Genomic DNA, 60948 nt, shown 5'->3' on the forward strand with positions numbered 1-60948 from the left:
GCCACTGTAGCTATGCTTAAGCTTCTCTCTGATGAACAAAATCAAAATATCTAGACATCAGTAACTCACCAATAGAGAAAGAACGAACCTGGAATGGTGTCCTTGGAAGGACTTTGGCTGTTAAGTAGCACATTGCAACTCCAACTGAGGAGCTCACAAAGTTGAGAGTCAACCACAGGGTGACTAGTCAATAAAAACACAGCTTTTCAACTACACAATCTAAATCTGAGTAACTCCTGAAGCCAGTAAACTGGGTCATCAGGTATAGGGTAAATTGGTGTCCTTCCATTAAATATATTGTCTACTGAATTAGGAAATAAGGACTGAGCACAAAAACGAGACTGTCTTTATTGATACCCAAGACTCATGAGACAGTGAAATAAATTGTGGCTTAGGATAGAAATACAGCTTTGGAAAGAGGAACATGAAACATGTAAGCGCAATTTTTTTAGCAGCAGCAATGGGAACATACAGTGAGAGAGACAGACAGAGGTAGCTTGGGAGTGTAAATTTGCTGCACCCTTTTGACAGTAGGATGTACCTACTGAATACCTCAAATATACGACATCCTTTGAAATCTGGCACTCTAGCAGAGTGGCAAATACTTTTCTACCAATATGGTCCTGACTTGTATCAATTGCAAATGAATAAATATTGATCTAGTTCCCTCAAACATATTTTCACTCCCAGTAGTACATCAATAGTGTTCCAGGTATGAAAGAGTAGGAAAAACATTCTCTGCGGTTAACAGATATGCTTACAGAGTCTGTTGGTATTGCAAATAAGCAATACGCAAGGCTGATAGCTAGAGTTGCAGTAATTCTGTTAGATCTGGCCTTGAAAATATATTTTGTAAAAAAAGTACTGAATACAGACTAAATGCATTTTGGTCTTTAGTGCCTACATAAAGGCATCTAGGCACTTAGAGATTTAGTGGAATTTTTCACATTAGTGGCTGGCTCTGAATCAAGTCAATGACATTTAAGCATTTCTGTGCTACAAAGAAAAGGTGGCTGTCTTGGTTTTTTTTAAGCACTTAAGTACATTTACGAGCCTGATCTTTAATATTTTTTATATTATTGTGTGCAGAGGAATTCGGGCACTGACATTTCTATTTCCTGAGATGTTCCAATGCTTCCATAAAAAATTCAGAACAAAATATCTACATTTTAAAATGTCCCTCAGCATGAATTTTCAGAGTAACTTGTATACATGACCATCAAAATATCTTGGTTTCATACTGCTATATTCAAGTTCTTTGGAATTCTACTTTATATTAAAATGTTAATATATGTAGTAGACTAAAATGAGTACTTCTGAAAACAATTTTAAAAAGAACAGAAAGCATAACTAAACAATGTATTTCTACACTGTTACAACTGCATTTTTCAATGTAAATTTATGCTGCTTACACGAGTATAACCAAATGTACAGGTGTGTCAGGTAATTTCTGATAAAATATCACGTTAGATGTATTTGCTGAAACACAGGTGTGGCAAAACAGTAGGAGATTGAGACTATCTTGCTCTTTTTCTATCATTCTGCTATGAGTTAAAATAATCAGTGGAAGGGATAGCAAGCATCAATGGGAAAGACCGGCAAATTTAGTCAGTTTGTTTGTTTCTTCACTTTAGTAACTCATCAATGACCGGGTATCTTTGTATCTTTTTATTTTTGCTTTTGTAAGGACTTCGACAAATTTACTCTTTGTACCCACATTGGACATTGCCAGTAGCCCACAGCAAGGCAGCATGGCTGTCCACATTATTTCCTCTTTTATGCAGTGGTGTTTCAAGAATATTGAACAATATGTAAAATTTTTACATTCTCTAAATCTGAAGGGGATTATTTGAACCTCACAGGAGAACTGTGCCTAAAAAGGCGATGTTTTGCTCCAAGCAATGTGAACTAAGACAGAATATATAAATGCAGCCTGAGACCAATAAATCTGTAACTGCAAATCCACTGTGGCAGTAAATGGTTTCCCTTTAATAATGAAATACCACGCTGGCAAAAATAAATATATAACTCGGGCTACCCCAAATATTATTGGACTACAAAATAATGGTGTTTTAAAACAGAGAGTCCTTTCATTCTCTAGAGTGCTCTTTGGTCATGTTTCAAGTTTTCTTCTGCAGCTAGGAGGGCTAAAATCTTGCTTGAAAAAAACATGGAAACTGAGACTGTCACACAGTCACTTGTTCTGGGGCTCAAAATTAAACTCCTGATATTCTAGCACTGGCAGTAATATCACAGTTGGCAGCAGTACTGATGACCAAATTTCTCTTTATAAAAAAAGAACAAGTTAGTACCAAAGTCAACTTTCTTGGTTTGAGGAAAGAAAGAGAGAGAGAGAGAAAGAGAGAGAGAGAGAAAGAGAGAGAGAGAGAAAGAGAGAGAGAGAGAAAGAGAGAGAGAAAGAGAGAGAGAGAGAAAGAGAGAGAGAAAGAGAGAGAGAAAGAGAGAAAGAGAGAAAGAAAAGTATTTATTCAATAAAGAAAAACTTATTTGCTGGTAGGGAGAAAAAGAGGAGATTTCTGTTCAGTGAACACACAGAGGAATAATCTTTTGCTCCAAAGATCACTGGCAGACTGGCAGTTTTTAAAACCTTACATGATTTCTTTTAAAAAAAGGAAAAAAAAAAAGATTCAATTGACAAGAGTTGTGAGAATCTCTCATCTGCAGCTCAGATACTGCAAGCCAGAAGCTACAACTCAGCTTTGACCAGAGTTTTTCTTTGTGACTTATTTGAGCTGCTCCTCTTCTACTGTTCCTTACTGTGCATGCAGCTGCTGTCCATACCAAGTTTGATCTAGCAAAATTTAGCTGCCTTTGATGTCGACATAAGTGGGTACCTCAGACTGGCACAGTTCTCTCGATGCTTCAGGGAGGCAGTAAGTTGCGTTAGGACTCTCTAAGGTATAACTCCAGTTGCATGACACGGTGTAAGGCAAAGACACTCAGCCCTTTCTCTTTCTTTCCCTCCCAACCCCTTGCATGACGCTGGGGAGCCTTTTGCACAATTGTACCTGCACTATGGGTAGCTACTGCAGGGCTGCAACACTCTGTACCCTTTCCGCCTTCGGTGATTTGCAGCTAACCACCACCATCATCATCTTCAGCAGCAGCAGCGCGCTGAGGGGTCCTTGGGATGCTGCTACTCAGATGAGCAGTGCTGAACCGAATCAATACTCTCCTAGGCATTCAGATAGTTTCTCTGGGTCTCAAAACCCAAGGAAAGGGCCCTGTCCTCTGGCCTCTTAGATTTTGCAGAGGTTTCATTTCAGTCAATAAAATAATATTGCTTTCTGTATCCTTCTTCAGAATTAATATTTCAGGTGGTGGTTTGGCAATGGAGTAAATAAAAGGTTAGAGTCCCTCTTATCGCATCAAAACCACACTAACCTGGGATGAATTCACTCTCCATGTTCAGATTTATCTTTTTTGCTTAAAGGCTTTCTGCTGCAGCACTTACTGTTTTTCTAGCCCATTCTAACTTTAGGTCCTATGTCGGCACAGAACTAGCATAAATACAGAGTACTGGCGCTCACTCCCTGCCATATGCTCCGATCAATTTGACAAAAGTGTCATTGTGTGGCCCACTTCTACTCTGAGTCAAGTTTGTATTACTGTGGGATCCTTTCCAATGACAGTGAAAACACAGTCTCTCTAAGGAGAACTGACATACTTGCATCTCTCATGGATGCAAATACCTGTTTGTCCAAATGAAGTGCCAGAAATTCATTGTGTACCATTAGATTTCTATCAGGCACCAGCTTCTGTTGCCTGCAATAGGCAGAGGATGTGTCATAGCCTTGAGATGTAGAAATGTAATTTCTTTAACTAAAGAGTAGTTATTCCACACACAATGCTGAACTGCTACCGTTTTCCTCGTCCCATGAATAAACCAGCACTGTTGTTGGAAGCACTCTAGCTTAGCTCCTGGGAGTTCCTTCATGCAAAGCTGTTCCAAAACTTCTCCTTATAGTGAGAAACAGTCATGAGGAAAAAAAAAAAAATCTTAGTTACTGCAATAAGTAGAGTTGACCATTTAATGCGTCAGGCTGTTTGTGAGGTCCACCAAATTTTCCTGTGACTTGACAGAGGGGGAGATAAGCAAACATACTGCACCACATTCTTGTTGTGGTTGAAGTTTTGTGATTAATTGCCATCAGCTGTCTTGAATCATTAAGGCACAGAGCACAAGAGTATTATGAGATCTTGTTTTGATAGCCTTTAACTCTAGAGCTCTGCTTGGTTTTCTTCCACAGAAGTCAGAGAAATGGCCATGAGAAGGAAGGATACCAAAGTTTCCCAGATCAGCAGGTCATGAGGAGAACAGAGTGATTCTGTTCTGGGTTACAAGACAGCCCAGGTAGGAGGTTCACTCTGGGGACTATATTCCCATCCCATGGCACAGTAAGTATCTATACAGAAGAATAAAAAACCCTTTCCGTTACTAATGGAGCAGGCATAGGCAAGGGCAGTTGCAACTTTTCAAATAAAAAAAAAAAAAGTCCAGTTTTCATTTAAAGACAAAAACCCACACCCCCTTAACTCTGTAGAGCCCAAAGCCTCTCCCTGCTGAGGCACCTTGTTGGAGTCATTTCCTCACCCTGTGCTGGTAGCCCCTTGCATCCTCCTGGTTGCAGAATGGCAGCTCTCTCAGGGAGGCACTCTCTGTGCCTTTAACATGAAGCAGCTGTGATTTTCACCAAAGTCACCTCACACAATACAAAGAAGAGCCAGGTGAGGACTCCTATTATTTGTTTTGCTCTTTTGTTCCTGGCTGTGTTATCCCCCACTACCTGGGCTCCCTCTCTGCTCATAAATGTTCCCTTTAAAAGTATTTCCAGCTACAGTGTAGAAGTTGGTGGTGTATAGCATATTCTAGAGAAAGATTTGCCTCTGTTCAAAAACGTTCCTGACCTCATGGCCGAAGAAGAACAAAATAATGTATTAACAAAAACATGGTTCGCTGCCAAAGAAAAGGAGTTCCTGTAAGGACTGAAACAATAAATCTCCTCCATACTGAACTCCCAGAGGGAGTATGTTGTGTTTCCTCCTGTTCTTTATCAAAGTCCCCAAAAATAAGCAGGAATGGGCAGTGACTAGGCACAGTCTCTACACACCTTTTTCCATGGAGTAATTAAGGCCTGCCTCAGAGTAAGAGAGCACTCCCTGCCCAGCTGTGCAAGGGAGAGCTGACACCACCACCACCACCAAGCATGAAGCTCCTCGGGATTGCCTTCTTTCTTCTAGCTGTACTCTCTGTTTGCACTGTGGGAGGTAAGTTCTTTGGCTTTTTTGGATAGGCTTGTCACATTTGTGGGGAGTTTTGTGAGCAAAATCTTAGCTGTCAGTAGCTGGATGGTTTGGGTTTTTTTTCTTTCTTTTCAGTACAGTGATTGAAACACTGTGTTGGAAGAGAAGAAGGTACTAACTGGTAGTTGAGTTATGTGCTCTGTGAAAAACTTTCCTGCCATTGTATTTTTCTGACAGCTCTCTTTCTAAGTGTCATGAAGCTATTCAATCTGAGAGGAGTTAAAAGTAGAGGTATATTTACAAAGGTTTTCTGTTCTGTTTTCCTTCTTTGAAATAAAGCATCTTTTGTAGAGATGGCTTTAAGGGGGGGAATTGAAATGTCTGTCAGGTTTTGCAAATACTATTCCTGCAAATCAAATATATCCTGATGGATTTCCCTGGCACTATGCCAATGATACGTTTGGCCAAGGGTTTCTCTCAGAAATCATCTCGGTTTTGCCCCTAAAGGTACAGGGGCTTACAGCATTTATTGAGTGTCAAGTGATGAGGGATGCAAACCTAGGGGCAATATTAGTTACTGAGTGCAATATCTTTTAAAAGTGATTCTCAAATGCACAGGTTTAATCAAACTTTGTAGTGTTCATATGGTCACTGAACTGCTGTTTTTATTATTGTTTAGTGTGAAAGATCGTGCTTTTACAGTGGAATTAACTAGTAAAACCTGAAAGGGTAAGAGAAACCGTAACAAGGGCCAGAATCTATCATTGCCTTTGTCAAAAGACGCATTTGAAGACAAATCTGCTTTTTATCTGTACTTTCAATTGCTGGCCAGCTTCTGTGATTACTCATAACTAAAGCTTCTACAAATGCCTATAGATTGCCTGTAAGGGATTTTATGTATCAGAAGTTAAAAAATTTATAATACTAGATTAACTGATCTAAAAAAAGTTAATTAACTTTTGCTCAGATTATGTGTTAAAATCTAGAAATGTGTTTTGTGGTGTAGATTATGCTCTTGTTCGGGCTCACAGCTGTTAGAAAAAAATCAATAAAGGAAATTAAAAATAAGATTGTGCCACAGAAAGAACTGCTTTTAAAACTATGTTAAGTAAATACAAGCCTCGAAAGTCTGTGTTGAGGTACTATTTATTCTCTGTCTGCTACTCCTTGTAAAAATAGCCTTCCTTTCATTGTTAAACCTTTAATTTCACAATTTGTGAAAAGCAAAGTGGAGTTAGATCAAAAGGAGCATATTTAACACAACGGTCCATAAAGCTTATCAGAAAGCAACATGCAAAGGTGGGAGGAATTCTGTCAATTTTGTACAATCCTTTCTTTAAAAAGGACTTTCCCTCCTCTGCATGATATGAACAGGGCAGAACTGATGACAGTGAATAAGCAAATTTCATATAGGATTCATTTGCTCTGAAAAATTTTGGTTCTGTAAAAGGTGTTGGGTTGGTTTTGTTTTTTTTTTTAACGCTTTATTGCAAAGTAGACATGGTAGTGAAATTCTGTTGGTAAATTCACATTAGAAAATGAAGAATATGTGTGGGGAAATTTGGAGTATTATCTCTATCTACCTTGTGAGAGTAAAAGAACATAATCTGGTCAAGCTTGCTTCAGGCTACCCCATGCATCACCTGTTAAGACAGAAGCAGTTTCATTGTCTGTATTGTGAAGCTGGGCCAAAGTCTTTGGATTTCCACTCTTTGTGATCACTGAAGTGTCCTGGTCGTCAGGGCTGTAACAGCAGGATCTTATAGTCTGAAGAGAAAAATGGATGGTAAAAAGGCTGACACCAGTCTCCCTCATGCTCAGGCTCCCTTTTTTTAAGCATTGGAGGCAGCAGTAAGAGATTTCTCCAGTTGCTTAGAAACACTTTTAGTGTTTTAAAATTATGCTCAGTAAAATTTAGAGAAGGTCAGATCACACCCTGTTGTTTTAATACTCCCTCCCCCAGGTTTTGAGGTAGTTTGTCTTCAAATCTTACTAAGACAAGTAATGTGTGGGCTTGCAGCCTCTTCACATAATACACACAAGCTGCTGTCTTTGTATCTTTTGTAAATCATGCAGAAGTGGACAAGGATGTTTCCACTGTGGTTAGTAAAGAATGTACCAAGTCCCCTCTGGAGCTTCCAGATTTCATGCTTTGTCTTCCGCCTGTATGCTGGCACTGCTTTCTTGGTAATTTTCTGATTCATCTTTAGATCTTTCATCCTTAGGAGCCCCTATTTACTAGAGGCCTAGTTATGTACAGATGTGGAGGCTGATAGCCTCCTGATGACTTGTCCCTCCTCTCGAGGCTTTTCTCAACCGTTCAAGAGCTAAATGACATGCTTAAAGCAGGAGTTCCTTCCTCCTCATCTCAAGGTGTTCATTCCTCCTGAGATACTGCCCTTTATTCTTAACTCAAAATATATCTCAAATAGATGTTTCCTGGGTTGGTTCATAGGATTTCCAGCTTTAAACAAAAGTCAGCACTGAAATAGGTCGAAGAATATATTGCCAAAGGATAGCACTGAAATATAAATGCTCTTGAGTCTGCATTAAGATATAATTACTTTTAAAAATGTGTAAAGGTGAAGTTTTGTTCTTCTAAAATATGAGGGGAGAGGAATTGTCATGTGCTTATAATGTGAGTGCTTAGTGGTTACATGTTCCTGTGCCTTGGCTCTGTAATAGAAGCATGGCTATGGTTACATGGCATAGCAGGTGTCCTCCACAAAGTGCTTTTTGCACACCACAGCAACCTTCTCACTCAGGCACCCAGGTTTCTTGCAGAAGAGAGTGAGGTTGTGCTCCTCTTGGCATCAGCCTGGGTGCATTAAGGTTATGCACTCAAAAGTAGGAGCTGGAATGTGCTGTCTTGCATTGTAGACGTACAGTAGGTGGGTTTAGTAATGTCTTGTTAGTGACCCCTTTCTCCAAGAGTACCTTTGTCCAAATTGATGGCACTACAAAAAAACAAGGGTGCTTTTCATTTTGGAAAGGTAGGAGCAAATCTTGGCATGGAGAGTCTGGTCCAAAAGCCACTGAAGCAATCTGGAGCTGTGGATCAACCCGAAGTTACGTGCTTCCCTGTTACAGGGATGCTGTGGAGCTTGGAGCATCATCCCAACTCTACAACACAGCAGATTAATCCCAGCTCCCAGGCTGATAACTTGAGAAATTTCCACTAAAACAGGGATCCTGTAGTGATTACATACATTTGCAGTCGCCTTAATTCTGCCCTTGTTGTTGTTAACTAGAGGAGATGGATAGCCTTTTCCTTTTCCTTCTTCTGTGCTCTTAGCTCACAAGCCTTCAAGTCTTTTAAAAATTCATTTTTAAAATTAAGTACTAACTAAACCATTTTGAGCAGTTAAAGCTTTTGACCATGATCTCCCCTCATTCTGGGTTATTATTCATGGCTGTGCTCTGTGAGAGACCAGCAAGGCACAGACTGTCACAGTCAGATCGTTGTCTCGTCTCTGAAACTTTGAGAAATGTGAATAGGTTTTAGATAATCAGCTCCTTTTTCACACCTTTAGCTTGCTTTAACCCAAACTTAGAATGCCTTGAGAGTTTGTCTGTTGATGGGGGGGGCAGTGTGTTTTGGGTGTTTCCACCATTCCTAGAAGTTTGGAAGACTAGCTTTCTCAAAAAATCAAATTGTAGTGTTGGATCTTACCATAGCCTTTAATTGAGCTTTTGTTCCTGTACTACTTTTTTTTGGTGGTTCTTTTTTTTTTTTTCTTTTTCCCCTGCTGCTACATTCCTTTCATTCATTAGAGTTTTCTCATATTGGGCCAGTTTTGCAAAGCTGTTTTTAAAGGTGTATTTATTACTGGACAGAAGAAAACTGCTTGTTCTAGCCCTAAACCTGAATGCCAGATTACAGAATTTACTGAAGATAGAAGCAGATGGCTTGATACCTGCTTGATAAGGAGGTTATGATTTGCAGTCAAAATAAATAGAAACTGAATTTGAAAGGCAAGTTGCCTGCAGCATTCAACTCCAAACCTAAGAATACATAATGCCATATAACATGCCCAACAAATGGTTGACTCTTCTGAAAATTTACCAGAATGTTTTGTCTTTTATTTAGCCGTCTGTTTTATCAGGATTAAAATGTAGAGTTCTGTTCTTTACTCCTTTATATTGCAAAAAAAGATCTGCTGAGGCTTATCACAGAATCATAGAATTGTTAAGGTTGGAAAAGACCCTTAAATCATCGAGTCCAACTGTTACTATGTTTTGGTTTGGTTTTATGTTTTTTTTCTAAATAGAAAAGGACCTTGAATTTGATCTCCAATTGTTTATACATCTGAGTCTTCTGTGAAAAAATCTGTAAAAATACAAATTAAAAATAATCTCTTAATCTAGGGAAGGGAGTATTTTTAACAGGTACCATTCGGTAGCCAGGCTAACTTCACAGTCTAAAGATGAGTAAGGCCCCACAGTAAAAACACATGAGAGAGACATCCTTGTTACTTGTGTTCATCATGAAGGGGGGGTGGGGCTGGGGGTGTTGTTTGTTTGTATTTTTTGCTGAGACAACTCAAGGAAGACCCTTTAGTGGTTTTATTTTGCAATTCTGTAAACATAGAGACAGTGTTGGATTTGTGTGTGTAGCAGCCGTTTTCTCCAAACACAAGTAAAGAATTAAAGACCTGGCTCCGCTAGAAGACAAACAATTACCTTTGGTTTCAGCTAGCACTCTAAAAATAGGTGTCCCAGATTTAAACAGAAGAGTCAAAACCCTGAGTCGCACCATGTCCTGCCATGCAAGCCACCGTTACTGCCTCAGCACCTGAGCTATTGGGTAGCGATACTTTGCCGTTCATCTTGTGAAAGTGGATCCTTGGATGCCCTAACAGCAGCACACCCTATCAGCCAGACCTACCTGCAAAAGAAAAAGTGGTCTGACACATTCAATATGATGCTATCTCTATGCTGCGCCTTCCGAACCTACCTGCCTATGTGAGAAAGCTGTGCTCTGATGATCACTTGCTGATAATAGCTCTAAGGGAACAAAATTCAGCAGGTGTGATCTGCTGGGGTATTGTCCCCTTGCAGGAGACGTAGAAAGGGGTTAGGAAGCCTTCTGATGCCACCCACACATGTACTAAAGGCTGGTCTGGAGGGGTCCTAATTAATGCCAAGTATTTTTTTTTTCCTCAGCAGCCAGGCTAGACAACAGCCCCTTTCAGGCCAGGCTAACCTCTGATGCTCCAGGGGTTACGTTTCAAGCTAGTAACAGGGCAAGGATTTTCTGACTGCTTTTATATGTAAAGTGGATGCTTGCTTGACTTTGGTACAGGTGAAAATCCTAGCCTATTTATCAATAGAGTATTTTTACAACTTTTAATCTCTTTTTTTTCCAATGGCACTAACACGCTCCTGGGTGCTAGCTGCATGTTGTAGATAGTAACGTGTCTCAGTTGCTGAAACCACAAAGAAAGTGGCATTTAGTTTTGCTGTAAACTTTCTGCCTTGTCTTAAGATTTCTACAAGATATGTAATCGTTCTAAAAAGCACATTCAGTTTGTCTTAATGTCATGATTTCTCAGTGTGGTACTTGGTTTAAGGAGTGTTGGGGTAATCAAAACTTCAGCGTTAAATGAAATCCCTGATTATATTAATGAGATGTTTATGCTTCCTGCAGATTTCTTCTTTCATAATCTTTAGCGGGAGGTTAATACCATATTTGGGCATGGCAGGTTTGGCTATTGAGGCAAAAACTGATCAGAATGGCAAAGGGTTTGGATTTTAGTCTGAGGAGAACAGTGCCAGGAGATTTACCTTCTTGTCCAAGGATTTGCATTATCTTCCTCTGTAAAATACCTTACTTATTTGTTGAGGAGTGCTTTCATTGCACGATAGTTATTTGAAGTGATCAGAGCTCCCTATATTCCTTCATTTTTTACTAGTTTTCCCACTTCTCCTCATGCTTAACATTGAATCTAGGTTTTTATTTGAAATACAGTGTTGATAACCTTCAAAATGTTAATGCATGTAGTGTTATCTATCCCACTGTGAGGACAGTATGAAAACATCTTTTTTTGACAGATGAATTACCCCTCCTCATCTCAGCATGGGTTATGTATCAGCAATATAGATGATGTAAATATCAGTGTTTGTGGACTCATTCAAAGGCTGTGGAAGCAAAAATATCACCAAACATTGTTAGGTGAAATAGCAAAAAAACTGAGAATTCTTGCCAGAGCAAATGAGAAATTCAAATGTTTTCACCCCTAAATTCCCTGTGTCATGTCCCACAGAGAGGGGTGACTTTGGACATAATACATGGCTAATGCTTCCACTGCCATTCAAAGTCCCCAGAAGCCAAAATTTGGACCCCTTTTTGCCCAGGAATTACCGGTTCTCTGAAGCTCCTACCAAGTTGTCCAAACCTCATTTCCCTTTGGCTCCTATGGATGGTCGTAAAGACCTAAGTCCGCAGCATGTCAAAAGAAATGTTTGGGGCCAGCATGCAATTCAAATGTGGCTACTCATTTCTGCACAGGACTGTTAAAATCTCTTTCTGAAAACTACTGAATTCTTTGATTTATGGAGCTTTCTTGACATCCTATAGAATTTAACTCTGTTTTGCCACAAAACACATAGATCTTGGAAATTATAGCGAGCACTGAAAGCTGGCTGCCCAGAAAGGCTATTACAGCAGAGCAGCTTTAGGTTCTCTTCAGGAAGGCCTTTTCTTACAAAAGTAGTGTATTAATATATTTGCTGTGGTTCAGAAGACAGCAAATATGTTTACTGAACTGTTGGGCTTCACTTGCAACAACTCGCTAGAGTACTTTCCAAGTGTAACAAGAGGGAGAGTCCCCAAGATGTGCCGATGACAGCAAGGGAAGGGCCCAGCGCTGGTATTAGAGGCAAAAAATCTCCCAGTGCAGGACTGTGTTTTGGTTCTCGGCACGTTTTACACTGTCTAGTTCAAATGGCTTGAGAGGAATCCATTATTTCCCTTTGCAAGCCATTTCCTGTGATAATGGTGTCATGCGGCTAGTGCATCTCAATGCTGTTGAATTTAGGTGAACTAGCGCACAATTGGCTTAGTGAGGCTTTCTTGTAATGCACTGTCTGCTTCCTCCTTAATTGTGTTCACCTATTTCCAAGAACTGGCAGAAAATACTGTTTTCAGGTGCAAAAACTGGAAAATGAGGATTGGTTATTTATGGAAGGAATGGCTAAGGGAGAAGAAGAGCAGAATGGTTTGAGTAGGAATTGAACAACTCATTCACAACAGTTGTAATTGTCATGGGGAATGAAATTACACTAATTACTAATAAAAGTACTAGTGACGTCTGTAGCTGTTCACCAACATGAGATGATCAGGTCCCAGCTCACCATGACTTCCCAGTGAACTGACTGGGACCCAGAGTTTTGACAAGCCTGAGCATCCTGAGGATTGTCCACTTTCTGCTCCACTAGGAAGGTGGTTATCAGCATGGGCGCTGGCGTGGCTATCGCAGCAGTTCCCACTGCTCTTTGATAGTGTCGGTCCTCAGCACTGACCCTCTGCTTCAAGTGCTTTCCTAGTAACAACTTTGGGGTTTTTTAATTCCTACTTTGGAACACAAAGCACGTGAGAAAAGCATTTCAGTTTTGCATCTGAGCTTAGCAGTTGTATCAGACTGGTAGAAATTAAAAATAACATGAGCATTCAGTCAGCTTTGCAAGATAAAGAGAAGGTGGTCTACATCAGCTATATGTACCAGTTATAGAAATCAGATATTTTCAAAGTATATCCTTCATCCTTGCATATCACATAACTCCAGTGAGACTGTACTACACTTTGGGCTTGCAAAGCCCATTTCAGGCTTTTCCTTTGGGGTATTCTGTACCATTTAACCTTTGTTCTAAACAATGTGAGAAAGATGAAGAGGGGCTTAATTAAGCATGGAATTACTTTAAATATAGAAGCAATTTACAGTGTTTCCACAGCAGTTTTCTGATGGGAACAGGTTTTTGATGCTCCAGAGGCTTTCAGAGCTTTGTCAGGAACAGAGTGGCATGGGCGGGTGTGGCTGAAATGGGTGTCTGGGCTGATCCAGGATGTGCTAAAAATAAATACATCACAGCAGTCACTGCAGTGACCCTTTCCTGAATTATACAATTAGTCATGTTGCTGGAGATGCATTTGGATCACAAACATAGAGCAGCAGAACTATGATTTTACTAACTGCTGCAGCATGTTGTGAAGAAGAGCAACTGATCGACCTGGACTCAGCTTCCCTTCTGGCTGTTTCATATCTGCCCTACCCAAACACACTCTTTCCTGGGAAACAAAAATAGGCTTGCAAATAGCATGGTAAGGAAAAAGCATTGTAAGCATTACCCAGAGACGGGCGTAGTTTTCTCTCCGCTTTCTGGGTGGGGGTGACTTACACCAACACTCCTCTTCTTTCCTGTTGCAGGGGAAGGGGCTCTCCTTTCTTTCTTTTCCTTGTTCTGCTCAGCAATGCACAGTATGTAAAAAGCTCTTTCTATATAAAACTGCACCCATTAAAGATATTTTCAAATTGGTTTAGCATGACTAACACAAGGGGGGTGGTGGTGTGTTTTTCATACTATAAAATAACCCTTAGTAACTCCTACCTTTTATCTTACACATGGACAGACAAATATATCACCATCAAAGGGTGACAATCTGGTGATTTAAATAGCTTTAAAGGGTTTAATTAAAACCTATTAAATAGGTTTAACAGGTTTAAATAAAGAGAAGCACAGAGCTTGGAGCCTTTGTCCAAGGCAGGCTGGAGTGCTGATGAGCATGCTGAGCACATTTATTATTTCATGGAGTGCAAACAACGTGCTTATCCCTCTGTAGTACATGGTAATAAAGATATCCACCAAGCTTCGCATAGAAGCAGAAAGTGCACTGAGAAAACTTGTGATTAAAAGCCCTTGATAGGGAGCGTGCATTTCTTCTGAGTCAATAAAAGAAACCATGAAACTGGCTGGTAAGTGCCCAGGTTTCTACGTCCACACGTGCAGAGAGGCAAAGCACGCTGTGCTTGGATTGTTTCAGACACCCAGTAAAACACGGGGGCACTTGTCCAACCCTCCTCGTTACTGTTTTTATTGAGGGGGAGCCCTCAACAACCTACAGCCATGTTAGCTGAGGCCGGTCCTTGGCAGCTGCTTTTTCAGTATTTCTGTGTGGTGGCTCCCTATGCAGGAGCTGTTTGCTGGGTGCTTTGAGCAGGCTTTGTGGAAACTGTGCAGTTTGCCTGGGGAATTAGTAATTTCCAGCAGCTCTCTGAGTGCTTCGTGTTGGGTCATGCTAACTACATGCCTGGGCGAGCAGAAGAAGCACTGGGGCAGCACTGGCACCAAATCTGCGTTTCCTGCCTTCTCCCTGTTCCCTGCTGGAGAAATTGCAGCAGCTCCCTCCCTTTCCTTCCTCTCCTCAGCTCTTGTTGCCGGGTGCCTCCAGCCCACCCGGTTTGCGTTTCCTCTGCAGAGCCCAAGCCCCACATTGCCCCAGTTGCTGCTGTCCATTCCCAAGCCATGCGGGAGCAGCCCTGTCACTGCCTCCCTTTCCAGCTACAGGGGTTTGCATTTATGCTCTCCCTTCCCTAATGTCTTCCTCTCCCTCCTGTTTTCAGGTGCTTTTGCTTTCGGCAGGGAGGGTGCTATGCCATTCTGGCCCAGGAGCTTCTCCTTCCTGCCTTGGTGTCTTCCCCCATGCTCCTACCCATGTTTCTTCCCACTCTCTTATAGCAGGTCATCTCTGATCTGTGACACCAGCCTGCAAACCAGGACCAGGGGCTACAGTGGAGAAGTAGAAAGTTAACCTTAAATGTAAGATCTCAACACGTAGGACCTGTATAATATGTTTTTGGTTTGCTGCTGAAGAGCGGCGTGACTGAAAGGAAGGTAACAGCTTGGCAAATGGGAGGTGGTTTCCCACCTCCCTAGGCAGCGGGAGGCACAGTCCTTCCGGCTGGTTTGCATCAGACAGCAAAGAATGTGGTCTCTCTCCCTGCCTTATGGTTTTTAGCATTGTAGTATCTGACTACATCTCACAGACGTTACCTAACATGTGTCTGTTGTAATGTTGCTCAGGGTCCGTGTAGTCGTTCCAGTGGCTGTTGTAAGATACAACAGAGAAAATCCTGAGGAGGAAAAAGGCTTCTATTGCAGAAGGCTGTGTTAAGAGCATCTGCAGAAGTGCAAAAGCATTGTGACACCAGACTGGAAAAACACTTTGCGGTTCTGACTTGTGATGATACTGCAGCAGAGGTGATCCAGCACGGGGCTGTTATTAGGGACGCAGCTTTCCTTTCACCAAGTGCTATCACAGTGCGAATAGTTGTGTGCAGATACTATTACAAACAGATCTGAATGTATGTGTGAGGCATGGCATGCCTCGTGTATTGCTTTAGCATACTGAAGGAATACAAAGACATGAAGGTTGTGTATTTTTCTTGGCGTTTGCTTCAAATTCATGAAGCTTGCAAATGGCTTTGTTTAATTTAACATCCTTTACTACGCACTGTTATTGGCTCCACCTGTTTACTGGATTACATCAGAATCTTGATTCCCACTTAAAATCTAGGTGAAAGATTTAAAGTTTGAGTCCTTAAGGATTAAATGTACCAGAAAAAGTATTATAAAATTCTTTTAGAACACAGTGTCTGCAAGTTTTTAATATTTTATTATTATTTTTTTAATCCTTGGATGTTTAATTAATAGATTTTGTACTTGTGATCTTAGAATTTTTGAACAGGAAGAAAGGAATTAATGGTTTCGAACAATACTATTAAAATTGCACTTAAGCCTCTTTTAATTCTACATCCCAAACAGAAGTTTTTGTGATCTGGAAGCATGTATGTTTCCTCTAAGATTTTTTTTTTTCTGTAGTGCTTGCTGGTTTTCTAAATAATTTGCATAGCATGGATTAGTCATTTCTAGCCAACCAGCAACTAACCTGTGACCACAATTCAACACTGTTTTTTGATTTTTGGGAAGTTTGATACCACAATTTCTGTCTTAACAAAATACTCCAGAAGAAACTACAGGAATGACTGTTTTTAAGATTTATCAAAACACTGTAGAAAACCTCTCTGCTCTTAGAAACATACCTGTCCTGAACCTGCAGATTTCTTGGCAATGCATTTCTCTTGGTATTAGGTAGCTCTTATTTGTGCAATTAGAATGTGAGGGGGAGGAAAAAAGCTGTATGTAGTGGAAATAAAATAAGCTGCAGAAATGCAGAGGGAGGACTGAAATAACAACAGTTATCTAAAATTAATCGCATTCCTTGCTCTGTCCTACATTACAGCCTTCTGCAATATTTTCAGAGGGTTAATCCTGCACTGCAAAATATTGAGAAAGCTGAGATTGGTTGCAAATGCAAATGTTGCAGCTTGTATCCATCCATTATTCTGGAAGATCCAAATGATAAAAACTGCAGATGCAGTTGAGATCTTGATGTGCAAAACTCTTTCTTGTGTAACTCCACTAATGCTAGAGTGTGGTACCATTGTGTGTCCTCTAAAAAATAAGAACATACTGTTATTCCTCTTTTATCAACTGGAAAATGGGACACAGGGAATGTCTATGTGGCAAAACACATAGAAATACCCAAGCTGATCTGAACGAGGTAGATTAAGTTCCAGAAGATCCATCTAAAGTAATTAAACTGTATTGTTCTAGATAGGCATACCAGGAAGGATGGAGTAATCTCTACTCTGCAGTCATAGTCATTTATCTTATTTGTGATGATATATCCAGGAGAGCTGTAAACCAGCAAGCTCTCACACTATTTATGGTAGCACAGTGACGCAGCATGGATGCCACAGACATGCAGGAAGTCGGGTAGATCCTTGGAGAACTGGCTGGCATTGTATCATTACAAACCAGCCATAAGCATCGGTGGCAGCTACTTTGAAGTTACTTTATATGTGTCCTGGCAGAATATTATCCTGAAGCTGTGCAGGAAACTGAGTTGGGGTTTCTGAAACGCTGCTTATAGCATTCTGCCTTCTCCCCCTTAGCTGGAAGTGCAACCTGGGCCTCCACAAAGCATTACTGAGGAGGAAGCACCTAAATGCTCATCAAGGAGAAGGCCCACTAAGAGGGCCTATTTCTATATCAGGAATTAAACCTTAAGTTTAGTCCGTAAATTAATGCACTCGAGTTCTGTTTGGAGGGCTTGAGTAGGGCCTGAGCAGTGTCCAAAACTTGTTTTTGCTCTTCGCACATGGGAGCAGTGTTTGTGCAATGACTAGTTGATGGGAGATAAGCTATTCATCTAGGCAAATAGTATTTTTTTTCTTTGGAGGATGTGGGCCTGTTTACAGAAAAAATATATTATAAAAGAAGAAAAATTTATCTCAAGGTTTAGGGTAGAAGGTCATGAACCAGGAAAGAAAAGTGGATGAGGAGTAAACACAGAAATAAGAGAAGTTCAAGAACTACACTGGGCCTGGGGAAAGATCAGATAAGAGGACAAAGAAATGAAGCAGCAATAAATGAAAATGAAAGAGAAAACAGAATAGGCAATAGAGCTTCAAGGTAGGAGTAAACAGGTTGTGTACATTGTCAGGCAGAAGCTATTAGGCACTCTGAGAATATCTGTACCAGCTTTTCTCACAAGGACAGCTATAACTTTCTGCAGAAAGGGCAAAATGTCAAATAAAGTGTACAGCCTTCCCACGGACACTGCTGGAGCAGCTGTTACAGGAGGCTCTATCGTGGGCGTGGGGGCTGGAAGAATTATCATTTGCTTCCTGGAAAAAGCAAGTGGGGAAAGACAGAAAGCAACTTTGACTTCTCCAAGACTTGTGTATAATTGCAAAGGCTCAGGGTCACACATAATAACATAATAAACAATAAAAAACTATAACATAACAACACCACCTGTTCTGCTTTATAGCCTTGAAGCAGGGAATTAACATGTACAGGTTTCCTCAGAACACCTTTTTCGTGAAAAAGCTACAGCCTTTTGGGTATTGGTCTTGTTTTTATGTGGGAATATCTTATATCCTCATCAGGAAAATGGTTAAAACACTAGCTTCTGACTTACACCATCAGCTTGACAGACACTTAAAAACCTGCAAAGCTGCTTCTAGTGCAAATTTCCCTTGTCCATTGCCTCTAGTTTCATCCTCAGTGGACATAATGAAAAGTCTATTCCTTTGTCTTTGTTGCAGCCCCTCGCCTACTTGAGTGCTGCTATCCTGCTTTCCATTAATCTTTCCTTCACTGGGCTAGAGAGGGACAGCAGAGGCTCGAGGTGGACAGCAGGGAGAAGAGTCCTTCTTGAGAGGTCAATTTTTCTAGGCTTCTGATGATTGTTTTGGTTCTCCATTAAGTTCCGCTCCAGGCACCCACGACCTTCTCAACACTTTTCCGAAGCTGGACCAATTACTTCAGCTGTGGCCTCACCAGTGCTCATATGAATGGAAGGATTTTATTATGAAAATATGCTCCTGTCTACCTAGTGCAAGGTCAAGCGAAAAAATGTCAAACAGGCCATTTCACTCACTCTTTCTGTAGTGACAGTGACTTTTCCATAAGAATAATTTCTTTTCAAGATCAAATGCCAAAACAGACAGCATTTAAGTTCAGCAATTCATGTAATGTATACAATCACTATATATATTTTGAACAATATATCTTTTAAAATGTTTGTGTTTTGACTTTTTGGCATTCACTTATTTATGAGCTGTTTCAAGTGGTGCTTTAAACTTAGTGGTTTGTGCCCTCTAGTAACCTGTAGTGTATAAACAGGACTACTGATGTAATAACGTGCAGTCATTTCTGCTTTTTTTTCTGTCTTGATTATAGCAATGACAGGCACCTAATTAACACAAGGTCAAAATCCGCTTATCTTAGTCTTCCCAGTGTAAAGGTAAAAATAATAAGTGAGAAGAAATGGGAAGAAATTATGTGAGCTCCAAGCTCAGACCCTGGAGACCGAAACCTACGTGAAAAGATGCAATTTAAGGACAACTGCGGCTGTTGGTCAGCCCTAGATGAATTCAGGGTCTCCTTCTGATTTTAAAAAAAGAAAGTATGTTCAGTGTTTCAGCATGTTCATTTTGAAATCATGCCTGAAGATCAGATAGAAATTATTTCATTGTTGTTTTCATTTAAAACAAATGTAGCATTTACTTCCAAGCCAGAAAGGATAATAAAGGGAAATTCTGTGAACCCGAAAGAAGAAAAAACAAAAACCCAACAGTGTCTCTTGTTTCCTTTTTGGCCTTGTGGCCACAGGTCAAAAGTTTTTTGAGCTCTTTTTAATTCCTATTTATTTTCCCCTGCCACCCTTATTGTCTTTCTTACTACTTCTTGCCCTTCCCCTTTCATCATCTTCCTGCCCTGTCATCTTTCTCCCAGTTCTAATTTCTTTTCACCTTGTTATCTACTTTTAGACATGTCTTTTTTCTTTTTGTATCTTACCAACACCATCATCTTTTTACTCAGCCCAGCGTCACATCTGAGCAACTTTTAGCTCTGCGCCTGTTCTCCAAACACAAGGATGCTACCTCGGAGGTCACCTACGCTCTTTTGGCTGAGTTTATTGCCAGGGAGCACAGCAAATGGGAGAGGTCTGTGTATGGGAGCCGTCGCCGAGTAGATTTGGGTTACTCCCACATCAGAGTACATCGAGTTGGTCTCATTTCAAAGGGATCACTGCATCTAAATTTGCCAATGGGCCAGAGTTCTTTTCTCAGTCATTTTTGATCCCTTGCTTTTATTCCCCATAGGATTCTGCTTAGTTACAACTTAACATTGCAATAAGAGCATAATAAGCCATCAGTTCTATCACTTCTTTTAATCAACCAATTCCCCCCGAAATACTGGCAAGTTTTAAGCATTTTTGCATGTCGCTTTTAACTTGTTTTTAAAGTATACTCAATTACCCACCATTTTAAGAAAACAATTCATTCATAAAACTCCACTTTATTCTACTCTGCTAATCAAATTTACCTTATATTGTCTCTAGCCTATTCACAATCAGCAAATTGTGAATTGTAACAAAACTGTGACTTAAATTCTTAGGGTTTTTCAGTTTTGAGGAAATTTTGGCCTATCAACATGGTTATTAAATGGAACACCTTTAAAGGATGGCTAATCTAAATATTGCAACGGGCTTTGCACAAAGTCATTCTGAGTTAATGGAAGAGTTAGGGAATGAGGTAATTAACCAGCTAGTGCATTTAGCTGGTGTTACAGACATGGTAGTTATTGAGACATGTTATAACAAACCATATGAAATGTAGACACTGTTGAAAAAATATTCTGTTTTAGTGCTGTGGCCTTGTGGCATGGGGATTTACAGGAGCTTTGTCAGCAGCTCGTAATGAGAATGGAGATACAGAAAAATGCTCGTTGTTTAGGGAAACAAGATTGCTTTTTGGTCTATCTGGATAAAATTTGTTTTCAAAGTATTTCAAGTGTGGGTTATGAAGCATTATTCTGACTGGGTAACTAAATGGCAGGAAAACCAGTATTTTAAATGCACTGGGTAATGGGCTGTGCATAGCCTGACTGTATTCACATGTCCTGGGGAGTGGGGCTGGGGCAGCAACAGGCCCGTAGGGAACTGATTTAATTTGATATGGGACATACTCATATCAAATTGGGCCAGCATGTGCTGTGACAAGGCACTGCAAAGGCAGCAGCATACCTTGAAGAGATGCCCAGGAAAGTGGGAAGGGGCAACAACCCAGCTGAGGCCGTTAGAAATGCACAAGTGCCAAGAGGGTCAATGACACCTTACACTTCTTGAAAAGGAGTTGTAAGGGCTCATTGACTAGGCCTTAATATGTGCCTGCAGAGCTCCTGCAATTGTATTATGTATTTTTTTTTTCCAGGTTAGATCTGTGACTCTGGCAGGCCTCAGGTGTTGCTCGTGAAATGTTAATCGGAGCGCAGCACACTGAGCAAAGGGAACAAAGCTGACTGTTCGGCCCTGTAGCCAAAAAAGAGAATTCCAGCAGATATTACCAGGAATGGAGTCACACAAGTATAGTGACATGCTGTCCTGACTCAGTTTTGCAATGTCTGTATGACAGTATGCTAATACAGCGTGGAAGGACGTCATGCTCCAAACCTGAAAGCACTGTGGGATTAGTCTGTGCCATTTTGCTCTCTCATTCAGTCTCAGGGCTGATCTCTTTCTCCCCATGTGCCCATCCTTGTCTCTGAGTGTAAAATGGTTGTGAAATGCCACTGTTTCCAACTCAGTTTAGTTGTTTTACCCCCTTCATCACCCCCTTAACTTCTTTTAGTAGAAAAATATGGACACTCCAGAAATAAGACTGAAATTCTTATTTGAGACCAAAATTCTAGTTGAGTTATGCTGTTACTGCTTCTCAGCACATCCAGAATATATAGAAATCAATCTGCATTTTGTTTGGGGCAGGGAGGCGGGGTTGGTTGCTTGTTTGTTTTGTAATATTGGGCACTTATGTCTACTAACTTGACCTAGGATTTTTAAGACTGGCATACTTTATTGCAGTAAACTCTTAACAGCTGGAGCACTTCCCTGAGGGCAGTGGGGAAAGTCAGTCATTACTTAGCTTGGTGCTTCCTGAGCCATGTTCTGTGAATTTTCCTCTTCCCCTCACATACAGGGATCAGGGTGATGCTGAAAAGTCCTCCTGAAGTGCTTGTACTAGCCAAGGCAGGAGAATGGGTGCTTACTCCTACAGTCAGTTACTTTAGTTAATCCTCCACCCTGAACACCCAGAGCAACTGTGGTTGTACTCAAGGAGAGGGGGAGCTAGAAAAAACCTTTAATTGCTCCAGGTTTTTTTCCAAATTGGTCTTAGAGACACTAACACCGGTTGGAAAACAACCTGAAGTCCAAGGGGGGAGGCTGTAGCAGATGCTCCCCCGTACAGCAGTGAGGGCAAAGCTGAGATTTATGATACAGCTTGAAAAGGTTGCTAGTAGAATTATATGATATGGTTGCTTCTGCTAATACACTCTGAACTTGATTTTTTCAGGAAAGTCCTTGCTGCTCTCTGCCTTATATGCTTATGTAGTGTTAAATAGGTCTGGAAGGTGGCTGAAATAATATGATTCTTTCTGTGTTATTTCAGAACATGCTATTCCAACCAGTACCGTGAATACAACTGTTTCTGCATCAACACCAAAATCTGTTAAGAATTCAAATTCAGTGTTATCTGGTATTCTGAAGCTCCCATTGCCTTTTTAGCTCTCAGCTTTTCCATCTTCTGGAAGAAATTAGGTGAATTATTTCACATAAGGTGATTGTAGAGCAATGTATTTCCCTAGGTCTCATACAAAAAGTCTGTTGAGAAGAAAAGTTTGAGGGATCTTAGTAAAGAGGAGGTTAATTTGAGCAGGCTGCATTTTTTGTTTCAGGTGAAAAAGGCTGAGATTTTGTGAGTTCTTATGCTCTCAAGGAGTGGTTCAAGTGTGCTCTGATGCTAAAGAATTAGCTAAGGCTTTGGTTCAAGAGCTCGTCAGATTGAGAATAATGCGGGAAACAGCATCAGTTAAGAGACTGGGCAACAGAAAGTAGCTGATTTGAGGAGTATAGAGTGACAGAAGAGGACGTGGACTTTTATAGTAAAGAATTACACAATATATGCCAATGTTGGGCCTCAGTTAATAGGAAATCATACATGTGCATAAAGCTGTCATTTGCAAAAATGCTATTGGTAACTTCTTGAAACTATTCATGTCAAGAATCGCTTTTGGGGGTAAGGGAGTCGCACCAGTGGCCTCAGTTTAGAAAGCTGCATTCTCTCTCTCTGTAGTTCATGATTGTTTTTACTAGATCAAACTTAAAGTCCTAAAACTATGAAGACTTAACAGAGAAAATATCTGCTTCATATGGTAAAAGTCTGTTATTCTGGTCTATATCTTCCGCTGACACATTCAGTTCTTTTTATTTTGTAGCTTTGTAGTTATGAAAAATTACCACATTTCCTTCATGTGAGCTAAATATCAACTCCTCTGTTAGTCTGAATATTGAACACTGACTGCTGCATTTAATAAGTGATGAGAAAAGAAAGCTTGGACACAGGATTATATTTTTTTGGTAACTAGAGATACTCATAAGTCTGTTTTGAAGCTGAAATCACTGAGAGGGTAATGATGTATACACTTGTGGTGCTACTAATGGAGGTGAATAAGATGCAGCCAAGTGAAGTATGCATATGTTACGATTATTACAACAGAAGAATTAGCCCCTTTCAAATTGTGTTGCAGTTCTTTTATGTTTCAAAAACCCTGATGTTCATGTCTGTTTAAAAGACATTTAATAAGGGCCCAACACCTCACAGTGAATGAGCTCTTCAAATGTTTCACTGCAATTTCTCTTGCAGCTTTTTGTCACAGAAGGGAAAGCAGTATTGTTATTTATGCCTATGAGAAAAGCATCAGAAGCCCACTATGAGATCAAAGCATTTATGGGTGTGGGAGCAAGCTTCCAAGGAGGTCCATTCTTTAAGGCACTGCTATTCTGGGTGAACAGCCAGCAAACTGAAAGCGGAGGAAGGGAGTATAAGTCGTATTTTGAAAGTTCTGGTCTGAACATTGCATTTAGAAGTGCTCAAGTCATATGAGGGAAAATGACATGTCATGTCATGATTTGTTCCTATTCTATCATGTTTCCTATCCATTAAAAATGTTAGAAGAGGCAGTAGAACGCATGTTTGGTTGTTGTCAGGAATTGAAATGAGCCTCTGTAGCTGATAGTAGCACTTCATGTTTGTATTGGATTACAGAATTTAAAACTAGGCTCTTAAAATGATTGGTTATGGGCTTGTTTAGCCCAGATCCCTCTGCAGCAATTTGGCCAGTCTGTTCCCTTGAGCATGTGCCAGGGACACATAGGACCTGCAGTATGCCATCCATGCACAGCATGACATGCTGATTTAAAACTTGCTATTGCCTTAGTGATGTTTGGGCAACTTGGCTCCCCTCTTTCCATACCAGCAGCAGCTGGAAGTGATCCCTGCTGCCTGAGGGAGCCCTTTCCCCTCCCCTCAGCCTCCAAATCTCACCCCTCTGGAGAGAACTACCAGGAGCAACCCTACAAAGGAAACCAAGTTCATCTTGGGGAATATCACTTATTCATCTCATCCAAGATGTCCTAAGCTTTGCTGCACACCTCAGAGTACTTGCCAGGTGTACTTTTTTACCCAGAAATCTGGGTGCAGAGGAAGAGGGTCTGGTAAAGCTAGCCAGAGAAGACGACTCAACCGAAGCTCGAGGTGGACAGCAGGGAGGAGTTAAAAATTGCACAAAGATTTATTAGAGTCTTTTCTCCTTCAGTTCTTTACCTGTAATATATAAGCTGTGTGTCACTCTCACTTCTTTCTGGAGAGTTTACATCCCTCCTCCGATTAAACAGGTATGCAGCAAAGTGCTAGTCAGCAGTCCAGTCCAGCAGCACAGTGAACACATCCATCCACGCCAGGCTTCTTTTTACTTACCTCGTCCCTTGGTAGTCATGCCAAACACCTCTGTATAACTCCCAAAGAGCACACGCCTCTTCCTTGTGGGATGACTGGAAGGTACAGCTGCTAACTGTCAGTGGGCAACTTGTGGATTATCCACAGGTCAAACCTTCCCTCTGATACCAACCATATATACTTTGAATCCCCTTTAAAAGTGTGTGGGTAAGAAAGCTCTGTAAGGGCCAGACTTTAAACAGAAATTCACAACCTGTACTAGCTACCTTCTCTCACAAAGGTAATGTGCTGTTTATTTATGCATGATAAAATAAATTAATAAAGATGTGAATGTCTTTCTTGCAGTAACAGCAGCTGTGACCACATCAGCTTCACAATCAACAACACTGCAAGGGTCAGTGCTGATGACAACTGCAATCAGACCTACAAATGAATCCATCACAAGCCGTACGTGAAGGTTTCTTTGAGCTAATTGTTGATGTTGTTCCAGTGGATGTTCAGGAAATTAAGCAGCAGTACATCTTGGCTTGGGAACTTGTTTTAAAAAAGTGAACTCTCTGGTGAAATCTTGCAGGTGTGCACAGGAGCTTCCTCCTGGTGAGGCTCAAGGCAGCTCCAAGCCAGGTCTTGTAACTGCATTATCACAGGCTTCCCACCTATGGGACTGGGAGTGGCTTTCTCTGCAGTGAAGGGAGCCCTGTCCTTGTTGATCTTCAATTTAAATGAAATATTCTTTTGATAATTTAAAACTAGGCAAGCAGGGCAATAGATGTGTTTTGTGCGTGTGCATATGTGTGTATACAAAACTGAGGAAATTATTTTAATGTCGTTCCTTTACTAGACTCCACATCGCCTGCACCTCATACTACACAACAAATAACACAAGGTACAACAACGCAAACACCAGTAAAAGTGACCACTACAGCAGCAGATAAAGATGGCATCACAACAAACAGTAAGTGATTAATTTCTTTGAGAGATTTCTGATTTATTGTGTGCTACATTTCCGTAAAAGAGTGTGGAACAATAAAAGGAGGTCCAAAAGAGTAGTTTGGGTTATGAAGGAGGTCTGGGGAACCAGAGCTATTCATCCTACTGTATTATATATCTTTAATGAATCTTGCCCTAGAATCTTACACAAGGAATATTGTATCTTTAGTTTGTAGTGGAGCTTATCTGAAGACATTACACAGGATTTGAATCTCCCTGTAATTGGGAGAGACATATTTGGAAGGGTTTTCATTTTTTATTTTCTTCTGTGTTTTTGTTTTTAATAAGTATTTTGTCAAAAAATAAATTATTCTGTGATCAGTGGTGTCAGAACAGCCCCCTTTGCTTTTTATTTTTATATATGTTACAATGCTACAGTTAATTATGTTCTATATTATTATGAGTCACAGTACTGAAAGCAGAGAGGTGGTACTAATTGCCCTGCATCAATCTTAGGAAATACTTTTGTTCCTCATAAATCTTCAGAATAACATGTGTGTTGGCCCAGTGCATCAAGTTGGATTCTAGAAAAAGAAAATTTAAAAAAACCAAATCCCACGTATCCAGTAAGTAGTTGGATTAATTTAAACAAGTATAATAACATCCAAAAGGAGCTCAGTAAACTTAAGATTAAATTCAGCCTTCCTTTTTTTGTCTACAAACTACGCTGTAAATACTTGCTTCAGTCTTTTGCTGAACTGAAGCTTTGAAATACTTAAATTTTTATACTCAATTAACTAAAAAAAATTAAAACCAAATACTCTAGATATTTAACTCGGCAGTCAGTGGTACACCAATGCTCCCAGAGTTGATATTTAGAGCGTACTGAACTGTGACAAATTACTAGAACTTGACTTCTCTTCCCTTGGTTTCCTTGCCTAAAAAGGGACTCCTGTAAAATGGCCTGCGCGCTTTCTGTGTGCAAATTCTCCTTTAAAGCTGCACCTCATTGACCTGAGCCTGCTAAGCTGCCTGGAGAGCAATTACCCTTTCACTTAGTGGTTACTTCTTCTATGATGCAGCTTCCCCTCTGTGCTTGGTGTAGGGAATAGTCTGATTGTTGTCCTGAAGTCTTTTGTGTGTTGGCTTGGCTTTTCAATGCCACTGTCAGTGAGTCACAGCATAGTCTGGTTGATGCACAAGTTGCTGAAGTGATACCAAAAACCACAAAGAAACTTTTTAAGCTTGCATTTGTGACCCTGTGGCCCTGTCAAAAGCCTGCGACCACATCACAGATGTGAATCTTAGTCCTTCCGGTTTGGCGGAGGTTCCTGGCTTGTGGGCACTGGAGAAGCACAGCCACCTGGAAATAAACCTTGGTGACAGGTAGAGCTCCCAGCAGGGAAAGGAAAGCTAACAAGGAAAGGCACACCTGCCTGTGCAGCTTAGCTCTGGCCACTACTCTGCACTGGTGGCCTGAAAAGCTGGTGCTGGAGGTACGATGGTGCTGGGCATGAAGTTTTCACTAAAGTGCCTCCTTTCTGTTGCTCATGTGTTCTCTTCCCACCAGCTACAGTTCAGTCTCTAGTTTGTTTTTTAAAATCTTCATTTAAGCAAAAAAAAAAAACAAAAATCTTGTGATAAAAATGATTGATGAATGAACCTAAAAACATGCCTTACCTGCCTCTCACTCCCCGTTGTAAACAGGAAAATTAAAGAAGACATTGGGAACTGACCTGCATTAAAAGACCTTATAATTTCTTTCAATGCTAAGAAGTATTTGGAAAATCTGTGTGTGAAAACCAATTTTAGTGTGTTAGAAGACAAAATTCTGGTCTATGTTTCAAGAAAGTAATAGCCTTGGCTTCAACACAAAGGGGTGGGAGGGGACTCAAGGCCAGGATTGCTTTGGGACAGAGCCCAGGGGCTGTGCAGATGTATGTCCAGTCCTTGTAGAAAACCCACAGACCCCTTGACCGCTGTCTGGCTGCTGGCTACAGCCATCTCTGTTTCCACCCCATGTGTTCGCATGGCGAGGTGCCATTGGATTCACTGCACCCTCCCAGCCCCTGAGGGCATCCCCAGCAGCAGTGCAGGGCTGCAGGAGTCACGCTTCCTGAAGCGAGCACAGGTGTAGCAAGACTTCTGCTGTGAAAACAGACAGGAGATGAAAGTTGTCTACTCTTTCTTTTTCTTTTTCACTAGCACTCCCTTCTCCCCTTTTTTGGGCTGGCCGTATGGGACAGAGGCAGAAATTGGTAGTGCCTTTATGACACATCAAAATTTACCTTTGCTACACCTGATTCTTAATAAAAAGCAGGTGCCTCTGTTGCTTTGTAATAGAGGCCATCGCTTTCTCTGCTTCAAATCGCTGCTAAAAGCTTCAGCAAATGATCACATTCACACAGCAGAGATTTGACAGGGCTTCCTGTCCCCACTGCAATTTCTGTGGCTGCTGTCACCTTTTATTATAAACGCAGGAAAAGCCCCCAGTGCTCCACACGCTATGAAATCATGCAAATGACTTTGTCTCTTTTTTCTTTTTTTTTTTTTTGTCTTCAGTATTCTTTTCCTCTGCAGGCCATAAGTACAATCTCTCCCTCTTTGCCCTCCTGCCCTGTTTATTATATTGGAAGCCAGCAATTACACTTGTCTCCTTTACCTTCTTATTTATTAATATAAGGGTTCAAATCCAATAGCTCACATTCAGTCAAAAGAGTGACCTCACTTGTGCAGTCGAGGCCCCCAAACAAGAATTTGTATGGTGCCATACTACAGCATGTTATATCTGCAATCAGGATTTCATATCCTGGGATACTTGGAGTTATCAAAGAGAATATGAAATGAAATACAACACAAGATTATGTTCTTCCTCCCTTAGATACGGAGCAAGCATCTTATGCAAGGTCATTGCTCAAGGTACTAAATTACAAGTAAGAGTGAATTTTTGGCGGTTGTGTTTCTAATTCATCTCATGCCACTGTCCTGGATGAGATACATTATGGTGCAATGAAATATTAAATATTACAAAGTGAGAGAAGGAAAGATTGGAGGTGATACTTTTTCTCTTTTTATCAAACTACTTGTAATTAAGAAGGAAGCTTTACTTCTGTAAAACTACGAGAAAAGGATCATGGTAACATATATTGCTAAGTTGTCCTCAGTTAATTACCACATGCTATAGGTAAATACTGAGTATAGTTGGCTGCTGAGACATGTTAGGCAGAGAGATGTTTTAAAACATATATTTTGAAGTACTTGGGGTTTTTTGCTTACCAGAAAGTGTAAAGCTGGCAGACAGCAGATGCGATCAGCTATAGGTGTAAACATTGAAAATGAGATCTGATTGGTTACCACTCTAGGCACTTCCCATTCCTCTGAACCAGTGTGAAGTTGCATTGGTTTTGCTACACTGAGATTTTTCAAAGCTTTCATGAACGCATTTGTTAATGCAAATGGTTTCTCAGGCTATTGATTACAGGGGTGAGACTTATATGTGTGTTTATGCTAAAGATACGAGCTCAAGGAAGAAGGTTTAGTCTTCTACCTTACAAAGCCCTCATGCTGACATTTTAACATGGTTTGGGTGCAGTTCCTTTTGCCCTGTATAGGTGTTTCCTTGATTCACTGATTGGCCAAATATGGCTTTAACACATGTACAGATATCTATATTCTTTGCAGTGCATAGAGTATATGAAGAGAATTTGATGCTTACTTGAAGCACCTTATGATTGCAAAGCTAGTTAGGTAATAGCCTGCTGTAAATGAAATTTAAAGTACTGTTGGGAAATGCCAAAATTATGTGGACTATACATTGGTTAAGCAGAAAATCATGCTAAAAACAAGTGAGGATTCATGTTGAATTTAAGCTGGTTAAAGAAAACAAGGGGGTTTCAGAGCACAAAGAGTAAGGAAATACCTGAGGCTCAGACAGAAGCTTTGCAGAGCAGCTTCAGGTTTCCCGTTGTTGATTATGCCTTTGACAAATATGTATTAACACACTGTCATTTATCTTATCAAAATATCAGCAGGGAAAGATGTATCACCACCAGGGAGTTCTACTGCTTCAGCAATCGGCCCCATTCGGACAGGTATTTTACAATTTTTACTGCTTTACCATTTTTATTCGTAATCAGCTGTTGACATCAAACCATTAACCAATGATGTGAGTGCTTTTGCAGCAGCAGCAGCAGCCACCCTCCTCTGCTGTGCTGCTTTTCTGCGAGCCCGGGCCTCCCCCTGCCAGGCAGGCAGAAATCTTTGCTGCAGCTGGCTGAGCCGAAGCGTGATGAATTACTGCAGCGATGTGTCAGTGGGGACAGCAGAACTGAGTCACAGTGTGCCCGTGCAGAGTCCCCCGCCTGTTCCCGCGCAGAGCACGGGCACCGCAGTAAGGACTTGCACTGTCTCCTCCTGTTGAGATCAAATTCAACCTTGCATAGATATGAGTTATGGGATTTACCAGAAAGGCAGATTTCTAGCAGGCATACTGTGCTGTCAGTGCTGCCGTCGCATACGTGAGCAGTGGCTGGATATGGATGCTTCTGTTCCCATAGGCTTTTGGCACAGAAGCTATTAAATCTGCTTAATGTGTTGATGGTAGAGCCTCTGCTGCGTATTAGGCATAAGGCTTGGATGCTGCATAAAAGACACTTCAAAGCCACAAGTCAGCAGAGAATTAGATTGCTAGGATTTAATCTTACAACAGTACAGTGGAATTAAGGGAACCGTCCCTGCCAGGTTGTGGTTTTCATCTTGGAAGTGGTGAAAACTGGCACAGACTCGTGCACCGTAACACATCTATTTCACCCCAACACCAGGAGAAAGGAACCTGTTCTGCAGTCTGCCGAAATAAATGCAACAAGCTTCATGCCAAGCCCTAGGTAAAGGTGTGAGTCATACCTGGTGCTACCCAAGTCACAGGAAGAATCTCACCCAGACTGAATTAAAAAAATAATTAGTGGAAATGCTATCATCCCTCCCCTCCGGATCCCCTGCCGAGGCATATCCAGCGCACAGCCCGCGTTCCCAGGAACAATCTGTTCTCACAGCTCCCAAACACGAGAGGAGCACCCGGGGCTGGGCTGCTGCCAGGACTGATAGGACACCTGGAACGTGTGATCCCCATGGGAAAACATCTCTCTCTGGGGTTACAAGGCAACTGGCTGCCTCCCTCCTCATCTCTCCCACACACCTGATCGTTTTGCAGTGTTCACAAAGCATATTTGTGTTTGAATGTCTCTGCACATGAAGGCTTACTGTTATTTTGCCTTATTTTTCATTCTCCCATGCAAACTTTTACTAAATTATGATAAGGGAGCCACAAGACGGTTGCTGTTACTATTACAAGCTCATCCACTTTAAAGGAATAGGGAGGTTCTTTTGGTTTTTTGCTTTTTTAAATTGATCTCAGATTGAAATTCAGCATTTAAAATTTTAGTCTGAAGCAACAACAGTAAGAACCAAAAGTTGAAAAGGTTTGCTTTTAAAGATTCTTTCAAGGCTTCTATGATGAGAATGCAGTAGTTATTAAAGTTCTCAGATCCTTGCATTATACCATAGTAAAAATTAAGTAGAAGGGCTTTTTACATGCATCTCTACTGCATTAGGCTTTCATATTGAAGGGGTTCAATGCTGAAGTTTCTGGAGGGAGCAGACTGTGAAATTATGCTTCTCATCAATAGAATCGCAGTGAAAGTTTTAGACATTTGAGCTTGTTTTGCATAATTTTCAGTACAGTTTCCTTCCACACCTAAACCTTCAAAGAACCCATCCCTGGCTGCCCAGATCCCCTCAGTTTCCAAAGCTGTATGAAGCCCTTGACTCCAGCAGCTCCAGCTCACTTACTCTTAGCTCATTGATTTTTTGATGCTTGCCTCTCCATGGTGTTGCACTCAATAAACAAGAGGGGAAGAGGAAGACCAAGCTAAAGGTCTGTGGTGGTAGAATAGGGACCTTTGGGTGTTGGGTGGTATTTTCCCTGAGAAAAGGTTTTTTTGAGGCACCAAACTGGTTATTAGGGTTTCTGAATAAAGCACGCGATGAAGCATTCTCACATATTGCATGTGCATGATGTTGCACTCATTTGACTTAAATATGTCTTAAAGTTGTTTTAGTTCCAGTGCTTGAATTTCATAAGAAGAGGCACCAAAAACAGTTTACAGCTCAGTCGCATCTCTGATTTATATCAGAAAGGAAGTATAAGGTTACTCTTGGTCACCCCTATGTTTTATTCAGTAGGCACTGTCTTGCCTGTTATGCCAAGGTTTAAGCATAGACATAGGAATTATCAGCTGTGCTGGAACAACTTCAATTCTTTCTTGTTGTCATTCGGTGACCTTCAGTTCGATGGTGCAGGGCACTGCCTGAGCCCATGGTCTTGGACTCACCTTAGGCTGAAAATCTTGTGACACAGATGGCCTTGACCTTCTGTTGACTGTGTAAAAGCAGAAATAAGACACTAATTTTTTCATACATTAGTTTTCAGGGATATATTATTTCCTAGGTCTTAACAGCACAGAATGAAATAATTAACTTTGCGCTTAATTATAATTCCCAAAACTTTTTACGATATCATGTTATGTGACATTGTAGCTGAAGTTTGCTTTTTATAATTATCTATTTATTTTTAAATGAAGGTTAAAGATAGAGGGCAGTAAGTGAGCTTCTCTCTTCTGTTTGTGTTGCTTTTGGTGCAAGACTGTCTAGCTATTCCAGGCTCCCAAGTCAGAGCTCTAGGTTGTCTTCTGGCACAGATGTGAGGCTGTTTCTCATGTGAGGATGTGCTTTAAAGATGCCTCAGCTATGCCAGAAGTAACAACTCCATAGAGATGGTTCATTACTTGACAAGCAGTTACCAGAAGCTGTAGTGCTTTCTGTCCTTAAGTCTCTTCTATGATGGTGGGAGCATTTGTCTGAGGGATGGTCCAGGATCTCGGACAATGCTTGTACAGATGTACCTTACCTGAACATCTGTCTCATTTCCAGCTACACAAGCAAGTGGAACACAATTGGCACAAAATGAGAGTTTGGATGCTTCATCTACTACAGGATGGTCGTCATCGTCTTTTTCCACAACCTCTCTACAAAACACCACTTCTGCTCCTGGAACCTCAGGTAAGTCTTGAAAACATACACTCTATTTTCCTATAAACAGTTGAAAAGGCGTAAATAACTTTTAATCTCTTCTTAATTTGTTGTGCACTGTCCTGGAATGAGGGCCACCTCCTTATTCATGCAGGGTACACTGTGTCCATGTCATCTAGCCATGAAGTTATGATGAGTGATGAGTGAACTTCAAAACATTCAGTTGGGATACTCAATGTCATAACAGGAGGATATAAATTGCAAAAGATAATAGCAATCCTTATATATGCTGTATGTGGTCATTATGTAGCATTGACTGCCAGAGGAGGTCATCAAGATAAATTCTCTGGCTGCAAAGCAAAGGAGACAAAGGAGAAAACAGCTATAATTTTTACAACGGTTAATAAATCTGGAGGGCAAGTTAATGCATATTACCAATTAAATGGCATTGTTCAAAGTACAATATGGTCACATGCAGGGTCAAAAAGATATTAATCCTTCCCAACTCCAGCCTAGTTTTATTGGTTTTTTGGGTGTGTTTTGGTGTATTTATCCACCAAGAAACACTGCGGTGAATGTAGAAGCCAGATCATATGAGTGATCATTTATTATGCTTTCTAGCTTGCTTAACTTTCCTAGATTTTGAAGAACCACTTGTTCAGGTTTTCCTAAGGTCTCTCGAGCCTTTACTTCACTCAATACTGGCTTTCGGCTACATGTATGTAAATCCAATAAGGACACTGACTTTGTTCATGTATCCCAGTTATTATTAATCTTTAACATCCCCCAAGGGATACAAGACTTTACAACCTCTGGATTGTGTTTGTGAGAGATAAGCATGTGTGTGTAGTGTGATTTATTTTTTTTTCCTCACAGAGGATAGGATTGGATAGAAAAGCGGAGTAATATCATATGTTCAGTATGCACTGAAATGTTTAGAGGCATGCAAAAAGATATTATAAGCATTTTAAGGAAGTTGGAATTTTAAAATTTTTAATCCAAGGCCACTGATTTAGAGAGGATTCTTTGCAATTATCTCAATAAGCCTATGCCCCGTAATGCTCGTATTGTGAGCTGTAATTACTTGATTATCCTGTTAGGTTTTGTGTCTTTTGGCAGGCACGTGCATGATATGGAAACCTTACCATTGGTACACTGCAATAAAGTAGTAAATTATAATGTTTTTAATTAAAGGTTCTCACACAGGTAAATTCTCCAGGTTAAAATGAAATTGTAATACATATCTGGCTATGGATCTCATCTAGTGAATTACCTGTTATATTGTTTGCGCAATTACATGTTACATTTAAAATTTTCCCGGAAAGTTTTACGACATTCCTTGGGTCTGTTTGCAAAAGTCATCATCTTACTTAGCTCACTTTGCTGTAAAACCAATAAATCTTTTCAAGCTTGGGGACTACTCAAGATGCCAGGACTAAAATTGCCTGGCTGAGAAAGAAAGGGCCCGTCTATCCAGGGGGAGTCAGTCTAGGTGCTTGGCATGGCCAGTGCTCTGAGTTCTCGTAAAACCACCATTTCAAAATCACTTCCTCCTGCACCAGGATTTTTACGCTTGCACCCTTCCTGTCTCCTCACAGCACCAGCTCCTTGCTTCTTTCCTGCAGCTTAAATATGCAAGAAATCCCATTACTCACCCTGAGGAGTTAGGTAGCTTATCCCAAACGGGTGCACCTTTAGACCATCCTTGCTCCCTTATTCCCTGTATACGTTGAAGACTTTGAGAAAAAATATTTTGGTTCCCTCTAAACAGATTTCTTCTATGCACAATCACTCAGGTCCAAGGGAAGCCATATGCTGCACCCTAATAACTTTTAAAGCAATGCAAGTGTGAAGCCAGTTGTTTCATTCTGTGCTGATATTAGAAGAAATGCTGACTCTCTCACTGCCATCGGATTATTTCTTCCCAACTCTTTGAAATTTCACATTCAGGGTCTTCTACCGGGGCTGGATACAATTTGTTCACCAGAGCAGTGGCTGGTATGCACAATGGGGCTGGTGCTGCAGCCCATAGAGGGTAGCAGAGCTTGCGAGCTGAACGCACCCAAGCCACAGCTCCTGCATGGGAGCTCAGGGGAAGACAAATTAATGTGAAAATGATCCAAAACAGAACATTTCCATTTGTTACGCTCAACCAAATTAATTCAGCTGGCTAACCTCAATGCAAAAGAATATATTTAGTTTTGAGACCATCTTCCATTTTTTTTGAAAAATGCCATTTTGGTGAAAATTTCCTTTCTTACTGCAGAAAAAGAAAAAAAAGCACATTTTGAAGTGAAATTTCCAGTCAGCCATAGCAAAAGATCAGGGTGTGGGAGGAGTGCCACAGAGAGCTGGAGAGCAACTGAAATGAGTGGGGGAGCCTAGGAAAGATCTTGGAGAAACATCAGAGAACAGTATTGCTTATTAAAGAAGATTGAAACCACCAGCCATGAAGGAGGGGCTGCGTGGTGCTCACCCAGGCTAAAGAAGGCAATAGGGACTGTTTTTAGCAGGGAGAACAACCTGCATGCGTGCCATTGACACATACGCTTCTTTAACTTTAACTTTGGCTGTCATGTATAATATACCTCCTCCTCATTCTCCACCTCCACAGAGGATTGCTTGCTAATATTTAATTTTCTCCTTTTGTTTAATTAATGAAGAATTGGAGATTAATGGCTCAGTCAGGGTCTAAATACATATGAGAAACTGCAAGTATTGTAGCTTTTTGTTCTGTGACCTAAACAACAAAAAAATCCATGAAGCAGTATAAGCTTAAGTTCACCCAGCAGGGTGGTGAGATCAAATGATCTATTATAATAAACTGTCAGATGAATCAACCTGCTGCATCTATTGATATCTTTATTGCACTCCTCCAATTATAAATCCTACTCACTTGATTCACAGGAGGCATCTCCCTAAGAAAAATTCTTATGAGTAAGACAAGGAGAGTTTGACTTTTTCTGTACACAAACTGTGGAGGAACTCTGGATAGTGATATTAGGTAAAAATTACCCACTGTATCTTCAGCTTCTTCACAAAGACAGAGACACAAAAATCGAAGTACCTGCAGATGGAAAATATAGCAAAGCCTCAGTTAACACAGTTACAGACCTAGAGTACGGTTTGGGCAAGGAGGGTTTTTTAAAGTTCTTCATTTTGCCTTGATTTATATTGTGGTATCCTTGCTGGGTAATCAGCCAAATTTATTCATTTGTTTTGCCAGTGAACACAGTTTCACATGGCTGCCCTCCAAAAACAGAAGCAGCAAAATGCAGTGAATCCAGGCTGCTTAGATAGTAGTTGTTGATGAACACAGTGGGGAGAGGTTAGTTACTGGCCTTTTTCTCCATCTGTCAAGCTTCTAACCAGTGCTGACTGACTCAGGCAGGTATTTCCAAATCAAACCACCATCATGTGCCAAATTTTTATCCTTGTCCTCCCTACTGCACAATGAGGACCCATCACAGCTAGTGTTGCACACCTCACTTTTCATGATGAATCTGGAAATCTTCCCAGATTATTTATGCAGAGCATCTACCCCCTAACTCACAGCACCAAAGGTTGTGGTAAGCTCTGAATAGGCAGCTAGAACAACTACGGTAACTATGTTAGCAAGTGAAATGCTGCCTTGCCTTCTTTCCTTCTCTTTCTGTAGAACAGCAGTGTGTGACACCACCACCATAAAGGGCACTGGATAGTTATTTAGAAAATGCAGACTGAAAGTACCTGCTGTACCGCTCTGATAAGCACAGCTTTTTTTGTTGGCACAGCTGAGCAATCTCTGAACACAGAGTGAGCTGGCACCTTGCTTGCATACTGGTGATGGGGAGAGAGAGAGAAGGGCACGAGATTTCTCCTATACATTTTTCATGATCTAGCAGAATCTGGGTGAGATATCTTTGGGAAAGATGTTTGTAGATTTATTGTTTGTAGATGTGTGCAGTTTTTTAAAAAAAAATAAAGGCTCAGGAGGCTCCTACAGTCCTTGAAGGAAGGGCAGGGGGCTGCTGTCATGTTTCCTACATGGAATCTTTTCTGCTGTCTGGGTTCATTGAAGTGGCAAGGTCTGGCTGGGACAGCAGTGTGGGGTTTAGTTGTGCCTGTGGGTACTGACCCGCAGGTCACCCAACCCTTCCTGTTGACAGAGCCTAATGTCACGTGCATACAGCTTTGACAAACCTTAAGTATTTGGGGTGAACTTGGATACCAGTCTTGGGCTTGATAGTCTTTTTCTATTTATTTATTTACTTGCTTTAATTTGAGCCAAGATGGTTCACTACTTTTTTTTTTCAAGATAAGTTAAGGGAAAATGTATAATTATGTTATAACCTTGGGAGGTTTTCTTAGGAAAGCTCAACTCTATTCAGGCTTGGGAGACAAGGCTTGAAGTTTCATAGAGAAGCGACCTATTTGTAAGACTTGACAAGGTCTTCTGCCGTTCTGCAACAATATGGACACACAGGGCTTTACTGTTTTCTTGTTCAACCATTGCTGTGTGATCATATGGTATTTTTTCCATGGGATCCCACTCCTTATAGGCTGAAGGAAAGGCAGTATTCAGGTAACAAGCAATCATATAATATTTGGGCTCTTCCTTAATGCCAGGTATGCATCCTGCTGCACTCTGTACAGTGTGTCATTCCAAACCTTCTTTGACAGGCAAGTTATTAACTTCCTGAAAGCTTTTCCTTGGCTCTTGTCGTTAATGTTGCCCAACATGCTATAAACATTGCCTAATGAATCATCACAGAGATCCTCTCCGAGCAAGGTGACACTGTTTTTTGCAGATGGATTGATGAGATGATAAAAAGCTTAGGAAAAAAGTCTCCTCTGGATCCTAGGAAGCCAGGGTGAGATAACTGTAACCTTCAGAGTACTTAGCATTACTAATATTTAGTGTGTTCAAGAAGAGCTCTTACTTCTGACTTTTAAGTACTTGGCTTTTCAACCTGAATGTGCTTTTCATGGATGTTTGTGATTAAAATGCAGTTAAAGCTCTGTCACATAAATCACTAGCACAAGCGGTTATTTGCACCCCAGTGGCTCAAGTGATCCGTGTTTTTAATTGGGTGTAGAGAGGAGGAAAAACAAGAGCAGCCATTCTGGTTTTCAAAGAGTACATTCACAGCAGTAGAATAATGTGTCTCACTCATGTTACGGCTCTGGTGGTAGGAGCTGTCTTTGTGCAAACCATCAGTCCACAGCACAGAATGGGTAGTGAGGGCGTAAGAGTGGATTTGTACTCCCCAGGGACTCCAGTGAGAGAAGGAGTGCTACAACCCTGGGCATTCAGGGGAGAGGCTCAATGGCTGACTGGAGTTACGGCTGCCTTTATGCCGCTCCCTCTGCGATCTCCCAGCCTGGCACAGTTGGGACCCAGAGGGCGTGCTGGTGGGTCACTTCGTCCCAGGGAGCTGTTGGTCAGAATCACCACTCTCCCCACAGATGCTGTGGCAGCAGTGAACCCTGAAGAGACCAAATAAGGGGGCTTTTACAGTGCTCTCCAGCCTAGAGGAAGGTGACCAAATGCTGTGATTTATATCTCAAAATAATGAGTGACTACTGAGGGTTATGTGCCTGAGGGATTTTGGTTTTTTCCATGGTAACTCCAGTAATCCAGTGTGAGAGGCCTCACCAGACAGGCAGAGCGCCGGTCACTTGCCCGTGGCAAGAGACAGTCTGTCTTGTACAAACAGATAAATGTTTTACTGCCAGTTCACACAGGTGGATATTCTCAAAGGCATGGATGAGTTAGGTGCACAGCTGCCTTTGACTTCGGAGTAATGGCAGAAAAGATTTAAAGCAACGTAATAAAAATCACTGTGGGAGCGATGGTTGTCTGTGGCTAGCCTCCAAATGTGAAGTATTCACAGCCTCCTTAATTTCCAGGCATGCTACACTCTAGACACACAAAAGCAACAGAATACTAACAAAAAGCTAACAAAAAATTAGTGTTCTGCACCAAGAACTCGTGAAGTGGCCGGGGGAAGCTCACAGTAGTGGGCCAGTAAGCATTGTTCGCAGCACTCTGCAAGGTCCATTTCTTTTTCATTGCCAATGCCTCTTACTCCTGCTGCTCAGCAGTCTGCTAGTCAAAAGCACCAAGATAATTTATGAAGATTAATTTTTAAAGGGTTTTGTGACACTTGAAGACATGTCTCAATTAGGCATTTGAGGTTCTTTTAATAAAACACTTATTTGTCAGTTAAATGCCAACTATTCACACCCAGGCACTTATTTGGTTTTGGCAGGAGGAATTTTTTAGGAATGTATCAATTCAGGTTTTTCTTCTCTTAAGCAGAATAACAACCCAGCGTAGGCTATGCTTTGGATTATGCTCCCATCTATAAGGGATGTTTGCAGACTTTGACAGCTCAGACTTTCTGGGCTTGGGAGCAGTGTCAGCGTGTCAGTTCTGGTCAGCATTTCTTGTGGAGTTCCTGAGCACATTGAGAGAGTCTGCCAGTGTGTATGATGTGAAGACTCTGGACATCTAACCTTAAAACGGTTACTAACAAACCTGTTCCTTCTGTTTTATTGCAGACTTTCACGTGAGCACCCCGACAGAAACGACAAGTAAGAGCTCTGTGCACACTGGTGAAAAGGGCTGGCATGAGGTGGGAGGGGGGCAGCCAGAGGAAAGGAAACATTCAGGGAACAGGGAGGCTCTGAGGGAAGAATGAACCTGAAGCAAAGTACAGAGAAGCAAAGGAGTGATGCTCAACTTGTAGCAATGAGTAACTTTGCTGTGATTTCTGCTGAATGCCATGTTGGACTAGCAGATACCAAAAAGAAAACAGGGTGGGAGCCCAGAAAAAATCAGGCCTAGCATACTGCGTGATGCAATGGGAAATTGATATAAATAGAGTGTTACCAAGGAGCTTGTTCTTGTCAATAGCTCTCATTCCCCATCCTGTGGTTAGAAGCAGCAGGTCCCAGAGTAAGGCAAGAGTTTCCTGTGCTAGTGAACCTGTATTGTCCTATTTTCCTTTCTCTGGGTTTATCAGGAAACAGTCTCTTCTGCACTGGTCCCTGTAGTTCTTGCTGCTGCTGCCACCAGCAAAAGTTTGCTCCTCCTGTTACCTTGATGGATGTATTACTCCAATTGTTATTCTGATCCCAAATCAATCCATAGCTGGAAAATACCTTCCAGAGCCACTTTCCAGATCCAGAGAAAGTAGACATGATGGGCTGGCTTGTGAGAAACTTCAATGAATGAAGTGGATAACTGAGTTAAAGGTTTTAAGTCCTTAACCCATTTTATTCATTCAGTAGTGCTTCTTTTTAGCTCCTGTATTTCTGATTGGACTCAAGTAGTTAAAATGCTACTTATGTATTTGCCTTTCCTGCATTACTCACACCTTGGTCATTTAACAGAGAACTAGGAAAATAACGAGTGAATTTGGACCCTCAGTTTTTCTCCTGAGGAGATGTTGCACAAATGCAGGGATACACATTCATGTTTTTCAGTGTCATTTTATTTCTGTTGACATTTTCAGTCAGTATCTAGGGTAACTTATTTCTGTGATAATTGCCTGCTTGCCCTGTATATCATGCGGTATATCAGGTAAGGTAGTAAAAAGGGCAGTAGTATTTCCCTAGGAAATCTAAAGCAATCACATGGATTTACGAATTCAGAAGAATTATTTCAGTCACTTGATGATGGCTTACAGTTTCCATCCTTACATTATCACCCTTCAGCAGACAGGCACCACAGAGAGAGAACTCTTGCTTTAAAGAAACATAGCGATTTTTCAGAGCTAAGGGTCTCAGACAATGATTGCTTCCTACACTATAGCATTGGAAAGTCTCAGCTGTGGCTGTATTATTTAGGCACCATACGAGACCTAGTAAATGATCATTTTTCCCCAGGAGGTTCCAGTCTCTAGTCAGACAAATGAAGGGGGGGCGGGGAAGGAAACAGAGTAGCTAATCAATCTGCCCAAGATTCACACAGCTACACAACAGCAGAACAAAAATGAAAACACACCTATCTCAAATCTTCCTTTTGCACTATCAGAAAATCCACATAAATTTTTAAGTAGGACCATGTGGCTCCTAGTTACCAGGAAAAGCCAGTATACTGGCACATCCAGCAAACCTGTGGAGAAACTGGCCCCACGCTGTTGCCTCCTTTACTCTTCTTACATCAGGAGAAAACGTACTCTTACGTATCCAAACAGACCAGTATGTTGTGAGAATGGGAATATGGGCAGAAGAATAGTTGAGAAAAAATGATCACCAAAATGTTTATCAGTAGTGGGCCTGAGTTTTTAAAATCAGTGCAGCAAGGAACCCCTACAGGGTTGGGATGAATAAAACTTGTTTGTTACTCTAATTCAGCAAACTAGAATTACATGTTCTGCCTATACAAAAAAGTAAAAAAAAAAAAAAATCCATCTGTAAAAAAGATGGACCTGTCATTCAGAGACTCAGCAGAACAAAATCGTATGCTAGCCCTCAAAATGGCCCTAGGAAACTGGTTTTAACGACCCAGCTAATTTTGTAGTTTCTACCCATCGAGTTGAGCCCTCTTCTGTGCATCTCTACAGTGTATGGGGTACGAATGGGTACCTGAGCAATGGATCAGAGCCTGTAACAGAGCCTCAGTGGCTGCTACTATGTCTGCACTACGTCTAGGCACAGCTAGACTCTCTACTAGGCCCCCTGCTTAACAGACCACCTTTCCCAGGCACCTCTATTCAAGAGCCATTTCTGATATTTAAATGAGCAATGGAAATGCTCAGCCTTGCGTTACAACTTCAATGCTAGGCATCCAGCTATGCATTTGTCCAGCTGGTCGGCTTCTTCAGTGGCAGTAAGCACACATGTACTCATGCCTCTGTCTAAGACGGAATGCAATATTGTATGCCATATAATGTAACTAGGGAATCACTGAGGTTTACTTTTTATTTTTCTCTTCTGAAGTTCAGTGATTTTTTTTTTTCCACAGACTGTATGCAGCAAGGTAATAAATATCTTGGGTTTGTTGATACCCAACTCAAATTCAGATTAGCACCTGAAGGTAGAAATTCATTCCTTTAAACCCTGCCCTATAAAATGCCCGGAAGCTCCCAACAGTCATTGCTGTCCCCAAATGTGGCAGAGGGGGCACGCACATCCGTTCATAATGCTCAACTGCCAAGAAAATCGCTGGCTACTAATATTGCACCTCTTTAGACTTCTTCATCTACTATTAGGATTTATTTTTTTTTTAATTAGCAGTGAAAAATTTTGGTCTTTCTTCTTTTGGAGGAAGGACTAATTTTTATAGAATCATAGAATCATTAAGGTTGGAAAAGACCTCCAGGATCACATCTGAACATCAACCCAACACTCTTACTTGTTTATTTGCTTGTCGAGATATCTTCTAATATTGAACAGTACCTTAACCTCCTAAAAGTGAAAAAGTTTGTGACTCATAACCTGTAAGTGGACAAGCAGACGCCTCTTGCCAAGTTATCCAGATATTATTGAGAACTGTGGAGCACCAAATGGCTCTAGAAGTGGGGACACAGAAGTTGGTTTGGGAGGGTAATTTTTGGGGGGCAGTTGTTTGGAGAGTTCTGGAAATTACATATTAACCTGAAAAGCAATATTGTTTCTTTTGCAAATCTAGCTTCTGGCAGTCCTGGGGAGAATAAAGTGCCAGAGGATGCTATCCACTACTCTAGTGAGTGTTCCTGCTTTATTGCCCACCTTTTGAGTTTTCAGTTGATCAGTTTGGCTTTTGATGAGTGATTGGAGTAGCAGAGAAACAAAACCGGCAGTTTTATTTCTAGCCTTACCAGACATAGACCCTATTACAAACCCAATTTAACTGCCTGTTATAAAACTCCTCTCAAAGAGTACCAGAGCTTGACAAGTTGACACCACTCTCACTGGAGAGCAGCACATTTATTCCCAAGGACTGAAGTCAAAGTGATAAAACTGGGGAAAAAAAAGTGAAGAGTCACCCCCTGTGGGAGAAGACACAAGAAAACATACAAAAAAGTTGTTCCTATACCATTATGAGCACATAGTATATGAATATATTGTTCTGAATTTATTATATTAATATATTGTTCATATTGTCATGGGAGAGAAGGGAGTCTTCTGCGAACTCTTCAAGCACTTGATATTTGCATGATGCATTTTACTTAATCTTTTATTTTAATATTATGCATCTCTAGGGCAAGAGTGTTGCTGCATATCTGCTATTTCCTACCCAAAGTACTGGCTTAGCAAAATATGTTTGATGTTTTTTCTACTGTAATCTTGTCTCCAGGCTCTCCCTCTAGTTCCATATATGCACACATGCTTATATATGAATATTAAATATTAATTTCATCAAGAGTTATTGAAGATGCTATTTCTAAATATCAGGCTGGCATGATGGCTGATGCTGAGGAAGGCTGCAGGAATGGAGCCACAGCTTCCCCTGACACAGGGCTTAGGCCAGCAGGCAAGAGAGTGCCTGCTAAATTTGAATGTGTCCGATTGCTGCCAGAGAGAAGACAAATGGGGAGAAACTGGGCTTATATATTTACCCAGGAAAGCTTCTCTTCATTACATAATTCTTTCCTTTTTGTTTCTTGGCTGGGAAACACCTGTCAGGAAATGGCAGATGGTGGGAAATAATAAAAGGAAAGAAATGTCCTCATTTAAAAAGGAGATCTTGCGTTTTCTGTCCCTGGTTGTAAGTGCTGTGGGGAATGTTACTGATTTATGTAACTCCTTGGTGTCTTTCTGGGTGTACAATGTTAAAAGAGAAATAATCACTTCAGCTGCTGAATTTTAGATGAGTCTTGTTTTCAAAAAAGAGAGGAAAAAATGCGTATATCAAAAAGTTATTCCTGAAACGCAACTGTTTTACAAAACCGTCGGGGGCCATCAACACTGGCCCCCAAACTGACACTACGTTCTCCCTCTTCTGCAGGTGTTATCTTGCCAATTGTCATCACCTTGATAGTCATTACCCTTTTTGTCTTCTTACTGGTGGCTTTGTACAGGATGTGCAAGAAGAAAACTCCAGGTATTTGGTTTGCTTTCTCTGTGGAGGGAAAATATGAATGTGGATTTTATTATTAAGAGATCTCTGGGGTCTTTTTAGATTACCTTAACCATAGATGTTGCAGTAGTCTGATAGGAAAGCTTCTTGTGTTTCAAAGTATTTTGCCTAAAGTAGGAAAGTACCACTTCATTTTCTAAATCACTAGGAAGGATTGAGGGAGCAAAAATGCCTCTGATTTTTGGAGAATACATAATGCCATAAAGCATTTTCTTCATGCTTTTGCAGATACAAAAAGCTAGCAAACAGCTGTGCTGACACAATCAGTCAATCAGGTAGAAAGAGACAGTGAAAACTAAGTTTGGAGATATTGTTTAACAAAAATCACTATATTTTATTTCTGTTCTAGATACAGGAAAAGCAATTGATATCAATGTTTTCTTTTAGGAATACTTGATATATACACATGCACATATACATACATACATATAGAAGTAAAGTTTTCCAGTTTCAGTATAATGCACATGGGTACAAAATCCCTGAGCATACAGTATTTTCAGAAACAGTCGTTCTGACAGGTCAGCTAAAGGTAGTATCTGTTTCGCTGCTGTCTGTGAAATACTTAAGATAATGGGGAGTGTAATTCCATTAAATTCCATTTGCCAAATGTTTCAAAGAGTTGCCCGAGTGGGCCACAGGCAAGTGTAATTCTCCATTAAGTGAAAACCCAGATCTGAATCCAGCCTGTGGGTTTTCTTTCCCTGTGAGCTGGCATGAGTTGGGAGACCTGTGCAGAAATCACCAGGCCTTGGAAATATAAAATCACAACAGGGTGTTGAAGCTGCACAGCAAGGCAAACAGTGTGTCACAATCAATTTAGCCAATGACATGGAAAACCAGACCCAGATAAACAGAAGAAGGTATGATTCTTGCTTAGGAAATTACTGGATATTTGGAGTCAAGAGGTAAAGACATGAGGTGAAGAATATTTCCTCACCATCACCCCCCACGCACAAATGCCAGCAGGCACAGTACTAGCAAATTCACTTGGAAGATAGAGTAGATCAATATCTGTGGTGCTTCCTGCAGGATTTGTTCAGGTCTATCCAGTGTGCTTCCCCCACAGATGGAGAGCCCTGTGCCCAGTGCCACGGGGCTACAATTGGCTCCGTGTTTCCAATGTAACACCTCAACCCCATCCATCTGCCCCTACTTGCACATAAGAATAAAATGTTTGGTATATGATTCATTTTGGGAAGAAACCCATTCCTCATTGTCGGGGATGACAGCCTCTGTTCTCAGATGTTGTGCCAGGTTGAACACCCCCACCCAGAGCATACAGTCTGGCAGCTTGTTCTCACACTCCCTTCACCCGTATCTTTTACCTCTCTTGTTATGTACTCAAGAACTGTTGCATGCTCACCTCCTCTGTGCCAGCTACCCGGGGATTTGGGAGCTGCAGGGAAAAATGTGCTTCTGTTGTGCTCTTGTACAAGTCATGTATCATTCTCCCCAGCTTCCAAAAGTATCAATTCGAGCAATATCAGTTCACTTTCATAGACGACATGGTTATCTTTTGGGAAGATGAACTATTCAACAATTCAAGCTGGCTGATTGTGTTAATGTACTTAATGAAGTACTGAAAAATTACAACTAAGCCTTCTGCTAGAAACTGCAATAGCTATGTCTAACTGTGTACTTAACTGAGTTCCAACAGTCAAAATGATATTAACTTTGTTCCTTCTTCCAGAGAGACAAGAGAACGGCACTGAACAGTAGGTTGAATCCTGTCTTTTCATTGCTTTGAGATCTATCATGGGGCACTTGTGAATGCAACAGATTGTGCATGAGATTTTCTTTGATCTCTCTCTGTTTAAACATAATAAGCGGTTGCCACCCCAAAGAGAAATATCCTGTTGAAAGTGATGCGCTTGCAGTTATTGTACACCTGTATGCATGATAAGCAGCTGTTCCAGCATGGATAGAAATGTGATGGCTCTCAGCTGTTTTGCCGGGGATCCTTTTGAAATGGATAAATGGCTTATGTTGTGCCACAGGGCCAATTCGCCCAGTCTTTTTTCTCATTTTTCCAATTTTTGCCCCATTGACTGTTCCCCACCACCACCACCATCTTTTCCTATCCCCCTTCTTTTGTTCTTGTTTTCTCTCTTTTTAGTGTTTTTTATTCAGGACTATTTTTCTTTTTCTCTGGCCCCCATTTATTTCATTTTCCTCTTTCCCATCATCTCTCCAGTAGTCCATTTGCAGATGCTCAATTAAAACAATATTGACATAAGGAGTTTCAGGATAGTGAGACTGAGAAAGATCAATTAGTAGATTTATACTAGAGGCCACTGAGTCTGGCTGTGGCCTCTGTGTTTTGCATCACCAAAAGCAACATTTGGGCTGCTGATTTACTTGCTAGCCCTGAGCCCCTGGGCATCTCATATGGTCCTTCTTGTAATTCAGTGGGGCTAAAAGCCTTGTATTGACAGAGAAGAAAGATAAGCTCCTCTTTTCTATCAGATGTACTTCTGTAAAGCACTAGATTGAATCTGGAGTCAGGCAACTTGATTTATTACATATTTTAAGAGAAAGGTGTTTTCAGATATATTGGTATATGGTGTTTTCTACCACCAAAACTTACACATGATCCCATGCAAAGCCCATTTCAAGCCTGGCAGTGTAGACTGGCATACTGTTGCCTCCTCCAGAACACAATCTTAGAGTTTTGTCTGGCTGACCAACATGCATGCTGGGATGCATGCTGACTGTCTGCTTCAACGTTTTCTGACTTCAACAGGGCTCAAACAGATAAAGAAGGAGTCAAACTTCTTTCTGTGAAGACAACTTCTCCTGAGACTGGTGAGTGTTTCCTCTATGTGTATGTCTGTCCCTCTGAGCTCAGAGAGGAGCAATTTTGGGATGTCATTTCCAATAGTAAAACCATCTTCAGTTCCTGTCAGGCCAAATTCACTGCAGACAATTCCTCTACAGTGCAAATCCCCAGATTGGGAGCCTATAGAACTGAAGTGCAGCTTCAGTGTGTGTGGTATCAGTATTTCAAAGTGAGAAGTATGACTATTCTAGGGAAAATATTTTTTTAAAATCATTGTTGGTAGGTGTTCTACAGCTAGGCATGTTCAGGAGTAACTGTGATCATTATATTTATCAGCTAGATCTGGCTATACAAGGAAGTTTGAGGACTGTTAATATCCCAGGGACCAAAAGGTTTGGGAGTCAGTGCTCTATGTAAACAGGGCTCTGCTGGAGTTGATGCTGGCAGTGTTCAGTCAGCCCTGTACCCAGCCACCCTTTGTATTCAAAATCCTACTCTCATTGCAAATTCCTCTGTCTTGTGCTTCACTGATCCAGTTTCTTGCAAAATGTGTGTGCAATAAAACCTAAAGGAACAGAGGTTATAGATAATATGCACAAAAGAAAGCAAAATCTCATCAATATAAGCTAAGCGATACATGTGGTTGTAGCTTCTGCAAGAAATAGAGTAGCATAAAATAAGACTGAGGTAGAACAAAATTCTGAATAACCTGTTTCCCAGCTATTCAACAAAAGAGAAAAGAAATAAAACCTCCCATGGTAGAGCTACTCATGGTGAAGCTTCCCCCCTTCACCCATTGCAGTTCACTTCCTCAGCTGTGTAGGTCCCACCTGTGTTCCTGCCTCATCTGCAGAAGTCCTTCAGGAAAAACAGACTCTTTATGCTTTTTTAGAAAAAACTTTTTTCTTTTTTTAAGGTTTCTGCTCATCTGTTTCCCCCACTGACATTTCAGAGGTGGTCCTATAGCTGGTCTTCCCTCTCTTGAGAATTTAGAAGTAGTCCTCTGAAACACAACACTTGAACTATCCTCTACTTGCTGGAGAGGCACAGTTTGTTCTTTCTAGCCTCTCTGCAATTCCCAGAAGCTTTTGTACAATCCAAAAGACCCACAGGGCAGCTCTGGGAGACCCCTTGCAACAAACAGGAGCTGTGCAAGGTCTCTGCAGCCTCGCAGGCACAGAGCAGCACACTAGCAGCCTAGAGGGGGAGGAGAAACATGCTCCATTGCATGTTGCGTCATTCTGCCCCACTGCTGCTAAGCAAATGCAAACTATGCTTTTGGCACTTACATGACTGCACTGCAAAGCTTTGTGATTTGGGAAAATTTTTTATATATGTACGTGTCTTTGGGAATGGACTTTTAGCTTTATTTTAAGGGGTACAGAGTTGTGTGTATGTTTACATTTAAAACTTTTTTTTTTTAATTGAATTAAGTCCGAAACTGGAATTTCTAGACATTTTTTGACTGACTCTGCCCTCATAGCAGTTTCAATAATAAAGTAACTTCACTGACAGCAGCAGAATTAAGAACTACTTGTGTTTTACAGCAGGGTAGATGAGAAAAGAATCAGGCTCACTGTTTTTTCCACAAGATGAGGTCTGGTGCCTGTTAATCAGCTACTGCTTCACCAAGCGTCTGAATTTCTTCCATCCAGAGGATGCTTGATACTCTTTTTTACTGAAGTATGATGTATGCATGCTATAATTGGAAGGGATGAGTCATAACCACTTAGAAGACAAGATCCTTGCCCTCTTCTCGTTAATACAATTCATATTTAAACTAGCTACTATTTTCTCTTTAATTCTTACATCTTTATATGTTTCAAAATTAAACGTGCTTTTACAGAAATGGAAGTCCTGTTTTTCCTCAGGTTTTTAGAGACACTTTACTTAAAAGCACTCTGAAAGAAGGGCCTGGTTTCTTACAGAAATATTTGTCGCTCATACAGGTATTTTGGAATATGTTAGGATACCTGCCCATTTGAATAAGATTTACTTGTGTCATTAAAAGCTCAGGCATAAAGGCAACTGCTTCTTAGAGTACAGATAGAAAATTGAGAAAAGTCTGACTCATGTTCCCTCTTATAACTACCAAAACCAATTGCACTGTGTAAAACTTATTTCATGTTCTTCTTTTTCCTTTATAGACACTTAAAATCCAGCTCAATTAAAAGGTGAATTAATTGTCCGACCATTTAGAAAGTGTGTGTTATAGCTGCCTCTGACTGTACATACCAACAAAACTGCAAAAGGTTTTGACTAGAAGTAGAAAGTTCTTAGGAGCATCCTTAACTTTACAGATGGTCCTACATCATCCTCTCACTATCAATAGACTGCTCGGCTGCCGAAGTTCAAACATACATACAAAAAATTTCTGCTTTGACATGTATTCAATTTAAGCTTATTTATAAGTATACTTTATGGAGTTTTTTAGTTTTTACTTTTATTATTCCAAACAGAAGATTTTGAGATTGTATAAATGTTTCAAGAATGAGTAAAAAAACCATATATACAAAGCAAGTAAGGATATGACCTACAAACTGTTCAAGCAGGCAACCTAGAAAAACCCTGTGTCAGTGTTGTACATGATATATCTTGATCAAATGTTATGGTGAGTTTAATCTTGCCTTATTTTATCTATCTAAAAACTAAGCCGACTGCACATAGTCAGTTGAAAGAGATCTATGTGTCCAGAGGGCTATTTATCCCATCTGCCTTGGACACATATCTTGAACTGGAATGAGCTGGGCTATGGAGGTCCATTGATTACTGAAGAATCCTATTTTAGGACTTCTATAGCGAGGTTCTGCCTACAAATTGAAAGAAAAATGAAAGATTCCTTTTTCAGAAGCATAGCTGAATCAGATTTAATCAAGAATATTATTTCAGATGCCCACAATTAATGTGAAAGAACACAGGAGAGCAGTCTTCAGTTAAGCCTGGACTAAAGTAACATTTTTTAATTGAGGAATATCATCAGGAACACTAGGTAAAACTGAGCTTTAATAATCGTAGTTTTTAAAACTCTTCTTAGAAAGATGGCATTGATGATGGCTTATGAGCTCTAAGGTACTACTGGTTGAGAATTGATGTAAAGTAAAAAATCAAACAGACAAAACTAAACACTTTCAATTTTTCGTCACATTTGCCAGTTAACTGCAACACCTGATGCAAGATAAATGCCTGTACGTGCTTCTTATCTGAAAACTCAACTTGGATAAAAACGCTCATGATAGTGAATAGTTGCAAAAGTTTTACACTAATGGGCAAATAGAGGATTTGCTACAGCCATTCTGTGTTGACTATACAGGCAAATTGAGCGTGGCTCTTCCTAGGGATAATAAATGGTATTCTATGAATACTGAGCTCTAGAAAATCTACCTGCAAAAATATTTCTGATTTGGGATTCAACATAACCCACAGAACTGCATGTTTGACTTGTCAGTGGTAGATGCGTTTCCCAAGAATGTAAGACAGAGGGTTTTATTTGATGACTAAGAGGTCAATACCATCATCATGATATTAAGGATGAAGTATTGCCTATCTTGAAAACATACTTAACTTGTACTGTAAGCGTTCTTGCATAGTTCACTGAAAACCAGAAAAGGTATTGATCATCTTTTAGGACTCAGGAAAAATGTTGAGAGATGGAAATTCCTCAGTAACACAATGGTTGAGGAATAGAAATTGAGGTAAGGCTACTCCATACAGATGAATGATGCATGACAGAAATATTGATACCCAAGTAATGATTTGACAAATTTTTTTATGGCCTTTGCCTGGAGTACCCATTCTAGAACTGGTAAAATGTATGAAGGGCCTTTATAGTAGCAGCACACCAGTTTGCTATTTAATATAAAGTCTTATAGGAATGTGGCAGGTGACATAATATTTTAGAGTTGTTAGGTACAATCCTGGCACCCTAGCATATGCTGATTCTTTAGCACATGTTTTCTAATCAGTGTGTGCTCCATTGAGATGATAGGGTAGGATATGGCTTACTCAGCTTCTAGGGGTATTGTCTGTTCTGCGTTGAATTTGCTGGAAGGATATTAAATGCGTCAAAGCTAATGCGGCTCAGACTTTGGTGGGCTACCTGGACTGGAAGGTGGCTGGAGAAGGGTCCATGGTACACACCTGCATTAAGGCTTCCCAAGACACCCACTGTGGACACAAATGAAAATTAAAGGGTTGCTACTAAACAAAGCTGGGAAAATGTACCAGGCAAACATGGATATTTGAGGAGACACCTGACCTGTCACATGTGAAACACCCTTAACTTACTGTAATCACGTTGGAGAAATGGATCAGTCAGTTCTAGAGGCACTCTCAGATGGCAATACAGTACAAAGTAGTATGAACTGACGATGTGGAACAACGAGCATTCCCCATATGTTCCACATTTCTTCCAAAAGCTGCTGTTGGTTAACAGTAGTAACAAACAGAGCTGTTGCCTGCTTCTTCAACTGGATGCATTTCCTGCCTGTAGATTTTAATAACATTTCTTGGGTATGTCCCTTGCACAAGTTGAGCCACCTACCTTGAAGATATGTGGGATTTCATGGCATAAATTAATTAGACCCTATAACTTCAATCACTTTTGAGATGACCCTAGTTTGTGCCTGAAGCATTCTTCTGGAGTTCCTAAATTTCCAAAGCTGCCTCTGTAAAGGCTTTGAGGATTCCTAGCCTTCGATGTCAGAGGCAGATGACTGTACTATACATAGCGACAGAGCACCAAAATCATCACAGAACAAAGAAGAATCCCTTGTTCTCATTCAGCACAAAGACTTGCCTCGGTCATTGGAACACACATTAAGTTCAGCACCTGACAAGACAGTCCACTGTGGTGCTAAGGTTTGGACCTGGAAAATCCTGTGGTCTTCTGAAATGATGTGGTTGAATGACAATATCTTCATCACTGGTTCCCATGAATCTCCAAACGCTGAGACTGTTTAATTGTTCTGCCTCTGGCTGTGGTAGAATGGGACAAATCTGGAGCTGGGGTAGATTATTCTTCCTTGGTTTTTCTTACGCTGATCACATCTGAGCATGGACCGTGGCATTTAAGGAGGTAAGAAATCTTTGGGTTTTACCTCATTAGGGGCCTAACCCAAGGAAACATCCCTGCTAGGGGACATGGCCCCATAGCAGGCCATGGGGTTTCTCAACATGCATTGGTAGTTTTATCTCTCTCTTATTTTGTCTAGGATCCAGGTGGATGGCTCCAGGAGCAGGTGAAGAAGCGGGATCTCTAGGTGAGGCACTGCCACTGAAAATTTCCTTCTCTCCTCTTCTCACTTGCAAGATAAGCAATGCAGGCCAGTGGAGAGCAGTCTACTGGCATGCTGCGTGCTTAGAAGCTGTAAGAGTGGGTGTCTCTACTCATATGAGGATATGATATTGATGATTTCTTTTTCCTATTACAAACAGTACTTTCAGTGGGTTTTTTTGTGGGTTTTTTGTGTTTTTTTTGTTGTTGTTGTTGTTTTGTTTTACCCTGCAGGTAGAAAACCTAGAAACTGCTTCATAGAAAAGGGTCCCTTCACAACAAAAAGAGAGATCAAGTACCTGCTTCCCTCTCCTTCTCTTTCACATTTTCTGATACTCTATTTTTTTAAGCTTGTATTGTATAATGGCCTGAATTTGTGTTTTCTTTCTTCATAGAAATGAAAGAATAAAATTTCCCAGCTTTTTGCAGCTCATTCTGTTTGTATTTACTCGCACCACACAGATCTGACTGCACGCGCTTCTAGCTGAGACTTTTGGGCAAAACTGTAGTCAAAAACATTAAAATGGCATATGCTTCCTTCTGTGTTTCTAATTCAGTTTGTGAGCTGTGCATATTTGCAAGAGTTTTTAAAGCAGTCTTTTACCTTCAGAGAACATTGAGGTTCAGGTGATGTTTTCATTTGTGGAGCGTTTGCTACCTTTCCAGCCTGTAGCTTTCTGAGATACTCCTCTGTTGAGGGAGCCACCTCCCTACCCTTTGCTAGCCATTCAGCAGCAATTGCGTTCCTATCCTTCACCTGAACGTTTTGATATGTGCTCTCTCTGCCACGGTGAATTGTACAGAACCTTCGGTCCTGCTGATGATGGGAAGGAGCAGTTTGCAGGCGCATGGGTGAAGTGCGTGGCTGGGGAGTGCTGCAGCATGTCGCAGGTGCTGGACCCACTGGCACGCACCAAACCCAGCCAGCGTATCCAGGTGCTGGGTCCTGCTCAGTGCTGTTCTCCAGCATCTGTAATGCACCCCTCTTTCTTTTAGTCCGGCATGGGAAAAATAGACATCTAGATTCCTCTGTCTGCAGAGATAGTTTTATACTTTCATAAAGCATAGGTTTCTGCACTTACAGTTTATTAAAAGTTTGCCTTAATTCTTTGCTCCAAACCAGATTGCCACTTATGAGCTATTTCTCAGCAGCAGATATTACAGTGAAATAACAGCACAACTCATTTTTTCTTACAGACAATGTAATTGGAGATGCAGTACAACCTACTTTTTATGTCAAAGACTATTTTTTTATATTCTTTTTCTTCCAGCTTTCCCAATAATGTCAAAGAGGGCTTTACCCAGGTCAAAGACTTTCTGTACTCATAGTGATATAACCTGTTAAGTCTTTTTTATATCATCTTGTTCTGCAGTGTGTATGTATTCTGAATAATATAGTCAGATTCTGAATCACATGGGAGGGAGGGGGGAGAAATTACAATGAGATTAATACAATAGCCTTCCACAAAGGTGAGACAAAGAAATATTTGTTTCAGAGCTTCCAAATGGATTTTATACAATCTGTGATTTCAGCTGATTATGTGCTTTTTACGTATTCACATACACTGGGATCAGGATGCAACGTTAATAGTCAGAAATGAGTATATCTGTGAGAGTGAAAAATCAAACACTGCACAAGTCAAATTTTAATTAGGAATAAAACCTTGTATTTTCATTGAAAGACTATCACTTTCCTGGTTAAACATTTAACTTTGCAGAGTCCTCAGTATCTGTGTACTCAGTCTACTTCCCATGCACTTAAAACAAATACGTTGAAGGATCAGGAGTTATGAATACCAAGTTTTTCCTATTGCATCTTCCTTATCCTCATCCTTTATAAGCACCACTGCATTTTAGAGGAGGATACGAGCAGCATGTATTGGATCAGGCCCAGTGCCTAGACTGCCAATTTACTTGGGTGAGTCAGTGATTTGGGCTCCAGAAGAAGTGTTTGAGGGGTGCCACAGGGGAGGCTGTGCATGTGAAAGATCGGTGCTGTATTACAGTGGTTGCTAAAGCACCTCCTTTTTTAATATTGAAGCTATGATCTGAGCCAGCTGTACTTGCTCAGATGCTGGATCTATGTAGCCTCAAATCCTGTCACTGAGGGTGGTTAGCATGAGATTTGAAGGGAAGGATAACAAATAAGGCAGGAGTCCAGCAATGTGTCCACTGCCATAGCCTTCCAGCAGTCTGTGGCTTGGCGACGTCCTGAACCAGAGGTTGTATTTTTGATGCTTCATAGTTCTCAGTGGCTTTTATTTCCATGCATTTGTCTTATCCCCTGTGGCACCCACAGCCTCCTGCAGCATTAAGCTAGACAGTTTAGCTACAAGTCTGTCTGTACGATATGACAGTAATGTTTAGAGACTTCACGGTGCCTATGTCTTTGTGTTTACAATGCAATTTCAGGCAAAAATCAACAAACAGGTGCAGCATGGGAGAATGAGAGGGAGAATAAAAGGTTTAATGGAAGGCTTTGCTTGTCAGCTAAAACTTCCATGTCAGTATCAACCTGATTTCATTTTCCAAATATTCATCCTAAGGCTTCTTTCTCAAACTGTGCATCATTTCTTTCAGTTTTTGTAGAAGTGCGCGATATATATGAGGTTGGCTTCTCGCTGCCCTCTGCCAACCTATATGAGCCCACAACTCCTCCTCCATCAGGAGTGGTGTCACAAGGCAGGACTGCAGGTAAAGGGGGTCACATTGCATCACAGCTGTGCAGTTGACAGTGCTTTAACTGCACCCAATACTTTCTTCCAGTTCCCTTCATCTCCACTTTCTGCAGTTCACTCATTTACTTACCAAAGTAGACAAATATGCAATGAATTTTCAACCCATTATCACAAAATTATTGCCATGGTACCTATCAAATGGGATCAACAATACTAGGTTACCTTTATATCCTATATAACTATATCTCTAGATATAGGTGCTGTATAGCTATATTGTAAGAATCTGATGGTTAAAGTGTCTCTTGATACCTTCCATCTCCTGATGTGCAACACTGGAGTTCAAGTGTGTCACCCTCCCCTACATGGATAACCCAGAATCAACAAAAGTCAGTTTTTCACTTATGACATTGTCCAGCAATTTTGCTTTTGTTGGTATTAACTATACCCTTTCTCTCTTGACAACAGCCTTCAAACCATGCAGGTAATCCATCTAGACTGGTTGAGCACTGCCACAGCACTGCGTGTTTTCTCCATTGGCAAACAGCTCTGTGTGAAATAATCCCTTCAGTCAATTAAAATATCATCTCTTCTAAAAAAATACTAAACACAAGTATTTGGTTTTCATTTCCCTTATGGGAAGCAAGGTCATGTTTCTAGTGGGTGATAGTTTGGGGGCAAGTTTGGTTTTTCCGCAGTCTTGGAATTTATTTCTGTCACTTAAGGATATTTTTAGATCAATACAACTGTCCTGCAACTTGCAACTAACCTGAACATTCTTCTTAATTTGCTTTTTATGTTGCAGCTGGATATTTAGCACAGCATCAAACTGCTGAGCCATTAGACTCCAAAACTGTTCTAGACATCTCTCTGTGAAGTCTTAAGCCATATTGCAGCCCTGTAACTAAAAGCATGTGTTACCCTCATTTCTCTTATCAGAGAGCATCTGTGTGACCATGTCCTCTCCAGGATATAATCATTCTCTCTTCATCTGTGAATTTCTAGTTGGCGCTAATGATTATAGAACTTGCAATGCAAGGATCTTCAGCCACATTGGCAACCACAGAGTAGTGATAACTTGGTTTTGTTGCAGAATTCTTGCAGGCTTCTGTCCTCTTGGGTGTGCAGTGGCAAAGCAACACAGTGCCACTTCCCTGCCTGCATCGAACACTCATCGGGCAATCGCTGATATTACAGGGGGATGTTGACCCCAGCAGTAGTTCGTGGCAGTTTACTATTTCCAGGGATTGTGTGTATAGCACCAGAAAATCTACACAGGGCACGTGAGTGTCTGTGTGCTGCAGTCTCAGCGTCTGCAATAAGGCAAATTCACCACTCCTGTCCCGACCACCGATGATGGCAGGTACCACTCGAGCAGCCTGCCTTGTGCAGCCAGCACTGCCTCACCCATTCCATACTCTGATCCAAAGCCTGTTGACATCAATGGGATGTTATCCAGGGAGCTACGCAGGCTCTGGAGCATCTCCTTAGAGGTGCTATTTTTCCTGTGCCACAAAGTATGTCTTCCATGTAATTCTGCCTAATTTCTAGCATAGGCAGAACAACCAGCTGAGAGTGGAACTGATAAAGTATTGATATTTATTACACTTATTGAATATTACCTTCTCCATGGTATTGCTATTCTCAATTAATTTATCCTACACCTTCCTTTTTAAACAATCTTGCCAATTTCTCCCTTTCATGCCCTTTTAAATCTTCTATTTCTGTATATTGAACAAAGAAGGTAAAAACATTCAGAAGGAAGAAATAATAAAGGAAGAAATTAATAAAAATAAATTAAAAAAGAAATTAAAGTTCTTGAGAATCTCATTCCTTTGTTAGTACAAAACTATACAACATTTGAACTGGTTCACTTTAGCTTTTCAAAACAAGATTTTTGTCTAAACAAAATCTTTTCACCTACCAACAATGTATAAATGTTGTTGAAATGTTTCATCTTTTTCTATCAGAAACTTGTGTTTTCCTTTTATCTACAAAATTGTATTATGAATTATTGAAGTAGTTGCTGAAGGCCTTTTTAGCTGAAAGTTAACATCATCAGAACTTCTGAAGCTCTTAGCAACACTTCATAATATATTTAAAATAATTTTATCCAAAATTGAACACCTGAGAAGCAAACACCATTCTGACACATTGTTGTTGAACAGTTTTCAATGTTTCTCATTGAACCCTATCAGATAGCAGTTCTCTACTCATCTCCAAAAGACTGCACTAGAAAGACCTTTTTTCTGCCAAGAAAATCTGTCTAAAAACCATTGACGAGTCTTCTATTTTCTTCAGGAGTGCAACTATTTAATTTGACTGCTAATTATTTAAATGCATAATCAGTGAATTTGTTATAATCCTAATTTGTATTGCAATTTTCAACCCCAGGCTATAGATCATATGCAAGCTTTTTAATACATATTCACTTTTGCCAGAATGTAATATATCTCTTCAATTTCTTGCCCCTCATGTATGTGTCACACATTAAATTGTCTGCCGCAGGTGAGCAGAGAGGCAGAAGGCAGTTTCCTGGAGGTATTTGGATTTTCCCACTCCTGTGCCTGTTTCCATGGGGTTCTGTCCAGTCTGGGGATGCCGTTCCCTGTTCATCTCCATATATGAATCTCTGGCACAAAGAAACTGCTGTTCCCAGGACATGCATTTGGAAATAGGGCTCATCCTCATCTAGAGGCTTATTTGTCTGCCTATAATTGCTGGTAGTGGCTCTGCTGCTCCAGGGAAGGAGGAGTGAGAACTGTCTGTAATCCCTGACTGAAGTCATTAAGTGTTCATTTTCCTGCTTTGGAGGAACCAAGCTGCTGTCAGCGATATTGGCAAAATTAATTTTATAGTTGTATCTTTTTCTTTTCATACTTTTTGTAACTTAATATCCTAATCATAGTTAATAATTAACTAAAGTCTTATGCCTTTTCTATCCCCTTGAGAACTGCCTTGGAAATACTTTGTGGTAGTAGCCCATCATTTGAGAGGAAATGATAGGGGAAATAAGCTATAAAACACAGAGTAGTAAAAAATCTATTGTGTGGACAGTTTTTGCTGGTCTGACAAGGAGACTGGCTAGTTTGTATGGTGGTCGGTGATGTGTTCCTGTTAGACTCATTTGTCCTTTTGTCTTTGTATGTTTAACTGATGCAAATATATCTTCTGTTCCTTAGGAGAGCATTCATCTCAGGGGAAGAATAAAACTCGGCAACTCTTCACACCTCAGCAATAAATATGTAAGTTTATTGCTTTTGTCTTATGTCCTCTAACATTAGGATTTATTAGTCTCAGTAATACTTGTTAGTCTCAATGTTGTGCCACGTAACTAAACAAAAGGCTTAAAAATGCAAAACAAAAAAAGCAATGACTTCACTTGTCAGCAGCCTCAAGGAGCCATGGCTTAAACAAAGCTCAGCTTGAGCACACCATCACAAACAGAGTCCCAGGCAAACTGAGGGACTAAAGAAGCTGCCACCTTGCAGAGGGAGACCTTTATAGGCATAGCATTTGGCTTTAACTGTTTAGCATTTCCTGGTTGTAATTCCCTAGGTGAATCTTCTTTTTCTTTGTGTGAGAAGTAAGAGATTTTTAAAGGCAGCTACCGATAAAAAAAGGAACTTAGTATCCAGAAATGCTCTGCTCCTTTGGTTTAATGAAGAATCTGTGTCCATTCCACATCATGCAAAAGCAAGCGCTTTCATTGAGGTGGTTTATTGTGGCTTGAAATCCTTGGTGGCTAACATATAAAACTAGCAGTCGTTGGACAATATTGTTATGTGTGCAAGGGCAGAGACTGTCTGAGTACCTCCACTGTTTGTGATGTGGGTGGTGCATTTTCCTTCATGTACAAAGCTTTCTCAGGCACCATAATCTCCACTTCCCATGGAGCTGCTTCTTTCATTTGTGGGGAAACGGGGTCCTTTGCTGAGGGTGGGAGAAGGAAACAGCTGTGGAAAAGGGGTAGGCTGTGGGAAGGGCCCTGTGTGACCAGTGAGGTGCAGGGAGGTAGAGGAGAAGGATGGCCTGAGGAACTAGGTGTCACAGCATAAGCGGGATGGGCTGGACAGAGGCAGCTATGTTGGGCCCAGACAAAGCCCAGCCTTCCACCATCACTGTAGGATGAAACCCCTCTAAAAGAGGTCCCACCACCCTCCACCGAGAAAGATCTGGTTGCCTGGTAATGTGGAGAGACCCTTCTGAAAAACGTGAACAAACTGAGCTTTCCTGGTGTCAACAGTAAGGACAAAATAACCTTCTTTGTCCCTTGAATTAGAGCAGCAGAATGCAATTTTGCCTACCTTACTGAAATACCAGAGGTGGTTCTGTTTGGCAGATGTAGGATGATGTCCTGGACAATGGATTTACTCCTTGTTGTCCATCCCATGTTGGGTTTACTCTACGTCATCCATTTCAGCTTACTCTTGTGTTTCTGAACAACCTTATGTGGAATAATAATCTTGAGATGCTGTTGTCGTTTCAGATGTGCAGCAGCCTGTTTTATCACAATATGCAGGAACATCTCACCAAAGTTGCATTTCCACAGGAAATGTGGAGCAGCTGAAGCTTTTTACCAGGCAGGACATTTGCGTTAATGACCAGCTCTTGACTTCTAAATCTCAAGTGTCTCCTGTCCCTTCTGGAATGACACGTAATTTTTTGATGGCTTAATAACTGGTATATGATACGTATTTATTATTTTGACATATAGTAAAAGCAGGAAGACTTTCAAGAAGGTTGAAGAGAATGTAAAAATCAGATTATGTTTGCATAATGGTTACTAAAAATGTTTTCTGCACATACAGGAAGGAATATTTTAGCATACTTTGCTGAACTTATGGTGGATAGGATTCTTTTAATTGTACGTAGCAAAATACAAACAGGGCCTGACCCTTGAAACAGTACTGGGCAAATTGCCACTATGAAAATTAATTCAGTAATTTCCATGACACTTCTCACTGTAGCACACACTTCGCTTGTCATAAATGTTTACAGGATGGGATGCCTGCGTGAAATGCTGAAGTGTGCGCTTTCTTCTGCAAAGGGGGGAATATACCTCGCACTGAGGCTCTTTGAAGTTCTGTAAATTACTGAATATGATCCTGGTAATGTAGCAGCAACATAGTTTATTTTCACCTGTTCTTTGGCTAATTGCATTATGGGTGCTATAAATATGTCTCCTATATGGCCTGGGGTGTGCAGTGGGGATTAGCAAGATAAGCAATTTTACAGATGAACCTTCTTCCCTCTGTTCTGAGTAATGCATGGGATTCCTGTGGGTTATTGAATAACTCTGGAAGTTTAAAGAGTGTTTCAAGTGCTAATTACAGACTCTATTAATTTGTACAGAGCTGGCAATTCAAAAATATCAAGTAGTGCTTCTACCTGCATGTATCCTACTTTTCTAGAACTATAAATGTTTGAAAATTGTATTACCGTGAGCATCTGCTCAGTCTCAATCCACTGACTTTGGTAGTGTGCCAAGAACGTCCATTGTTTTATTGTCTTCTTTCAATTCGCTAACTGGTAGTGTAAGTGCTGGACCAAGAGCCAGGATGATGATCTAAGTTTTGATACCTATTGATATAATGCTTTTGAGGACCTTCTCTCTCCGATTTCCCTCTCTGAAATAATAAAACCTACCTAGCAGTATGTTAAAAGATTGAGCAGATTTGTAAGTTCATGTCTATACATGAAGCTGAAAAGGGTTCTTGTGCTTGACCGTTGCTCTTATTTCCACTTTGATGGGTCTAATAATCCTCTATCTTAGCGGCCCCAAGAGAAACTTTTGATGAAGCTCTGTAAAAGATGGGGAACCAAAAAGTGTCCTCCATGCTGCAGCTGAACTTATGTGGTTCATTCCTGGATCTCTTGGGTTGCTCAGGAGCAGAGGAGTCTTGGATGCCTACTTTGGAAAGGTCAGGCCATCTAAAATACACTAGTTGTCATCTGCAACTATTCAGATTCCCGATTGCTGAACTTTCCTATGAAAAATGCAATTATTGTGGATTTTCATGTTGATTTAAAAGAAAACAAAAAAAAGTATTTTGTGGCATGTTGCATCATACTGAAAGGAAAATAGAAAAAAGCAGAGAAAGATTGTGCAAAATTTGTTCAGAAACTACCACGGTGTGTCAAGAAAAAAAAAACAACAAACTACTGCCTATTAAAAGTTATTCTCTTTATTAAATGGCTCTTATTTTTCTCTTTGCAGAAATGCAATTCATTACCCATACTTAATACAACTATTGTTCATTACTGTGTATTCATGTAGCAGAGTGAGCTGAGCTCTTCACGGTGAGCTTAGGGAACAGACATTAGATTTTCTGGGCGTGGCGGTGGCAGGAGCATGAGACCTTGCGGAAGGCATGCTGGGGGTGGCAAGTGGAGCACAGAAAACTCCTCATTACAAGACTTGGTGGGGAGAGAGCATGGCTCTGGTACTGGAAAAGTGAAAA

The 60948-nt window shown here is 40.7% G+C and overlaps 1 protein-coding gene across 5 annotated transcripts; it reads left to right on the forward strand.

Annotated features, from left to right (window-relative positions):
* The first annotated feature begins 5102 nt into the window (after positions 1-5102).
* On the forward strand, positions 5103-60680 carry EMCN (endomucin). 5 transcript variants are annotated; one of them, XM_075090754.1, is made up of 12 exons: positions 5103-5289; positions 25035-25136; positions 25531-25644; positions 29648-29710; positions 32607-32735; positions 39252-39284; positions 42328-42381; positions 43627-43722; positions 45449-45473; positions 46502-46563; positions 54390-54503; positions 54953-55072. In XM_075090754.1, exons 1-12 carry the CDS (start codon positions 5229-5231, stop codon positions 54970-54972), a joined length of 873 nt encoding a protein of 290 aa, XP_074946855.1. In that variant the 5' UTR covers positions 5103-5228; the 3' UTR covers positions 54973-55072. The 5 variants fall into 5 exon arrangements, with proteins under 5 accessions (XP_074946855.1, XP_074946854.1, XP_074946858.1 ...); XM_075090755.1 differs by lacking the exons at positions 54390-54503; positions 54953-55072 and adding exons at positions 57667-57729; positions 58974-60680 and having other exon boundaries at positions 5105-5289; XM_075090753.1 differs by lacking the exon at positions 54953-55072 and having other exon boundaries at positions 54390-54594.
* The last annotated feature ends 268 nt before the right edge of the window (positions 60681-60948 follow it).

The sequence above is a fragment of the Phalacrocorax aristotelis genome, chromosome 4 (genome assembly GCF_949628215.1).
Source record: "Phalacrocorax aristotelis chromosome 4, bGulAri2.1, whole genome shotgun sequence".
Lineage (NCBI taxonomy): Eukaryota > Metazoa > Chordata > Aves > Suliformes > Phalacrocoracidae > Phalacrocorax > Phalacrocorax aristotelis.

Excerpts from the sequence above, each read along its gene's own strand:
- EMCN (XM_075090753.1), top strand. The coding sequence starts at position 5,229 with ATGAAGCTCCTCGGGATTGCCTTCTTTCTTCTAGCTGTACTCTCTGTT. Across the intron at positions 25,137-25,530 it reads AAATGAATCCATCACAAGCC|ACTCCACATCGCCTGCACCT; the intron begins GTACGTGAAGGT and ends TTCCTTTACTAG. Across the intron at positions 29,711-32,606 it reads AATCGGCCCCATTCGGACAG|CTACACAAGCAAGTGGAACA; the intron begins GTATTTTACAAT and ends TCTCATTTCCAG.